This window comes from Arachis stenosperma, chromosome 2, assembly GCF_014773155.1.
Source record: "Arachis stenosperma cultivar V10309 chromosome 2, arast.V10309.gnm1.PFL2, whole genome shotgun sequence".
Classification (NCBI taxonomy): Eukaryota; Viridiplantae; Streptophyta; class Magnoliopsida; order Fabales; family Fabaceae; genus Arachis; species Arachis stenosperma.
In genome coordinates this window covers 94,337,141-94,409,229 of record NC_080378.1, presented here as the reverse complement: position 1 = coordinate 94,409,229, position 72,089 = coordinate 94,337,141, and the positions used below count along the sequence as shown (strand labels likewise).

Genomic DNA, 72,089 nt, shown 5'->3' with positions numbered 1-72,089 from the left:
TATATAATAATGTCAATAATAATAGTTGTAAATGTGATTTTGGAACTTGGTAAGTTACAATTGCACTTGCCCTTTTTTCCCCAAAAAGTAAAATTTCTGAAACCAATATATACATAAATAAAGATGCCATTTAAGATAAGAGGAGTGCTACACATACAAGTTATTTTTGTTTATAAGTCTTATAAGTTGGGTCTAACACGCGCGTTACTGAATCATCTTCGCGTGTTTCATCTTCGTTTCCTTTTTTACAAAAAAGAAAAAGAAGAGACACAGAGAAAGAAGAAGAAGAAGAAGAAGAGGAAGAAGAAGCACGGAGAAAGAAGAAGAAGGAAAAAAGGCAAAAAAAAAAAAACGTAAAAACGGCGTGAATATAAATAACTTGTATGATTTGTATAGAAAAACGTTCTCTCTTTGCCTTCGATCTCCTTCTGTCTTTTTCGATTTTCATGGTTTCTGAAATCAAGTTTTGAAATTATTTTGAAGATGATGAAACTTCAGAAATACACCCGAACGATTACAAAAATACACCCAAACGATTATAGAAATACATTCAAAGAATTACAGAAATACACCCAAACAGTTACAGAAATAAACCAAACGATTACAGAAATACACCCAAAGGATTTAAGAAATACACCCAATATAGGGGGAGACAGTATATTTCTTCTTAAAATCTTTTAATGTTTTGCTGGTTAAGGATGAGGCACATGACAGAGACAATCTAGAAAAAAAATCTAGAAGAACAGTAAAACAATACCTTGAATAATGTTTCTTCATTTTTTCTAGTGATTTTGATGAAGGAGAAAGAGAAAACGAAAAGAGGAGAAGAAATTTCAATAAAAAAAGGAGGAAGAGGTGGTGTTGATGACAATGATAACGAGAGAGAAAAATTACGAAAAAGAAAAAAAAGAGACACGGAAGAGGAAGAGAAAGAGAAAGAGGAAGAAGAAATACGAAAAAAAAGAAGAAGAAAAAGAGGCAAAAAAAAACATAAAATAAGGTGAATATGAATAATTTGTATAACTTATATTAAAAATCACTTGTATGTAAAGAATTACTCTTAAAATAAATAATTTGGCTGATTTTTTTTTAATTATACTCATAAAAATTCTATTCAACATGGCAACTAAACACTAAAGTTGACATTTTGTGATAATTAAGTTTGGAATTAAGTGCAAGTGTTATGTGAATTTGTCATATAAGTGTCGGATATTATTAAACCAATAATAATACATATGCACTTGTAAGGGCACTACTCTATCTGTATCATTATTTGACCACTACGTAATTAAAATTTACCTTCATTGCCACACACGATTCAACTGTTATAATTGAAAGATCTTTTATAATTATAAATATTATAAAAAATAATTTAAAAATAAATTAAAATAAAAAAATAAATTTTTTGTTAATTATTTTTTAATTTTAGAAAGTTATTAAAAATTTTGACATAAATTTTATTATCAATAAATTTTATAATACAAAAAATCCATCATTTTATTAATAAAAAATATACACATATTTTTTACACTTTAAAATATATTCTCTATTAATATATTTTTATAATATATCTTATATTATATATTTTTTATATAATTTTTTAATATTATATATATTATTACCCATAATAATATTTCTAAATTCGTTCCTGTATACGCAGTTTATCACATGTCAATTTAGTCACCTAAAATAAGGTAGAAAGTTGGAACTGTTTTACTTAAGATGCTGCTGTTCTTTTGTTCCTATAAGGCTTGTTAAAATTCGTTCTAAACGAGGAAGTTATTCCTTCTCACACAAATACATTTCAATTGATTAATAATAAAGTTATTATTTTTGTGAGTATAGTATTAAAAATGTACTAGAAATAAAAAGTTAAAAGACAAAAACAACAAAAAATTCTTAAAAGATAGAATAAAACACATTTAAAATAATTTGAGCTTAATATTATTACGTGATTGTCCTGTTTTAAATTAGATTACAGATTTGTCTTATACAAGTTGTACTTAGCTAAAACGATTTAGCCCCACATCCTAATAAATTGGTGTTACCAAAAATAATTTATTTTTACACGAAGTATATAAATCGTTCTTGGTTAAAATGATTTAGCAAGGAGTGAGGCTACCTATAAATTTAGAATAATTTACCAAGAGATGACTCAATCTGGGTTAAAAGGATTAGTAGGTTAGAATAATTTATTACAAATTTACAATTTATGAGGAAGGAGACGTTTATATATATAAATTAGCAAAAATGCAGTGTGTATTATATATGTGTGAGGTTGCAAAATATATGATGAAAGATTTTTTGCTCTAGTCCACCATAACGGAAAAATTAAGAAAAGAAATCTAGAAATTAAAGGGAATCAAATTCAGCAGCAAAGATCTAATCAATGTCTCATTTGAGACTTGTGGATTCAAGTGAGTAGAAAAATTGTTTTATTACAAGATCCCTATTATTCTCAGCAAAGATTTTGTGAAGTATTATCTTTTTGTGACCTGGTAGGAAATGAAGATTTGTAAATATTGTTTTACTGTTGCAAACTTGTTTCATTTAATCATTCAATTTAAAAAATTAATTAGCAACAAAATTTTTATTTAATTATAGAAAACATATGATACTTCAAATTCATAGGAGTAATAGCATTTAAAGTGGATAATAACATCTATAATAACTCGACTTATTTATGGCAAATTTATCCTTATCTATAGAAAATTAAATCTAGTCCAACCAATAACAAATTCTAGACTTATTTATACCCTTATTCTTAATTTTGTACAACATATACTACATATCCGAATCTAGTTTTATTTATAACTACACTAATAATACTATCACAATCATTCTAAAAACTAATGAATTAAGAATTTACTTTTACTTTAATATGAAAACAATAAACTAAACATCTTTATTTATGTCTAAACATAAGCGATGCTATCTAATCGATAAAGACGATTAATATCATCTAACATAACACTTTTTTGAGTTTTTCGTCTCGATCGAAATCTATTTCTAAATTCTCTCTCAGATGGGGTAGGATAATTTGCAAAATAATAAATCGTCATGACCAAAACCAAATTATATAGCCTCGCACCTACAGACGAAATCCGCGAGTAAAACCAATTTATATAGGCTTGCGCTCTTCCTACTAAACCGATGTAGGTAAAACCAATTTATATGTCCCTTTCCTACTAAATCGTCTTGGGTAAAACTGATTTACCCTATCCTGTGTCTCACACTAAATCGGTGTAAGAAAGGACGATTTACATGAACTCCCTCTCCTTAAAAAATCATTGTAGGGAAGCATAACCTAATTAATTTGAAACAGGTCAATTCAATAATTTTTAGTTGATTCATTTTAAACAGGTGATTTACTCTCAAAAATTATATTTAGTTGACAAAGATATCCAAAGAAAATACTATTTTCCTATAAATAGAAAATAATTTGTACATTTAAAGTTTTTTTAATAAATATTTAAATAATTATTTAAAATATATATGCAATAATTTGGGGACAAAATTGAAACTCTAAACTTATTTTATTTTATTTTTAATTTTTTATTATTCATATAAAAATAAAATAGTTGAAAAAATTTTCTTCTCATAAAATTACCCAATTCTAAAGATAAAAAGATCTATCCAAATATTAGATCCCAGCAGGCCAACTATACTACTTTACTATATATAATATACATTATATCAACAATTTAAATTTTTTTAACATGATTTAATTAACTTGAATTATCAGCGGTTGTGTATGTTAGGATATATATCAAATGTCGACTTGGCTATTATAATTACAATGTTCCTACGTACGCTTGCCAAGAAGCTAAGGTATAAAAATATGTTTGAGTCTACACAATTATTGCTTAAACTTTTATTATTAAAGAAAAATTTTTAATATGGTATATTAGGAGAGCCTATAATCAAGCCTTGTTTGTTTAATAAAAGTTTTTTTTATTCATTTTCCATATTTTAACTCTAAAGATTATCATAATTATATGATGAAAGAGCATGTTACGACATAACACTGTTTATATATAGATTATATATAACTTTATTAAACGATAAATATTAAAAGATCATCAGAATTTATTATTTTTGTTATTAATTAGTTATTAATGTTTAAAAATATATACTAAAATGTGTTGCTGAATTGCTTAATTAAATATAATAACCAAAAACAATAAATTTATAATGATTCCCTGGTATTTTTTTATTGAATAATTTAAGATTCGGAAAGAAATTGTTTCCAATAGGACGAATAGAGATCCATAATCCATATAAAGTTTGAAGCATCATGCGATTATACTAAATTGACAATGTACCAAATATGTTTAATTTGTAATAGACTAATAGTTTATTCTGATGTTCTACAATAATATATATATAGTGGTTATTATTATTAAAAAATATGTGGAATACGCTTTAACAGCAAAGTTGTTTTATTTTTTTATTTTTATTTTCTCGAGACAAGTTACGCATCTACTTATTTTTCTTATAAAACTCATTACATCTAGTTAACTGTTTGTTCTTATTATATCTACGTACTAAATAAACTATTGGCCAAATGACACCCTGATTTTCTTCAGAAGCAATAATTATGTGAACTTGGCAACTTGCTCTTATTATTATTAGATTTTGAACAAAACCAAAATAGACAAGGTTCCGTAAATAAGGACACCCTGAAACTTCATAACACAAATAACACATTATTGTTAATAAACAAAATCAAATCATCACAGACACGGATGTTTTTTTTTTTTGTCACTTTTTATTTTTAGCATAAAACATACATCCCCCATCTACCTAATGAAGTTCTTCTTCTTTTTCCTTTTTTTTTTCCTTCACTTAAACTCCCAAAAAAGATTCTATTTGGACGGTTGTTCTTGTACTCAGTGATTGCCGTTTTTGATGGACATGACGAAAAAAATTAGTATGTAGATTTATATATGGTAGCTTATGATGAAGAGTTGAAGATATTAATCAACAAACTACTGAAGAAACTTAATTAGACCAATATTTTGTCATCAGAAGACTGCATGACCATACTATTATTATACAGGAAATGAGTCTAAAAAAATGTCCCTTTGACTAGTTTCTTAATTAATTGGCTTAATTATATTATTGCATATATATGGTTCTTTTTCCAATTTTTATTTTTTAAGATAAATGGTTGTAGATAGGTCTTATTATATTATTCCCAGTAGAACCAATGACCAAGTCATGCTAAAGAGTATAAACCAGCTATTGTTTTGATATTCACTTATTACACTCATTAATTATTATTCCGGAGTCTGATTATTTTGATGAAGCCATTTCCGGTGAGAGTATCTTCGTTTAGGGTGTGTAAGTGTGCATAGTTTTTTAATAGCATTGGTTTGTGCGAATAGTGATTAGGAGAAATTCTAGGGCGAACATTTTTATTAAAATTTAGTTAGTATTTAATCAGTAAAAAAAATAAGTAATTTTACACCATTAAAAATATTAACAATAATTATAAATCATAAAATCTACTAATCTTCTAACATTCTTTAGATTAGTTTGGAATACTATAACAATGATTGATTTTTTTAACTGAGAATAGAAGAACTACAATTCAAAGGAGCCAAGATATTCATCAATGCCAGGTTCATTACATGAGTAGGTGCATCTTCCATCTATATTCTGTTTGAGTTGAGTTGGTAAGAGTATATTGTGCTAATTTATGAGCTACTCTATTTCCTTCTCTCTTTACATGATTAAAAGAAATTGATCTAAAATTAACTATTACATATAAACTGTCAGTAATTAAAAAACCAAAACAAGAGTCATTTACCTTTTCTTGTTTAAAAGTTTTCACCACCTACATACTATCACTCTCCAAAATGATGTTTGTAAAGCAATTTTCTATAGTCATCTTCTTTCCTCGATAAGCAGCATCTACTTCTACCTCATAGGCCTCAAGGGGGAAGGGAATAGCCCAACAATCAAGTTGTTGCCATGACTTGGCCCAAGTTATCTCTAATAACAACTCTTACACCTCCCTTATTAATATTACCAACGGCTGCATCTACATTAACTTTCAGTATTGAGTTTGGTGGCTCTTCCCACTTCTACATAAGAAAAATTGGTGGGTTATGACTCTTCCTCAACTTTTCCATAGTAGCTTGGGTGTTCCAGAATTTTTCGAGAGGGAGGCCAAAAATTTTTTTATTTCTTCCTAAATTGTTAGCACTTTCTTTTCAAAAATCATCGAATTCCTTGCTCGCCAGAGTTGATTTAGTAAGGTACAAAAAATGCCCTGTTCTTTCATCTGAAGCTTACCTAGAATCTCTGTAATCCATCCTTTCACATTAATTTCTCGATTTGTTTCAGACCTTAAATTGAATGGTGATGCAAACCAGAAACGCCTTGCAAAATCGCAGTGTTTGAAGAGGTGTTCTTCCGTCTCCTCTCATAGCTAGCATCTCTCACAAATTGGTGGCCATTCAATTCCTCTGCGCCTTAGGTTCTTCATAGTTGGGAGGGATTTATGCATCAGTCTCCACAGAAAATCTAGTGTTCTTGGAAGACTTTAATCTTTTAAATATGTTTCCAGATACCTTCCTCTCTCTGTTCTTCTTGCTAATTTGTTGATTGATTCTTGTTTTGTGCTTTAATTTCGTGGTATGCTAGCTTTACTCTAAACAACCCATCTTATGCCTTTTTCCAAATGAACTTGTCTGTTTGCTCTGATCTAGAAATTGCGATCTCTAGTATTTATTTTGCTTCGAAAGGTAGAAAGACTTGGTTTATCAACTCTGTATTCCATTCTTTTTCCTCTTCCTTCATAAGCTCCTTTACTTAGAATTCTTGTCTAGAGATGGTGGGTTGGGAGACCATACTTTTGAACCGTTCTGTTTGGGTAGCCAGGGATCTTTCCAAACTTTAATCTCTTACCATTACCTACCTTCCAGAAACCACCCATTTCTAGCACACCTTTTGCTTGCCATATACTTCTCCACGTGAAATTGGGAGTGAACCCCAAATTTGCATTCAAAAAGGTTTTTCGATTGTAGTATTTTTTTCTGATGGTTCTGCGGCCAGAGATTTTGAGTTCCAAATGAGTCTCCAGCTAAGAGAGCTGAATTAAAAGCCTCAATGTCTTGAAAGCCTAATCCACCACTCTGTTTTGGATTACAAAGCTTTTTTTCCACTTTATCCAATGTATCTTTCTCTCTCCGCTCTTTGAGCCCTAGTAAAACTTACTAATCATAGATGGGATGTGTTGACATAGGCTAGTTGGTAATCTAAAGCACCCCATGATGTAAATCGGAATTGATTGAACCACCACTTTTATGAGCACTTCCTTCCTAGCCTTTGATAGGAACTTTTCCTTTCACCCTTTAAGCTTTTTCCACACCCTCTCTTGGACGTACTCGAAGACTTGTTTCTTGGATTTTTCGATGAAAGTCGATATCCCCAGATACTTTGAATGCCTTTCTACAGCCTTTATTCCTAACCGTTCTTGAATCAGCCTTTGTCTAATAGTAGGTACATTTCGGCTAAAAGACAACTCTGATTTCTCCATATTAATTCATTGTCCCGAGGCTTGTTGGAATCTAACCAGCACTTCCTTTGTTATTTGGATGTCCTGGTCTATTACTCTAGTGAAGAGTATACTATCATCTGCAAAGAAGAGATGGTTTATTTTTGGCCCGGTTCTAGAGATATTGATCCCGTGAATCATTTTGCTCTCTTGCTTCTTCATGAGGTTGCCCGGTAGCACTTCGGCACAAATAATGAAGAGGTATGGGGAGAGGAGGTCTCCTTGTCTCAATCCTCTCGAGGGTTTGAAAGGTTTCGATAGGGCTCCATTCAGTAGCACTGAGAAGGAGGTTGTATTGACACAATTCCAGATTGTTTGCACCCATCTATTTGAAAAATCCATTGAGATTAACACCTCTCTTAGAAAAATCCACTCGACTCTATCGTACGCTTTTTTCATATCGAGCTTTAGACCTACATAACCTTTCTTTCTCCCTGTCTTCTTCTTCATGTAGTGAAAGATTTCAAAGGCAATCAGACCATTATCTGTGAATAGTTTATCCGGGACAAAGGCACTTTGATTTTCACAAATAATTTGCGGGAGGATGATCTTTAATTTATTAGCCATGGTTTTTGTTACCAATTTGAAGATGACACTACATAAAGAGATGGGGCGGTACTCTTTAGTGTGTTTAGGCCTTGCCACTTTAGGGATCATGCAGATATGAGTTTGGTTTATTTGCTTTGGGTCAGCTCCTTCATTGAGAATCTTTAGGACAGCATCAGTGACATCCTTGCCAACCATTTTCACATTCTTTGGTAGAAGATGGCTGGTAAATCATCGGATCCCGGCACTTTCGTAGGGTGCATCTGATGAAGCGCTTGATAGACTTCCTCGCTTGTGAAATCAGCATTGAAAATATCAAATTTTTCATCATTTATCCTACCTCTCACCACGTCAACTGATTCTTTCACATCTATAACTTCTTCCTATGTTTCTCAAAAAAAACTTTTCATTACCTTTTCAACTTTCTCTTCATCCTCGTACTTGATTCCTGCATCATCTGTGATTGAGTTTACCCGATTCCTCCTTTTTCTCTGGGATACTTTCTGGTGAAAGAACTTGGTATTTTTGTCTCCATGGTTCAGCCATGTGGCTCTTGACCTCTGGCTCCACCAGACTTCTTTGCCTTGCAGCAGGTTGTCTAGTTCGGCCTCTACCTCTTTTGTCCTTCTCAAAGTTTCCTTGGATTGTGGGAGTTTGTTGAGATTGTCCAGCCTCTCTTGCTTTACCCTAATTCTCCTCGGGACGTCCCCAAAAATTTTTTGTCCCCAGCTATCCAGTCTCTCAGTGCAGAATTGCAGCATCTCCTTTATGTCCCCCCTACTATTTTTTCATGTTTCCTCCACTATGTGTTCATAATTTTCATTCATCAACCATATTTCTTCAAATTTGAATTTTTTCTGTTTCTTTCTTCTCAACTTTTCACTTCCAATTAAGTCAAGAATAATAGGGCAGTGGGCTGATTTATATCTAGTTAAATGCTGGACTGCTGACTTTGAAAATTTCTCCTTCCACTCAATGTTCGCCATAGCTCTGTCCAGACGTTCTTGAATATTCTTTTCCCCTACCTAACCATTTGACCAGGTAAAAGAAGTTACTAATGAAGTCGAGATCAAGAAGCTCACTGGTCCAGATAGCCTCTTAATGTGATTTGATGACATGGATATCAATTTGATATCTATTGACTTGTTCCACAGCATTGCTAGACCCCCACCTCTTTGTCTTCCTTCGCCCTTACAATCAACTCCAATTACGTTTCGTAGACCGTCTTTGTATCTCAGCCTCACTATCTCATTCGCCTTCTTCCTTGTCTCCATGAGGAAGACAAGGTTTGGAGCTTTTTGTTAGATGAGCTTGTTTAAGGCTCGCATTGCCCATGAGTTCCCAAGCCCACAGCAACTTTAACTCAGTATTTTCATGGTTTTCGGTGGAGGCTGCTGATCTTTGTGTTGTTACATGTCTCTTGTTCTTTGTTGTCATTTCATCTATCTTAATCTCTTCTGCTAGGTTATCTTTCCTCTTTTGTGCTTTGTTTTCTGGATCTGAGCTCATTACTATGTTTCTCGCTAAAGACTTGGCTAAATTTGCAGTTTGCAACATAACTTTTGCTATTTCTAGGAGAGTCATATTCATTATCTCTGCTACACCATTTTACTGAGGTATATATGCAATTATGAATTACCGTTGAATACCTGCTTGTTTGTAAAATATTAGAAAATCACCATCAACATATTATCCTATATTATCTGTCCTTAAACACTTGATCTTTTTTCCAGATTCAAGTTCTAACTTTGCTTTGAACTCCTTGAATATTACAAACATGTTTGAATTCTTCTTGATCGGGTATATCAATAGCCTCTTACAGTAATCATCAATAAATAATACAAGATATTTTGCTCCTCCTAAGGACATCTCTACAACTTTCATATATCAAAATGAATAAATTTCAATATCTGCTTGCTCCGAGTAGTCGATCTACCAAACGTTAATCTGTGTTGCTTGCTTGTAACGCAATGCTCACAACACGGTAAGCTTATGAATTTGAGTGCAAGAATAAGATTCGTTCTACAAGAATCTTCAAGCCTCATTCTGACACATGGCCTAGTTTGTGATGCCATGTCATCGTCATTTCTTCTTGGTTTGCTGAAGCAACTGATGCCTCTACTTCTTGCAAAGTATCTCCCATAAGCATGTATTGATTTGCTACAATCTTTTCTTCTTTTATTACCACAAAAGTATCTTTAACAATTTTCAAGATTCCAATTTCAATATGAGTCTTGCAACCAAGTTCGTATAGTTGCCCAATTGACAATAGATTCTTCTTTAAGCCTTTCACGTGTCTTATCCTTTGAAGTGAATGAATAGAACCATCAAATATTTTTATTTTGATATGACTCATTCTAATCATTTCTAAAGCATGATAGTTTCCATAAACATAGATCCTTCGAATACTTGTTTATATGTACAAAACCAATCACGATGAGGAGTCATGTACCAAGTTGCTTCTGAATCAAAATCCAAACATCAGTAAGCTGTTTGCTGTCTTTAGAACCAATTGTTACTTCACCATATTTCTCCATAATCAGAGGTACTCGCAATGCATCCTTGAGAACTTGATCCTTCTGGAACATTCTCTATATTTTTCTTTAAGTTCTCTCTCTTGCCACAATTATAGCATTTGAATTACTTATTTCTCGTAACTTTCGTCTACTTTAACTCCCACTACAACCATGCTCCATTGATCTCTCTTTCGTCATCAACAGTGCCTTTGCTTGCTTTGAGATCTTTAATATATCTTCCTTATTCTTGTGCCTAAATTATTCTTCAAGAATCGCAGTAGTCATGTCATCAAAGAAAAGATAGTCTGTCAAAATATTATTAGTTAATTTAATGATGAGCTGATTATATGAATCTGGTAGACTTTGAAGTAGAAGCTCTGCATGTTCATTTTCTATTATGTTGTAATCAAACTATGATAGTTGAAAAGATAGCATATTTAGATTGTTAATTTGATCTGTTGCCAAGGTAGATGTTAGAAATAAATAGTATGACCACAATCCAATCAATCATATATCAAATAATTTGTTATTGTTACTATACTAAAATGTTAATATAATAAGGTCCTTTATTAAATTTAGAGATTTATAATTGTGATAGTGATCATAATATTGAGAGATAAATCTTTTATAATTTAATCTAAATTGTTCTTGGTCATAGGATTATTAAAAAGGACAATATAATTCGGAAATATATATATATATATATATATATATATATATATATATATATATATATATATATATATATATATATATAATGGTCTTCATTGGATGAAGATTAATAATTCTCATTTATTAAATTAGATATAAATGATGCATATAGAGATATGATCATTGAACTGACTCACTTTCAAAATTCTTAATGGTTATAATTGCCGCATATTTGTCAATAGGATATTCTCAAAATGAACATAGTAATAGAGTTTCTTTGACTTGCGACTATCATAGTAATTGACAATGTATTTATTATACTTTGATTCCAGACACCTAATACCCTAGGGTGCTAGTTGAATGGACATTGGGTATAATTTAAATACTTTTAGAATTAATGATTAGTCAATAAAAAATCTGTCAACTCTCGATAAAGAGTTTCAGCTTTATGATAATAATGACAGAGATAAATAAAACCTTGGCCAAGAGGATTGAATGAATGAAAAAATGAGCTTTTTAAGTCATTCACAGTTCATTATAATAATGGTAACAAGTTAGAGTTTGACAATTAAACCATACTCTAAGGGTTAACCAAAAGCTGGAAAGATGGAAGAAACTATACTTTGTTCTTCTCGGGTTCTTAGTAAAAATATATTACTTCATACTATCGGGTCGTTAAGGAGTGTTGCTAGACGCCAACCTTGATTAGTAAATTTAGTATGACTAATTTACTACCCGTTTAGTATTGAACCTATGGGGTTATACACTAACGAGTATTCTAATCTTTGCTGTAAAATTATTTAATTATTATTTTGATTTGAATAAATAATTATATTAATTCAAATAGAATATTATTGTATTCTTTGCTAGCACCAATAATATAATAATAATATGATAATTGAGAATATTAAATGAGATTTAAGAATAATTAGTTATTCTATTTCTAAATTTGAATTCTAAATTTGAATGATATCTAAATAATTCTGTTTCAAATTGAGTTATGATATGATTCATAAATTTTATAGATTCAAGTTTAAAATAATAAGATATGATAATCAATAACAAATCTCATACTATATATATATATATATAAGAGTTTTATTCCTTTACCTCTGCAAACATAAATGTATGTGAGCCTAATTCTTGGAGAAGAATTTTATGGTGTGCAAGAGTTGTAAGAGGTTTCTCAATTTAGATAAGAAGTCTATTGGTCAAGGAGTTGACAGCAAAGGTTGGTCTTGGTGTGGATACGCATAGCGCCTTCGTACAATCGAATGAGAAATTGATTTTCACTAGCGTAAACAGATATTTAGATCTGATCTATATCTTGTTTATTTGAATAAAATTAAGCACAAAATAGATCTTTAGAATTATATTCTTTTCTTCCGCTGCGTGTTATGAACACATAGTAATCCTTTAGTAGATTACTCATTCGAAGAATATAAAGTCTTCTCTTTAAAAGTTGTGAAGTGACTTGATTTCATATAATTTGGTGAGAGCATCCCAAATTTTTTTTGTTGTCTTTTTCTCTACGACACTTGACAAGACTGAATCACCTAGTGCTAAGTGTGAGTTCGCAATGGCACTGTCATCCATCTCTTATTTTTCTTTTGTAATCCTAACGGGTCTACCTTCAATTACTGCCACACAATTGTCTTTTTTCATAATTACTTTTATTTCCAATTTTCATAAGAAAAAATTACTCCCACTGAATTTTTTAATCTCATACTTTAATTTGTTATCATTTTTTAATATCCAATAATTCGCAGCGAGAAATAAAATTATTAATTAACAACCTTTGGCTCAAATATCATTGTTAGGTAATAGATAAATAACACAACTAAAGTATAAAAATGCAAAATTAGAAATGTGTATAAAATACAGAAACAACTGAATAGCTATATTTGAGAATTATAACTTCTCTCTATTACAAGAAGATTACAATAATATTTTATTTTGACAAAAAAAAAATATACTTCTCTAAATAGATAGGAGAATATAAACCATTTTTCTATTTCTCTTGTTTGATTGAATTGATTAAAGATGAAATATCAAAACTTAATTTATAGGCAAACTTATTTAATATATAGACCATCCATAACGAGCTTCTATCTCTTTTCTATAAACTAATTAATGATTGCTATTAATTAAAATTTTATCCATTTCTTTTTCATAAAAAATAGTTTTTATTTTTTAATTGTACAAATTTTAGCTTTATTATTTTAACCATTTTGAAATAAGTGATTTTATGATAATCGTTATTCTTATTTTGGATTATTTCTCTAGGTCCATTATCAAAAATTCAGATAAAAAATATCTAAAGTCTTAAGGAGCTGATTTCGATAATTATTTAAATTTAAAAAAAATATTGAATGAGACTAAGATCTAATAAGGTACAAACAAAATTTTTCATATATTTATTACAAAAATTAAGTAGATTAGTGATAAATAATAAAAATTTTAAATTAAAAATTTAGAATTTAAACCTCACTCATAACACTTTTAAAAAATAACATATGTATAGTAATTTACTAATTTTAAATAGGTGACCTAATAGGGTCTTATGGACTTTTCAGAGCCTAAGTCTAGTCTATCTCTTAAGATGAAAAGGATTATTGATAAGCGTAAATCTTTTTTTTTTTTAGGCCAGACCCAAAGTCCTTGAAAGACCACCTCACCTGATTCCATCCTTAATTCCTACCATTGATACTCATGCAAAATAATTTAAGCTGTGTATTTATGCAACGACTTTTAAATTTGGTTTGAAAATATTGATTTTTTATTTATTTAAAAAACTCTTACCACTAAAATTTTATAGTTATCAATCCAATTTTTATAAAACAAAGTGTATAATTAATTATAATCCATGTTAAAAATGTTAAAAGTATAACAGACTCTCGCATAAAGAATGTATTTGAAATACAATAATTTACGTACATATAGTTTTATCAACTTAATATTTTAGAAAAATGATTATATGATAAGAAATTATAAAATAAAAATATTATATAGTTAGTAAATCTTATATTTTTTAGTTAACATTTAGTCAATATTAATTTATATTTTTATTTAAAAATATTTTACACATAAAAATATATAATTTATACTTATATTTATTAAAATTTTACATATATAAATTAATATAATTTGTATTTATATTTTTTAATATTTATACACATAAATTAATAAAATTTATTTATTAAAAATATTTTAATATTTATACTAATTAAATAATAATAAAAAGGATTTCGTTAAAGAGACAATAGAGTATTTGTACAATGTGTACACATTGTATAAATATTTCATTGGCTCCTCGTACTTTCCCTAATAAAAATGGTTAACCCTAATAATTTCTACATGAAAGAGTATAATTCATTTGAATTTCTCCAAATAATAATCGACATTGATGAGTGCATGAATATTCCAAAATTTCCTACCCTTATCTCTCCTACCTTATCTCCTCCACCTTCCCATGTCTTATTAGCGGGAGAAGTTCCTCTCCTATATGCAAGTCGCGCGGAGGTTTATAAAGTTATAATAAAAACTCGCGTGGATTAGTTATTAAATCTAAACTTGCTTTTACTTAGACCACCGTTTGTGTAGGTTATATCGTAATTAATTAATTAATTAATTAATTTACTTTTTTGAGTTTGTCTATTACTATATGAATCGAATTTAAATTGAATAGAACCCATAATTAAAAACCAATAATAATAATAATTTAAATAGGAAAGTATATGGGGAAAATATTAGCTTTAAAAGAAATTAAAAAAATTTCAAAATTTCGGCTACCTTGCTTGCTTAATTAATGTTTTATTTTATTATTTACTTCAAATTCACTTCACTACTGATGGCTTGTAGAGTTTTTTTTTATTATTAATAGAAAAAGTATATACTGTGTTGAACGTATTCAAATTAAATAAAATTACAGATTAATTTCAATTGAAGTAAAGCATCGTACTTTATAAATCAAAATAAAAGAAAAACAGGTAATCAAAAGTAATCTTGACAATTCATATTTAGAAATACTAGAACTAGTTTAACTTAAAAAAAAAAATATGAATAATTGTATTTGTCCGCTACTTGTTGCTATTTAAAACTAACACTATCAATAATTATTCTTTTCCACTTAATAGACAAATTAGAAAAGACATTCATGTATACCTGCTTCATACATTATATATAGTTATCTTTTGCAATCAAGTAGCTAGTTCCTCTATTTAATTAATTAAAATAATTAATAGTACTATATATAATGTCCTGTTCTGGATCCGAGATGTTGCTTAATCTGTCTCCTTGCTTTCTACTTGTGTTACTTCAAATCTAAGCCTCTCATTTAATTTCTTGTTTGAATTAAATTAAATTAAATCAACATCTGTGGAGAGAGAGAGAGATGGTAACGAACAAGGATATGACTAGAAAATAAAATAAAATAAAATATCAAAAGAAAATCAAATTGGTAGATTATTTATAGGTGTGTGAAATGAGTATGACACTGGATGACTCATGCATATTTAAAACTAAAAAGAATTTTTTTCTCAATACATATATATGCACATTAGCGAAAATTGATGACTATTTTACACATATTATATTATCTGATTAAAATGGAGAAAATTTTGAAGAAATTGCATCGGTTAGGGTCAATAATTATTTCTGAATTAACTATGGAAGTCTTGAACTCATGGATTTTTAAATAAAATTAAACAAACCAAAGACAAATTTAGGTGCAACTAGTACTTTATACTTTATTATAATAATGCGGCTTTGCCATACGTGCGACCTTTGATAGTGTTGTTAACATAAAAAAATAGCAAAAATATCATCACGCCCTGCAAAAAAGACAACTTTTACCACTATATGCTTGTAATTGAAGCATGAAAAATGACTCTTTTATTAATATTATTAAGTCCTCGTCATAATAAGTTAAGTAGAGCGATCAAAATAGACTTTGCCTCGCGATTTGGCTCGAATCCTATTGTTCTTAAAAATAAGCGACTCGAGCCAGAAAAATTGCATCTCATTTAAAAGTGAGTCAATAATTTAACTTGGTTTATATAACTTATAAATTAAACGGATTTGGATCAATTATTGAACACAGAATAGTTTATCGAACTCTATTTTGGTCTCTGAGATTAGTGAGTTGTACTAATTTGGTCTTTAATTTTTTAATTGCCACAATTTGATCTTCTAGATTCAAAAAAGTGCATCAATGTAGTATTTTATGTATCTTCCGTCACTGGAACTCAACACCATTAGTAGCGTAGTAAGGACGTGATATGCGTTTTGGCGCTAATAATAATATGAGATCCCCTTTTGTACAATGTGTACAATGGCTATTGAGTTATGAAATGAACATCCCCCTATACTATTTAGAATTCTCGAAAAATTAGTTTAATTTTTGGGTTCACCAGGAATCGAACTCTTGACCTTTCGGATCTAATGCTTTAATACCATATCATGATACCACTCATTCCAAAAGTTTCAACTGATGAAAAAAATGTAACACTAATAATTATATCTCTAATACTCCATAAATCTCCATTGTACACATTGTATAAATATTTTATTGGCTTCTCATACTTTCCCTAAAATGTTATATTCCTCGCTTTTAATATTGTTCAAATTCTGAAATGACATAATTTAGTACTTTTTTAACGTCAAAACGTAACAACATTATTTTAATATGTCCAACATAACAAGACTTGAGCTATCTATCGGCGTTAAGGAATGGTTATATTGATGTATTTTTTTTTAGTCCAAAAAACTAATTATAACAATTAAAAAGTCAGAGATTAAATCAGTTTAATTCGTCAATTTCAATAATGATCAAAATGGAACTTAACTCATAGTTCATCTGACTCGTTTGTCTTTTTTTTTGGTATATAAAATTTCTTTTGATATATAAAATCTCTTTTTTATTAACTAATTTTTCAGATTTTAGATGATTTACTATAAAAATATATGAATGTATAATAATTGTTGTTTTTATTTGTATGATATTAAGTCAAACGAATTGACTCATCTAATTTATTAATTTAGATGAATTGAGTCAGATTGACATTTTTTTAGCTCATTCAAAATACTGACTAATTAAAGATATTCATAAATTTTATATTCAAATAATATTTCTTTTTGCATATAAATTGACAACAAATAGAGGTAAGGTTACGAGCTTTGAAATTTATCCGAGTACACATGCTTTTTAAATGATATGATGCTCAAGCGGTTTAAATTAAATAAGCATTTTGCAATTACGTTTAAGGATTCTACTGACTTCTATTAATTTTTATTTATACATGTATTTAATAGAAGTGTCTTTGTAAATGTGTCTAATAAAATATTTTTTTTATGATTATGTCTAATGAAATGTTCTTATACATGTCAATGCTAATTGTAATTAAAATATAATAATTAATTATTATTAACAATAAATTAACATATGATATATTAATATTCTATATTTTTTTCTTTTGTTTTATGGTGAAGATAAAATAAAGAACGTGGGTAATTAGTGGTGAGAATGTTTGACATATCTTCGCGTTAATTCTGAAACAACAGTTGGAGGTACTTACAAAAAATTTTAATGTCTAAATTAACAAAAATTTAGGTAAGTTTATAAGAAGAATACAAAAAATACCTAATTTAATGGTATTTAATATAAAAAAAGATAATTGACTAAATCATCACTTCTAAAGATCACCCTTGAAATAAGTGGATAGTTTTTTTTTTTTCTGATTATATGAAAAATTATCACATGGTGAAGTGATTTTTAATTCTTTGCATAACATTTGAGGTAGTGAGGTGACAAAGTCTTGCTTTTTTATTTTTTTATTTTTGTTGGTCGATGGATTCGAAAATTTCATTCTTAAATTACATACTCATACACACTATACCCACACACACATGATATCCCTTTTTTTGGTCAAGTCTACACATAATGAGACTCGAACATGAGACTTCTTAAAAGGTTGGGTAGACTGCCCATGTCTTGCTTAATCCCAAGTTGAGTCGAATATTGGTCGTAATACCCATGTCTTAAGTAGGTTGGGTAGACTGCCCATGTAGCACTTAGAATGATCTTCTGTGACCCAAATTATATATACTGGGTCTATTGAGGTGGAGTCAGTTCATTTTAAGCCATAATCTTAAATATTTAGACCATGGTATGAACACATTTTATGTAAAAAATTAAGCATACGTAGGCCACATGTGATGTAAGATGTAGGGTTCGTTTTTGTTGATTATCCATGTTTAAACTCTAAGCATTAAAAGGAAAGATACCTATAAGCACCATGTCTTTGTCTCCAACAACTTTAAATTAGCTAGTGTGTATTTTTATTGGGTTATTATGTTCAGGGACAAATTCAAAAGTTACACTAGTAAAAGAGTCTATATTTTTTCTATTAATTTAAACGGTTAAAATAAAATAACTTAAAAAAAGATTTTTTTTTTTTTAAATTCACTCAAACAAATCCTTTGTATTTTAGTGCGTATTATACCTTAGTAGCTTATTATAGTTTACGCCTAACATGATTGATAAAAATAACGCTACTCCATCATATAATAATTATGATTCTTCACAATTAATTATGTAATTGAAATTCTTATAAGCAAGGTAGGGTGACGCACAAACATGCTTGTAGTAGTTACCACCGTACAAGACTTATTGTATTATCATCCCCAAATTTCATTATATTCCCTTGTTTGAATGTGTCTTAGTTTTTCAAATCATTATTTGACCATTCATGCAAGAGTGAGGAATTTGTTAGTTGCTTACATAGCATTATCAATTGTAGTTTTTTAATGGGATGAGGAGCAATCAAAACAAATAAAAAATTATATGGTATTTGAAATCGGTCTAAAAGATTTATAATATTATTGGTGTTGAAAGGACCACATCCTATTTGGAGATATCTTAGTATGATCATATCATTGGAATTAATTAGTTCACTAATTAAATCAATGAACAATTTCTGAGAAACACGGCAATTGCAAGAAAAATTAACGATGAGAACATTCTTAACTGTTCTAAGACAGATTTTGTCTGACCTACAATATGTGCAAAATCTTTGTGGGATACACTTTCATGAAAGCAACCTTTTAGACCCTTCAATTGAAGGATATGAACGAAGGATATTCAAAATTTGAGAAAGAAATTAAAAGAAACAACCTTGTTAAATGCAAAAAAAAAAAAAAGGCAGTTACTATATAAAAATATATCTTTGGTGTTTAAAATAAGTTCAATTATATTACTATAAAAATATTATTTGACTGGTTTAATGATTTTACTAAAAAAAATAATTATTCTAAAAATAAATTATTTTATTAAAAATTATTGAAAAAACATGTAAAATATATAAATATTTAGTGATTGAAATTTACTATTCATGAATTATTTTTGGAAAACAAAGTAATGGATCTAGATCTGTTTGCAATAGTTTAAAGTAATATTTTAAATTGCAGTATTAATATTTTAATATAGGACGAAGAATATATTGTGACTGTTTCGGATTTGAAAGATTTTAGCAAAAATATTGGTTATATTATACAATAGCGATTCTCAAAATTAAACTTTTGAACGTAGATCCTCAAAATAAGGCGAGAAGATTAAAGTGATAAAAAAAAAAGAGATTAATCACTATTAAATTTATAATTTTTATTATATATTAGTTTTAGTATTTTAATTTAAGAGTTGTTAAATTTTTTTTTCTTTATGACTTTAATATCTCTTTCGTCTTATATATTAAAACTTTAGGTAGCTGACTCTTCAATTTTGATATATTGTACTAACACCAAACAAAAGAACTAATAAGAACTAGTAATAGGAAAGTACATTATCTTAATTAATTTGATAGCTAATTTTTTTTATTTTTTTTTATAAAAATAAGATGAGTGATATACTTTAGTATTGTAATTTTATTTTGGTATTTTTAAAACTATGAGAGAAATTAAAATCGAAAGATTCTATTTTTGCTATATCATATTTTTTAATTTTTTTAAATAGAAATTAAAGGATATTAACTATTTTATATTTTAAATTAAATGATGCCATATTTAAAATTAATATTCCGACAATAATTTATAATTTAAAAAAAGTACTTTTATAAATTCAATATCAAAAATAAAAAGTGTAATCTAGTTTCTTGGCACCGGTTGAAATTGATTACTTTTAAAAAAACGGTAGCTGTCAATTTGTCATTGCTCTTGGTAAGTAGAGCTTTTTTTATTAGGGTTTTCAGTTGCAATTGTTGGGATTTTAAATTTTTTAATTTTTGAATTTCATTTTAAAAAATAAAATATGATATATTATCATTTATTTTATAAGTGAGATAAAAAAATATAAAAAAATATTCAATAATAAAAAATTTTATTTTATCCTCTAAAATAAAAATTTAAACGCGAGAGATCCAAATTCCAATTGTTATGATGGATACTATAACCGTACCTTTGCGGGTATTTTTTTAAAGTGAAAGTTATTTTACCTGATGCTATCCTCAAGACTACAACCACTATTAAAAATGAAAGTAATATCTTAAATGATCAGCACCTAAAAAATCTTTTGTCAAAAATTTTAATTATTAAATTAATTTTTAAATTTTTATTTCATTAAACAGATCCATTTTTACATAAAAATATTTTGTTCATAAAAAATGACTAGTATAAAAATTTCAAAAATTTTTAAGAACTACTATATCTAGCTATAACGATAAATCGATAATGACTAATTTATTTAATTTTTTACTAAAATTTAAAGTAAAATTTGATTTGTGCAATAAAATAAAAAAATAAAGATTAATTTGATAATTAAATTTTATTAATAATTAAAGTGTTCAACTGAAAAACTCTTAAAAGTTGATTTAAGATATTACTCAAAAAAATATCTTTTAGCAATAATTTTTTTTTTCCAACAATGATTTGAGTGCTATAACTTTAACAACAACAAGTCAAAATATATGGGTGAACGCAGATCGGATCGGATATAGCCAAAATCTCGATCCAATCTGTATTAAAATTATCAGATCGGATCTAATATTCGCAGTTTAATTTTTAAGTTTGGATTTAATTTGCACATTTACAGATCAGATCTCGGTATATTTGCAAAACATAAAAATATTTAAAAAAAATTTCAAAAGTAAAAATATATTTCATTAATTTTGGTAAATGAAATACAAGGTCCATGTCAGGACAAAAAACAATGAATGATGAAAATCTCCATTCCAAATAAATCTCACCTAGAAAAAAAATCTGATGATAAATAATGGAAAAGAAAATTATAAGGAAAAGTAGTCTTGTTTCAAAAGAACAGGGCTTGTGGATCAAATCAACGAGAAGCTATAGGGAGGCGCTGAATCTCTCGAAATAGTTTAATGGAAACATCAAGAATAGAAGTTGCAGCATAAAAGAGTAAGGAGTTGTTTAAAGACAAAGAGATTCCTAACTTTCTAATAGTTCCAGCATAAAATAGTAAGGAGTTGTTGGTTCCGATCATCACCAACCAGTCATTTAACGAAGCTGCTTCGTCGTGGTGTTCCACCAAGGCAAAAAATCAGCAATTGGATGGGTGGGGAGACAAAAGCTCAGAGAACTATTGGACCAACCATCTCTTATAGCTGGATATTGTGTAAGATAGTGTGGGATTATTTCATCCTCTTCTTGGCAATGGGGACACAGTGCCAGTGTTTTGCAGGAAATCTCTAATGAATCTGGGTCAAAACCAGAAGCCACCCATGAAGGCACTTTCAGATAAACAGTTTGATTTTGTAAGGGAGCTTCATCTTCCAAAGGTTTATCCAAAGAACTTTTTGCTACATATGGGTTTAACAAAATTCAAGCAAAGGATGCAAAAATAAGTAAGCCACTCTATAACCTGATATTGTATCATATTTCTTATGTTTGTTTAGCATCCATTGAAGTTTGTCATCTCCATCTTTAATTTTCAGAGATAAAATTTTAATTGAAATATCACTTGAAAATATCTCTGTAATTAATGGCTAATTCTTTTTTTTTTTTTTTTTAGAAATCAGGTCTTTTATTCTGGGAACAACAATGGCTGAGTATTGAAGATTTATTGGCATTGTGAATGAATATGAGGGAGGCAACTATGGATCATCAAACGTACAGATATTTATACAATTACCTATTTTTCAGGTAAGTCCCTTCTCCACCACAATTTTGTCTTGCAAAACACTTCTCCATCTCCAAGAAGGGAGTGTTTCAGGTTCTGCATTTAGAATATTTCTATTTCTGAAATATTTATCTCTGTAAATTTTGGCCAATAGAAAAATAGGATGCGTTGCTACTCTCCAATACTTTTGTCTAACAGAGCAAGATTTTGAGCCCTAAGGTCTTTAAAACCAAAGTCTTCTTTGTTTCTTAGGCAGGTCATAGTGTCCCAATTGATTCATGACATTCACCTTTTATTTTATTTTTGACTCTATCAGAGCTGAGTCAGTATGGAGTGAATATCAGAGATTAGACTCTCTGGTAATCTAAAGCAAGAGAATGTGTAAATCGGGATTGACTCTCCAACTGTCTTTAATAAAACCAATCTTTTCCAACAAACAATAGACTACATTTTCATCTTTGAATTTTTTTCTGTACTTTCTCCTTTATCATATTAAAAGTGGCTCTCTTTGATCTGTTAACAACAGATGATAGTCTATCACAGCCTTGTCTAGTTTGCTTTCCAAATTTGAGATGACATTACTTTCATGAATCCTGCTCCTTGAAGCTCCTCTTATTGAGATTGAAGGAAATCAATTTTCTCTTTAGTTTTAGTAGATTATTGCCATGAGACAAGTCTGTATCAACACTTATTCAATTTTTGAAATAAAATAAACATGGGGCTGCCTTATATTCTCTCCCTCCATATCCAATTTTCAATTTGTCTTATCTCGTAATTAAAAAAAATTATTAAAAAATATTAATATTTTTTTATATTTTTAAACATGTTTACTTTTAAAATATTATTTTCTTAAATAATAAAAATAAAATAATACAACATATATAATAATTATTAGTTGTAATAAAACATAAAAAAAATATTCATTTATTTATTTATTTTTGTAAATTCACAGATATACAGATATCTACATAAAATCTGTGATCCGATTTTATTACTGTGTGGATCGAATCCAATCCGATTTAATAATTTTGTAAATCGAATCAATATTCACAATTTTTGAATTAGATTCGAATAAGTATTGCAAATATACGAATCGAAACCGATCCATAAATATTTCTAAGAATATCGCTACAAAACATGGAATATTATAGCTCAGCAATATCATAGTTGTAAGTATATAATTATATATAGTACTCAACTTGACAAATTATAACTATATTATTCCTTTCTATAGTCATTGTGGTGGGCGATGGTTGTGATCCTCTTGATTGCATGCAAAACTAGAACAGAGAACACATGAACAATCAATCAAATGAAATGGGCATAACAGTATAGCACTGTTACTTAATAACTAAAAAAGGTACTTGATATAAATTGCTAATTCAAAAAACTCTTCCCATTGGGGTATGATTCTACGTATAAAAATATGTAAAATAAATGTATAAATATATAAATCCATGATGTTTATTTAATGGCTAGTTTTTTTTTGTCATGGATATAGACCATATAACCATCTAATCTTATATAATTCTAACTAGCTATTAATCTTTAAGTCTTACCATCAATACTGGAAAAAAATTGATGATTTAATAATTTTAAAGCACTCTTTTTTTTTTCTCACGGCAACCCAACTCGATAAATTAAGGAGTAGTCTGTTGTAAATTTGAATTTTATCTTAAAATTTGTCTTGGCTAATAAATTATTGTATACAAAGACATAATTTGAATTCTCAATACTTAAACAGACGAGTGAGCTCATTATTCGATCAGTCGACTTGGATTCTTTTGTCATGGATTGGGCCAGGACAAGCTTGACTCAACAACACATCCAAGTATCCAACTTGGTTGTTTATCCTTTATTACGAGTAGGAGTTGGTTTTCATAGTCAAATGCATAACTCTCTGAAACCCTTGTGCTTTTAGTTAGGGCCTGGTCAAGTGGTTTGCAGCGGCAAGCTGGACACCAAAAAACTGGTTAATGGCCCAAAAATATAAACTCAAAAGTGGTGCCAAATTGTCAATAGATCTCTGACCCAAAAAAAATTTGTCAATAGATCTCCGTATTGTCTAGTAGTGAAAATGATTTACAAAATCCCACAAAATTGTGAAACAAACAAAGTCCCAAACACCATCTTAAAACTAGGGAATGAATTTTTTTATTTTTTTTAATAATTGAAAGAATAAAGTGTAATTTTTTATTATTAATTTTATAAGTGAAACAAAAAAAAATACATAAAAAAAGCATTAAAGAATTAGAGGTCACACTTTATTCTGTCAATTGTTAAAATAAAATGAGAGGATCTATTTTCGTTAAAGCTATTCCATGACCCAAAAAAAATTCAAAAATATTATTTATATACTAAAATCAGTTATTAATATATTTGTACATAAATATATATTGTTTAATTTATTTTTAATATATTTATATTTCAATATGTATTTTATATTATGTAGTTGATTTTGGCGTTTATTATAACAGGGCTGCTACACATCCATATAACCATATAACCAAGTTGGCCCAAACCTAAATAGAATCAGGCGCATTAAATGGAGAGTGAAAAACACGCGCTAGATACTAAAGAAACCCCTCCTTTTTCATTCACGCTTCATTATGAAAAAACGTTACATCTTCAACACGAAACCAATACACCAAAACACTCATTCGCTTCGAATCTCTTTGACCATCACTCAAACTTCAATCATATGCTCTATGAAAACTACTACTGGAAAATAATCGGAAGAAGATTTTGCAAGCAACAACAAGAAATAAACGAAAACAACAACAAAGACTACCAAAGGTATGAGAAAACTACTGTTCATTTAAAATCTTGCAATGTCACGTTTCACCTAGTCGCATTTTAGTTTTACTGGTTTGATTTGTTTCGTTTAGTAGATTGAACTATTGTGAATGATTTTTACAGTATAACTGGGGCTTGGAATGAAATTTGTTGTTATTTTCGTTCAATTCAGTGGTAAGTGTAACTAGGGCTTTAAGATATACATGCTTGTTCTTATTGGTGTAGATAGTTTAACTAAAATTTTGTTACTATCTTCAGTACTTTCTTTGCACGGAAGAATACTATTCTTGTTGATTGAAAGTTGACCATTATTTATTAACCACATGAACGTTTTTCGGTTCGGTGACCTTTGTGATTTGGGTTTTGTGCATGAACGATTTTCGGTTCGGTGGCCTTTGTGATTTTGGTTTTGTGCATAAATGATTTTCGCTTGGGAGGGTTGTAGCAATTTAATTAACTTGATTAAGATATACATGCTTGTGCTTGTTGATGTATTAAATGAGTTTTGTTTAGGACAATTGACATTTTGGATGTCTCATTATATTGGATAGATTTTAGCACGAATGGTAGTTGACCCCGATACTTAAAGAAAGATATCAAGTTTCAGTAAGAGTTTTTAAAGAAGCCAATTTGTAAATGTCATTTTGAAGGAACACCTAATTCATGAAATTTGAAAAACTTTTCTTTTGGATGATGTTGATTTGATTAAGATATACGTACTTGTTCTTATTTGTGTGGATAGTTTAACTAGAGCTTTGAAATTGATTGTTACTATCTTCAGTACTTCTTTTGCATGGAGGAATAGTATTCTTGTTGATTGAAAGTTGATCATCATTTATTAACCACGTGAACATTTTTCGATTCGGTACCCTTTGTGATTTTGGTTCTGTGAATGAACGACTTTCGATTCGGTGGGTTGTGGCATTTTAATTGAGTTGTTTAAGATATACATGCTTGTGCTTGTTGATGTATCGAATGAGTTTTATTTAGGACAATTAACATTAGAGATAACTCTTTCACTTTGATAAGTCATACTACTGTAAAATTGTCTCATTAAATTGGATATATTTCAACACGAATGGTAGTTGACCTTGATACTTAATGAAAGATATCAAGTTTCAGTAAGAGTTTTTAAAGAAGCCAATTTGCAAGTGTCATTTTGAAAAAACATCTAATTCATGAAATTTGAAAAACTTTTCTTTTGGAAGATGTTGATTTGATTGAGATATACGTGCTTGTTCTTATTTGTGTGGATAGTTTAACTAAAGCGTTGAAAATGATTGTTACTATCTTCAGTACTTCCTTTGCATGGAGGAATACTATTCTTGCTGATTGAAAGTTAATCATCATTTATTAACCACATGAACGTTTTTCGGTTCGGTGGCCTTTGTGATTTTGGTTCTGTGCATGAACGAGTTTTGGTTCGGTGGCTTGTAGCATTTTAATTGACTTGATTAAGATATACATGCTTGTGCTTGTTGATGTATTCAATGAAGTATTGACCAAAATTTTTCATTACAGCAAAACAAAACAAGAAAATGTCAACAATGAAGGAGAAGGCACATTATAACGTAAGCAGATTAAATATATTTATCCATTTTCATTCGAATAATATCTATTTTGTATTATAAATATATCCTCACATTCTGTTTTAAGACTTGCAGAAAACTCCCTATTGCATATGCCAAACAAAGACAATAGCAACAGTGTATAAGAAAATGAGTCAAGAAAAGAAAGATATTGTGGAAGAAATGAGATTTGGTGCCCTAGCAAATGTCCCAGAAATGAAAGTCTCTAATACACTGTTGAAAGAATTGCTTGATCGGTTTGATGAAGAGAAAGGATGCCTGAAAATTCTCTAGGAAAAATATACATAATTCCTCGGAAAGTGGCAGCTGCCCTCGGCATAACCAACGGAGGTAATACATTTTTCACTTACTGCTTATTTTCAGTTCATTGGTTTCCAGAAAATTAAACTGACTGTTTTTGACTGATTTTTGCTATTAAAATATTATAGAAAATCATTTTTCTGAAAAGGTTAATTATAACGACTTGAATCCAGCAGACAAGGAATGTGCTGGATATGAGTGTAGAAGGGGAGACGAACCGAAAAAAATTCAAGAGGACTTTTGTTGCCTTCATACAAAAGTGCTTCTTGCTCCCCACAACGGTAAGTGTGGCCTCCCTAATCCATAAGCCGCCAATCTTTCATGTGGACAACATTCGAAAATGGGATTGGGCAAAGCATGTGCTCAACTTTTTGATGAAAGGAGTTAAAAACAAGAGAAAGAGGAAAAAACAGTCTATTGATAGCTGTATTTTTGTATTAATATTGATATACTTCCATGAAACCAAGTTCCTCCGCCCGTTTGCACCTAATGCTCCCCCTACACTATGGGTGGCCCATTGGACAAGGGAAATGATGATTGAACAGATTTCATCCGAAGCAACAGAACCATTGGTAAATACTCTACTAAAATTTCTTGAAAAATTTGCTTTCAAATGCTTTTAAAATACTCTACTTACTAAATAAACTTCTATTTTAGGTTATAATTAATTTATTTGTCCTAGTTGCAATTGTTAGTTTGTTGATTTGAATGTTTCTGCATTAAGAAACATTTTTTTTATGATTAAATAGTTGTCATGTACTATTCACCATATGAATAATTTTCAGTTCGGTGAAATTGCTTCATTTGGTTCACCGGATTGTTAATTTGTTGTTTTGATGATTAAATAATTGAGATATTGTTTCTGTTTTAGGGACTTCTGTACAAAAAGGAAAAAATAAAGAAAAAACAAAAACAAGTAACTTGGACAAAAAAGAAAAAGGAAAGAAAATAAAAAAGAAAATTGTCGAGACGGATTCTTCTTTGGAAGAGGAAAGACTTTATAAATCTTAATCAGAAAGCCAGTAAGTTTAATTTTCATATTGATTTCATTTAATTTGTATTTGCTTAAATTTGTTCTTATGCGCTTGTTCTTATGTATTGCAGAGAAGAAGGAATAAAAAAAACCGGAACAAAGAAAAGAAAACAACCACCGAAGGTGGTTAAAAAATAAACCAAAAAAAACAAAGCTAGTGTCGATAGATTCAGAGAGCACAAGTGAATCTTTGTTCCGGTTTTTTTTTATTTCTTCTTCTCTGCAATACATAAGAACAATCGCATAAGAAAAAATTTAAGCAAATAGAAATTAAATGAAATCAATATAAAAATTAAACTTACTGGCTTTTCGATTCAGATTCGGAAAGTCTTTCCTCTTCCGAAAAAGAATCTGTCTCGACAATTTTCTTTTTTATTTTCTTTCCTTTTTCTTTTTTGTCAAAGTTACCCGTTTTTGTTTTTTCTTTCTTTTTTTCCTTTCTGTACAGAAGTCCCTAAAATAGAAACAACGTCTTAATTATTTAATCATCAAAAAAATAAACTAACAATCCGATGAACCAAATGAAGCAATTCCACCGAACCAAAAAATATTCATATGGTGAATAGTACATGACCACTATTTAATCATCAAGAAAAATGTTTCTTAATGCAGAAACATTCAAATCAACAAACTAACAATTGCAAGTAGGACAAATAAATTAATTATAACCTAAAACATAAGTTTATTTAGTTAGTAGAGTATTTTAAAAGCATTTGAAAGAAAATTTTTCAGGGAATTTTAGTAGAGTATTTACCAATTGTTCTGTTGCTTCGGATGAAATCCGTTCAATCATCATTTCCCTTTTCCAATGGGTCACCCATGGTGCAGGGGGAGCATCAGGTGCAAACGGACGGGGGAACTTGGTTTCGTAGAAGTATATCAACATTAATACAAAAACACAGCCATCAACAAACTGTTTCTTTCTCTTTCTCTTGTTTTCAACTCCTTTCATCAAGAAATTGAGCATATGCTTTACCCAATCCCATTCCCGAATGTTGTCCACATGAAAGATTGGTGGCTTATGGATTGGGGAGGCCACACTTACCGATGTGGGGAGCAAGAAGCACTTTTGTATGAAGACAACAAAAGTCCTCTTGAATTTTTTCCAATTCTCCTCCCCTTCTACACTCATATCCAGCACATTTCTTGTCTGTTGGATTCAAGTTGTTGTAATTAACTTTTTTAGAAAAATGATTCCTTACAATATTTTAATAGTAAAAATCAGACAAAAACAGTCAGTTTAATTTTCTGGATACCAATGAACTGAAAATAAGCAGTAAGTGAAAAATGTACTACCTCCATTGGTTATGCCGAGGTCAGCTGCTACTTTCTGAGGAGTTATGTATATTTTTTCCTAGAGAGTTTTCAGGTATCCTTTCTCTTCATCAAACCGATCAAGCAATTCTTTCAACAGTGTATTAGAGACGTTCATTTCTAGGACATTTGCTAGGGCACCAAATCCCATTTCTTCCACAATATCTTTCTTTTATTGACTCATTTCCCTGTATATTGTTGCTATTGCCTTTGTTTGGCATCTGCAATAGTGAGTTTTTTGCAAGTTCTGAAATAGAATGTGAAAATATATTTATAATACAAAATAGATATTATTCGAATGAAAGCGGATAAATATATTTAATCTGCTTATGTTATAATGTGCCTTCTCCTTCATTGTTGCCATTTTCTTGTTGTGTTTTGCTGTAACGAAAAATTTTGGTCAATACTTCATTGAATACATCAACAAGCACAAGCATGTATATCTTAATCAAGTCAATTAAAATGGCACAAGCCACCGAACCGAAACTCATTCATGCACAGAACCGAAATCACAAAGGCCACCGAACCAAGAAATGTTCATATGGTTAACAAAAGATGATTAACTTTCAATCAACAAGAATAGTATTCCCCTATGCAAAATAAGTACTGAAGATAATAAAAATCATTTTCAAAGTTCTAGTTAAACTATCCACACAAATAAGAACAAGCACGTATATCTTAATCAAATCAACATCTTCCAAAAGAAAAGATTTTCAAATTTCATGAATTAGGTCTTCTTTCAAAATGACATTTGCAAATTGACTTCTTTAAAAACTCTTACTGAAACATGATATCTTTCATTAAGTATCAAGGTCAACTACCATTCATGCTAAAATCTATCCAATATAATGAGACAATTTTACAATAGTATGGCTTCTCAAAGTAAAAGAGTTGTCTCTAATGTTAATTGTCCTAAATAAAACTCATTCAATACATCAACAAGCACAAGCATGTATATCTTAAACAAGTCAATTAAAATACCACAACCCACCGAACCGAAAATCGTTTATTCACAGAACCAAAATCACAAAGGGTACCGAATCAAAAAATGTTCATGTGGTTAATAAATGATGATCAACTTTCAATCAACAAGAATACTATTCCTCCATGCAAAAGAAGTACTAAAGATAGTAACAATCAATTTCAAAACTCTAGTTAAACTATCCACACAAATAAGAACAAGCACGTATATCTTAATCAAATCAACATCTTCCAAAAGAAAAATTTTTTCAAATTTCATGAATTAGGCGTTCTTTCAAAATGACATTTACAAATTGGCTTCTTTAAAAAATCTTACTAAAACTTGATATCTTTCTTTAAGTATCAAGGTCAACTACCATTCGTGCTGAAATTTATCCAATATAATGAGACAATTTTATAGTAGTATGGCTTATCAAAGTGAAAGAGTTGTCTCTAATGACTGAGATAATTAATAATATGTAGTCCTTGACAATCAATTTTTTTAATTTTTGGTCTTCTTAAGATATTTATGCTTTGTTGATGTTGGAAATAGTGGCTTCAGTTCTTCAACTTTGAAGAGCTTCAGGGAGAATTTGGTTGTAGGGATGTGAAATTGTGAAAGGAATGGATGAATGAGAGAGAAAGAGTGTGTGGCTCGGGAGTATGTAAATCAACGATAGAAGGACCACATATATGGGCGACATGTTGACGACATATAAATTGGACCGTCCGATTACCTCTCTTCCAAATTAGACCATCTGATTTACCACCACTCGGTTAAAACACCTTGTTCTTCCATAATGATACAATGCACCAATTTAGCTCCCATTTATAAATTAAAAAGTGTACACGTTATATTGATATAACAATTAATAAATTTATATTTTTAACTTTTTTATTAATGGCTTTTTAAAACTTATTAGCAGTTTGATTGTAATTACTTTTTGATAAGTTACGGACCTAGCGCTCAAAAATCAAAACTAAACAACAGTGTATTTAAAATAATGTTGTTTATTTTCTATTTGTATTTTTTAAGAGTATAAATAAAAAAATTTAACAATGTGTTTAAAAGTGTGAAAAATAAAAAATAATATTTTTATGTATTATATATAATATTTTAATAAAATGCATATTTATAAATATTTGAATAAAAAAGTTATATTATATAATAATATATTTTTAATAAAATTAATTATTATAATATTATTATTTTTTTAATGAATAATCTAATTATTTTAAAATAATATAAAATAGTTTAATTATTTTATATTTTTTAAGAGTTAATAATCAAAATCGTCTTTGAAAGATCACCTGATCTCCATTTTGATTCCTGAATGATAAAATTAATCGAGTTCTCAATTGATGAAGTGATTAATATTTGCTGAGGTGAAATGTTAACTAACAGCATAGTACACTCCAATAATTACAATATTGATGTTGACCAGATAAATTTGTTTATTTAGTTTAAATTAGTCCCAATGTTTGAACCCTAAACAAACTAATTTGAGCTAAATAAACAAACTTGTCTGAAAAGCATCTACATTATAACTATTGGAGTGTGTCACGCTGTCAATTAACGATCCACCTCAACGAACGTTAGCCACCTCATCAACTGAGATGACCGAAGGACGAACTCCACCAATATAATCATCTTTTGGGAACTCTTTTGATTAATTTTATTTTTTGAAGACCAAAATAGAAATTAGCTGATCATTTAGGAGTGATTTAACTATTAACTCTATTTTTTAATTAAAATAATACTGCATAATAATTAATTTTAATAAATAAAAAATATTTTTGTATGTATTTATATATTTTATATTTATTTATTTTAAAGCAAAAGATTGCACTTACCGTTTTTAAAATATTATGTATTAAAATATATTTATGTATGTAGGCACTAAAATATTCTATATTTATAAAGTTTATCAATATTCTTCTTTTATAATATCCTTTGATTTTTATTCAATAAAATTTAATGGTTGATAAAAAATGCACACGAAATTGCTGTATTTATTTTAGATGCATCCGTAAACCGCTATAATTTTTGCGTTTTATATAATCATGTTTTATTCTTTATAAACCGCTATTGCCAGTAAAAATTTATGTTGGTAACTATTTTTTACATAAAACATGATATCCAATTTATGGGTAAATTTTAAAAATTCTACACCCTATAACGATTTATATTGTGACTTAACCCATATAATCAAAGCTTAATTAGCTAGCTAACTGTTTCTTTTTTTTTCTCTCTTCTGGTATGACTTGTAACTAACCTAACACGTGAGAACTGATTGCTGGTTTCCCTAACTGAATTAGTTTAGACTATAACCTAACCCTCTAAGTGGTAGCTCTATCCAATTTATATATACCTGCAGTGTAAGATCAAAAGGATGATTGATCAACCAATTTTATTTTGCTCTGTGTCTTCTCTGTCAAAGCAAGAAAAGACTGTAGAAAATTCTTCTCTTTCAATGTTCACTCTTGAGTCACTCCCTTGTTCAACAACCAGCTCGACCACCTTTCACATGGTGCGGTGAGCGTGGAGCTGGGAATCAAGGTCGAGAGATTCATGCAATCAAGAGAGCAGGTTGATCTGAAAATTCTCAAGGTTTTGAATTTTTCTTCACTTTCACAAATTCTTCATTAGTCACTCAATCGTTCTGCTTCTTCCCTCTTTCTTTCCTCTTCTCCCGAACTCACGCGGTAGAGTTTTGATGAGAACTTGATCGCTTCACCGCTTTCGCATCAAGGTCGAAGTGAAAGTTCTGATCAAACGAGATCGTGGAGAAGAAGATCTGGATATTCGACATCAAGATCCATTGACAACTCACTAAACTCAAGAAAAGTTTGTGGGATTCAAGTCCATTCATGGAGCCAGAACGAATTCAAACCTTCACAAACATTGACTTGCGAAATATCACAAATCTAATGAATCAAATCAACACTATGCAAGCACAGGCAGCAAGAAACAATGTCAATTCCCTCAGCGATTCGAATGATCCGTATTATTTGTATCCTGGTGAAAGTCTAGGAACACCGTTAATCTCCATTATGCTGAGTTTTAACAACTATCACAGCTGGGAAAGAGCAATGTGGAGAGTATTGACATCCAAGAATAAAGAAAAATTTGTGGATGGAACAATTGTAAAACCAGCTCCTAATGATCCTCTAAGCAAAGCATGGAATCATTGCAACAATTATGTAGTTTCTTGGATCAATTTGGCATTGAGTCCAGAAATTGCACAGAGTGTAATGTGGCACAGTGTAGCTTTCGATTTATGGCAAGATCTCAAGCGCCGGTATTGTCAGGGAGATATTTTCAAGATTGCTAAGATTGATGATGAACTTTCATCAATCAAGCAAGGAGACCTCACAATAACTGCATACTTCACAAAATTAAAGGTGATTTTGGAGGAGCTTGAAAACCTAAGGCCAATTCCTTAATGCGTAGCCTGTGACTCAAACAATTGCTTATGTGGACTGATAAGGTTAGAAAATATCAAGATGATGCATATGTAGTAAGGTTCTTGAAGGGATTGAGTGATGCATACTCAAACGTGCGATCACAAGTCATGATGATGGAGCTAGTTCCGAAGATTGATCAAGTCCACTCAATAATACTCCAACAAGAAAGACAACTGCATACACTTGAATCAATAATTGATTGCAAAGCACTGATCAGTGCCTCAAACAATTTCAGCTACCCAAATAGAGGAAGGGGAAGAGGTAGAGCACCAGGAAGAAGCCATGGAAGGGGCAGAGGAGCTACAAAACAGTGTTCATTTTGTGGCAAACTAGGTCATTTAGTGGATGTGTGTTACAAAAAGCATGGGATGCCTCCTCATCTCAAGCAAGGCAGCCAGAGCCTGATCAACAACATGATTGCTGAAGAGAATGATGAAACATTCAGCAACACCCAAGGAGAGGCTAGTAAGGGTGAGTTAGAATTCACTATAGAGCAAAAACGCGCATTTATATCATTACTGCAGCAGCCAGATATGCAGCAGAATCAAACAAACCAAATAGTTGCACTTCCATCTAATCAAGGTATAGCTTATGTGATGTCTCTAAATATTTTCAAATCTAACTCCTGGGTCATTGATTCAGGAGCAACAGATCATGTTTCTTTTTCTCTAGAGTCATATCAATCATATCATCAAATCAAACCTATAATTGTAAAATTTTCTGATGGTACTCACACTTCTACCTCCATTGCAGGGACTGTAGTTTTCTCAAAACAATTTATTCTCTTTGATGTCTTGTTCATACCACAATTTAAATTCAATTTAATATCTGTTTCAAAGCTAACCAAATCTCTTCACTGTAAATTGGTATTTGATGATATGACTTGCAAGATTCTGGATTGCCTTTCTCAGAAGATAATTGGTCAAGCTGAGCAAAGAAAGGGGCTTTATGCATTTGAGGATTTAAACCCAGTTGGCACATCGAGTATAGCACCAGCAAAGGTTTTATGCATGCACAGCACAAATTCACACAACATACATGAATTAGGCACATTATGGCACAATAGGCTAGGACATCTACCTAAGAGTAGAATTGATGTAATAAAGAAATCATACTCATTTATAGATAACTCTGTTTGTAATCATCCATGTGACTCATGTCATTTTTCAAAACAAAAAAGATTAGCATTTGGTTACAGTTTGTCAAAGGCAAATGATATATTCGATCTAATTCATTTAGACATATGAATACCAATCAACCATGTATCAACTGTTGGACACAAGTACTTTCTCATAATTGTTGATGACAAGAGTAGATACACATGGCTGTTTTTTATGAAAGCAAAATCTAAAGTGGAAGAATTGATCAAGAATTTTGTAAAATTAGTTCAAACACAATTTCATAAAACTGTAAAAAAAAAAATTAGATCTGATAATGGACTAGAATTCAAAATGCCACAATTTATGCAGCTATTGGTATCATACATCAAACAAGTTGTGTTGTTTCCCCTCAACAAAATAGTATTGAGCGAAAGCACCAACACATCCTTGGTGTCACTAGAGCACTTATGTTCCAAGCAAATGTACCTCAGTGCTATTGGAATTATGCTGCTGCACATTCCATTCACATCATAAATAGGATTCAAGCCCAATTTTGAAAGAAAAATCCCCATATCAAATCTTATTTGACAAATTGCCCTGTATTGACTACTTTAGAGTGTTCGGATGTCTTGCCTATGCTGCTACACTTTCTGCAAATAGAAAGAAGTTAGATCATAGAGCAAGAAAATGTGTTTTCTTGGGTCACAAGGATGGAGTGAAGGGTTACATCATGTACGATATCAATACTAGAGAATTTTTCATCTCTAGAGATGTACACTTCTATGAATCAGTTTTTTCTTTCAAAATATAAAATAACAATCAACATACTCATCATACATCTGATATTCAACACTCACAGCATACCAATCATGCACCAGTTTTTGAAAACTCGCAGCACGCATTTTTAGATCCCTTTAAAAATGAGCAGACTGCACAACAATCATCACTCATATGCATTCTTGCTCCTCACACACAAGACACTGAAACTGACATTACAACACAGCATGCATCACAAACACAAACTAGACACAATGCTGATGCTCCTACTAGAAGGTCAACTCGAGAGAGGAGACCTCCCTCTTATCTTAAGGATTTTCACTGCTCACTGATGAATAAGACCTCAACTCCCCAATTTTCTTCAAATCTTGAAATTTATTGTAAGTATCCATTGTCCAATGTCATTAGCTATAATTCTCTGTCATGTCCTCAAGGAAACCTGTCACTAGCCTTGTCATCCATAGTTAAACCAAATACATATGAAGAGGCTATTGCATATCCCTGCTGGCAGCAAGCTATCAATGTAGAATTAGAGGCTCTAAAGCAGAACAACACTTGGTTTCTTACTACTCTACCAAAGGGCAAGAAAGCTATAGGGTGTAAATGGGTATTCAAAACAAAATTAAAGGCTGATGGCATGATAGAAAGGTATAAGGCGAGATTGGTTGTTAAGGGCTTTACACAAGTACTCGGCCAAGATTACTTTGACACATTCAGTCCTGTGGTCAAAATGAACACCTTGAAAATTCTCTTGGCAATTGCTGCTGCAAAATGCTGGATTGTACACCAGCTTGATGTAAATACGGTGTTTCTCCATGGCGACCTCCCTGAAGATGTATACATGCGCGTTTCACCTAGCCTTCATGTCTCGGATCCTTCCTTAGTTTGCAAACTTATGCGCTCTCTTTACGGTCTCAAGCAAGTCATTCGCCAATGGCACACAAAATTGGCATCTACTCTCACAGCCTATGGATACTCATAGTCTAGATATGATGATTGTCTTTTCACTAAAGGTACAACTGATTCATTCACTGCCATATTAGTTTACGTCGACGATCTTGTGCTAGCTGGAAATAACATGAATGAGATAAAGTCTGTAAAGAAGCATCTTCATCAACTATTTCAAATTAAAGACATTGGTGAATTAAAATATTTTCTTGGCATTGAATTTGCAAGAAGCAGGGAGGGAATTACCATGTATCAACGAAAGTATTGTTTGAAACTTTTAGAGGACTATGGAATGCTAGCAGCAAAGGGGGCCACAACACCCATGGATTACTTAACACAACTCTCTAAATCAACGGGAACACCACTTGCCAATAACACTGGGTATAGAAGGCTGATAGGGAGACTACTCTACTTAGCAAATACAAGACCAGAAATAAGCTATGCAGTAGGAAAGCTAAGCCAATTCCTCGAATGCCCTACAGACAAGCATTTTGATGCATGATTAAGAGTGCTGCGTTACCTGAAGTCTGCACCAGCTCAAGGACTATTTTTCTCTACAAAGTCAAACCTTGAAGTGACAGGATACTCAGATAGTGATTGGGCATCATGTCCAAATTCTCGAAGATCAGTATCTGGATATTGTTTCTTTTTAGGAACAAGCTTGATCACATGGAAAAGCAAGAAACAAAACGTGGTAGCATGCTCTTCAGCAGAAGCAGAGTATAGAGCCCTGGCAGCAGCTACTTGTGAAGCTCAGTGGATAACCTTCATGACAAAGGAACTGAAACTAAACTTGGCAAAACCAATAGCCATATACTGTGATAGCCAAGCAGCCCTGCATATCGCAGCCAACTCTGTCTTCCACGAAAGAACGAAGCACATAGAGGCAGATTGCCACATTGTGCGCGACAAATCAAAGGAGAATGTAACAAAATTGATGCCCATCAGAACTACAGAGCAAACAGCGGATATTCTTACAAAAGCTTTGAGTCCAAAGCTATTCTCGGCATGTCATAGCAACCTTCGGCTCTTGGACATTCACACGCCTAGCTTGAGGGAGGGTGTGACTTAACCCATATAATCAAAGCTTAATTAGCTAGCTAACTGTTTCCTTTTTTTCTCTCTTCTGGTATGACTTGTAACTAACCCAACATGTGAGAACTGATTGCTGATTTTCCTAACTGAATTAGTTTAGACTATAACCTAACCCTCTAAGTGGTAGCTCTATCTAATGTATATATACCTGCAGTGTAAGATCAAAATGATGATTGATCAACCAATTTCATTTTGCTCTGTGTCTTCTCTGCCAAAGCAAGAAAAGACTGCAGAAAATTCCTCTCTTTCAATGTTCACTCTTGAGTCACTCCCTTGTTTTACAACCAGCTCGACCACCTTTCACATATATAGAGTAAATATAAAATTGAAGTATAACCAATTTCTAATTGTTGTATTTAAATAATTTTAAAATACATTTTATTTAATTATATGTAATTTCCCCTTCAAAAAATTACACAATAAATTGACAATGCAATTATTGTTAAAAATAAAAACCACTGATGCAAGTTTTGATTGTCTGCGAAGAAATTAAGTGAATAAAAAACATTAATTCGTTGCAATTGGGGAAATTGATTGAAATGTAATATTAATGTAGCAATTTAGCGTTGATGTAGACAAAAGATAAACTATAATATTTGTATGTGCCAAAAAATGGTTGATGTTGCTTTTATTTTATTTTATTTTAAATTTTAAATATTTTCCATTTGATTTTTTTAAACGGTTGAGATTTCCTAAGAGATATAACTCTCTCAAAACGCTAGTTTTTTTTTTTTTAATATATCTTATGTTCAAATTCAAAACTACTAATTAAGGAGGAGGGGAAAAAATAGTTATATCACTCCAATGAACCATTTATATTTTGATGTTACTTTTACTTAATTGCACATTGTTTTGTTGTTTTGCAAGCCAAGTTCAAAAGGGAAATTCACACAACCTTAGACTTTGACACCACAAATCCTCCAATTCATTCATATCCTACCTAACCTAAGTCACCCCAAAAATTAAAGCTCAGAAGAAGCAACAGTATTTTGTAATTATGGCTTTTTAATTTTATTGTTATTGCTTAGGGACATGCAAGGAATAATAATCACTAATCAATTACTTGTTTGAAAGCTAACAAAAATATATTGGGATAAGAAAATGACATTGTGTTAATATTTGATAGAAGAAGATAGTGACCAAAATGTACACAATATAAAGATTAGGGATTTTAATAGAGTTTAAAAATTAAAATGAGATATTAGAGGCAAAGGAGGCGTTATGCGCCTTATTGTCTACTAAAAGGAATTAAGACATAAATATTAAACTTGATAAGATGCACAATAAGATAATAACAAATTAACAATTGATCAATTTCTTTCTCTCTATTATTTTTTTCCATCCACAATATTTAAACTCGAAACGTGTTAATCCCTAAGGTTTATGTGTTTTTCTTTTCAATATAATATATATGTGATGTATGTCCACTGTTCATATTTATATAACATTTTGTTAATAATAATTTTGTTGTGTTCTTATCACAAGTATGCCTGATGTACTTACTCTACTATAACTAATAAAACTGAAGAAAATCCAAGTAGATGATGACACATGTCAAAGAAAAAATAATGAGGAAGATACACTGAGATTTTGTTGGATTCAATCAAAGTATTTGAACCCTTTAGATTTAAAGCGTTAGTTGAAGTAGAAACATCTCAGATCCAGGTGCATTACGCTATTATTTTGGCATCTATAATATTCAAAACATTATTCATAAACCCTATTGAGTTTAATTTCGTATGCACGTTGTAAGGAAAAATTATATGTGACTATTAAGATAATAATAAATAATTAAGTCTAAGACTTTTAATATTATAACAAAACATAACTAAATAGTTATGTAATTTTTTTAAAAAAATGGCTAGTGCGTCATATTAATTGTAAATCTTAGAAGTGGCCGGCCACAAATGAAAATAATATTAAAAAAAAAAACTAGTTTATGAAGAACCATACTTCAAAAAACATTCAAACAATAGAGTTCAAGACAACGTTAAAAATAAAACAAGAAACCAAGGCTGAAGAAACCAGTGGCTACTGGCCAAGTCACTAGCTTCATATTGAAATAGACAAATAGAAAGCAAAAGTTAAAAAAAAAAATTCACATCAAACCTACCAATCTTACTCTAAAAGCTCAAACCCATCAAAACAATAATGGTGCACTAGAAGCGGAATGAACAAATGATGATCCCAAAGTAAATATTTTTATTTTATGCAATGAATGTGGTTTGCACATAGCTTTCATGGTTTTTGCGTTGAAATCTTCCATGGCTTAGCGTGAAGAGCTGGACTCCAATATATTCCATTACTCCACGTCATGATAACCCTTCCCCAACAACACCTTTAAACCCCAAGAAGCCTTCAATCTTATTCACAAAACCAAAAGAACTTTCACTTTCTCTGTTTTTGCTCTGTTTTCCTCTGTTTCTATCTTCATTCTCATACATCAAAACAATCTAAATGGAGGGTCTTATTCCATTTGTGTACAAGGCTATTATGCAATACAAGAATGGGAAAGAAGGCCCTATTGGTTCATGGCTTTGCGACTCGCCTTCCTACTCATATGTCAAGCTTCCTGGCGACTCGGGCCGGTTTCAAACCTCTGCCCTTTCTCTGTTTTCCCCTGATCACAGGTTCTCGCCGGCAGCTTCACCGTCTTCCAAGCATGCTTCTTCTTCTTCAAGCCAAATGGTAGGTTCATCCGGTGCCCAATCTCCACGCCAGCGCTCAAATTCCAGTGGAGGTTCAACTTGAACATGCATTTATTGGAAACCAATGTGTTCTAAGTGGTAAATGAATGTGAAAGCTTCATATGATGCTAAGTGGTGTTGTGCAAGTTTGGGGTTTTAGTTTGAATTTGAAGTGCAACTTGCAAGCGTGTGGAGAAGATTCCCATGCTTGGAGTTACTAGTATTGTTCAACTGTAAATATTTGTTATGGTGCTTTAAGAAAATGTATTGACTTTCGATGGCCAAAGGGCTATGTAAACTATGTACTGTTACAAGAAATGTTTGGGTTTCTTGGCCTAAGGGGCCATTGGAACCGTAAGTTGTGGAATAAATAGATTGCAATTGTTTGTCTTAGTAGATATTGTCGCTGGTTTCTGTTATAAGAAAACATGCTATTCTATTAGCCTGTGTTTGGTTTGTTGCTAGCCTCTCTCAATGTATTTTTAAGTTGCTTTGAATGAATACAATTGTATTTGAATAATATTTAGTTAACTTAATATGGATTAAATTTTGCTCCAAATGTACTTTTGGTAAAAACAACCATTTCTTACTTTGTCATCCTTAAAAATTACGTTCAAATAGTAATAAGATATTAATTACCTATTTTGACATTTATATTGAGGAGTGATATTATTAGTCTTCGGCTTTCACTTTCTTTTTACTTTTTTAGTCATCCAAATAATATTCATTCTTTCAGAATTACATTTGACAAAAAAAAATTTCAAATCCAAACCATATTAACATTTATCCAATTTTAATCAAAATTAATTTTGCAAAAACATATTCATATAATATATCAACATTCACTCATCTGTTGATAATGTCGTAATTGTCTAAATCAAATAACCAATTTTAATCCTTTAAAACTATAAATCCTAAATTCTAAATCCTAATTCCTATCATCTAAATCTTATTAATAAAAAGAAATCTTATTAATAAAAAGAAACATATTTCCGCCTAAACTATCCGAAAGCATGAAAAGCAAACGGAGTGGGGGTGGGGGGAAAAATAATAAGAAAGAAGATAGGGTTGATGAGGTTCTACTCAGTTGTGCTGATCTTTCTCTAAGAGGTATTGTTAAACAATAACATGCAGTAAATATACTATTTTTTTAGTAAATAAATTTGGAAAAACCACAAAAATATATCCAAATTATTTTGGCGCCAATAAAAATATTTTTAAATTTTGTTAGCAACAAAATTATCCTCAAATAATTTTAAAACGTGCTAAATTTGCTCAATTGTGATAATAAACCTGCTCTGTTAATGAAAAAACGTGATGTAGTTCACTTGTCAATGTCAAAATCTTATTTGCCACATCATTCTTTTCTGTTAACATAGACGTCTCAATTTACAGATATAAATTTTTTTCTAGTTTTCTAAATAGTTTGAAGACAATTTTGTCAATAACAAAATTTACGGGCATTTTTGCAGGGGATGCAGGAGAGAGAGAGAGGGGGGGGGGGGGGGGGGAATCTCTCTTTATCTTAAAAATGAACTCCAACGCCCAAAATGAGCTTTGACCCGGTTAGAAAAAGAAAAATAAATATTACACACAATATTCTCAATATCTTTGTCCCCTAACTTACCAAATAAGCATTTGAGTTTGAACAAAAAATAATCTTAACTATAAGTTCAGTTGCCTTAAGTTGCCATTAGCACGTCTCAATGGATTGGTTCACGCGAGGATCATCAAATGGCAACGAGCATCATCGTCCACATTTCATATGGATTTTTAGTTATAGCAGACGAGATGGCACTGCACTTGCTTTCTAACTGTTACATACAGACTACTCAACTGATTGAATATGATCATATATAATATGGAATGCATGCAGCTCAAGCATGACATGTTCGTGACAATACAAGATAACAAATTCATACCTGAAGCTTAGTAAACCAGCATCTACATCTAAACCGAGAGTCGTGGCCGGTCAGATTAAAACAAAAAGAAGCAAAATCAATAAGGAAAATTTTTTGCCCCAAATGTCATCATAAGGTCTGATACATGGATTTACAAGATCTTTCAAAGACACTGGGATGTGTATGGTCTTCATCTCTGTCTAGCATGCGAAACGGGTCGATCTAGACTGATGCTAAGATCCAAAACATCACATGTGATGACATTGCTGTAAAAAACCACGTGATAAATGCCATGGCTACAGAAACCTGGTACCTATGGCATGGAATACTCTTGTGCTTCTTGCAGAAATCCAGGTCTTTTGCGTATAAAACTATGATTCCTGCAGATGAGCAAGCAGCTGCTAGCGACAAAGTAGCTGTTACCTGCTTTCATAATTCACAATTAGTTCAACCAATCCAACATCAATCTTTATCAGATTATAAACAATATAGTGTAATATGAGAAATGGAAAAAGACACGTTTGATCCAATCCTATAATTATAAATAGAATGTAGCAGTTGAAGCAGAGACTTATCAACACTGCTCAAGTCTTAAGCTTCACCAAGCATGGATAACTAATTCACTAGATAACCAAATAAAGTAGTACTGAATTACTTGCAAGACACAATTGTGATGCTATTGAGGTTCCCGTTGAACCATTAAGATATACTGATGACATACATTAATGTTATGTTTAATTTTAAATTTATTCTTGGACTCATACACAAACAAGGCCACTTGTTTGAAAATAATAATACGAACTTTTTAGTTGTTGTGCATTGTGTTTCTCATATTATTAATGGTTTAAATGCAAACATAATTAACAGAAGATTTTGGTGTCATTTGATCTATAAAGCTAAACCAACCTACTGGGACTGTCATTTGATCTATAAAGCTAACCCAACTTACTGGGAAAAGTCTTACATCAGTTACTTCTTGTAACTTGAACCTTAAATTTATATATAACTTCTTTGCTTGCTAGGCCTATCTTCCTTCCTAGACCCCAGTGAAAACCTCACGCACTAGGCCACTTTCTTAGGAAACTTATAGATATTACAATAAATTTACGTAAATTAAGATTAAAAATGTTATTTTTATCAATCATGCTGTAGTATATACAAAAAATCGGTTATCAATCAAACCATCCATATAGAATACATGTTGAAATACGAAATACACACTGAAAATGAGTTAAATAACATATTTATTTATACACAAATACATAGTGGCTGCTTTTTTATATGCATATAGCATTTTTGTATTTTTATACACAGTTATGGCACCTAAAAGAAGGTACCTTAAAAAGTAAGGTATACATAACATGAAAGAGAAGAATAAAAGAGCAAGGATAAGAGGGCGTAAGGGCTATTGATTGTAACAGCTAGTGTTAATTGGTTATGCCATGGAGGTTTCCATTTTATTTGTCTTTAATGCTTTGTCATTATGAAGTTTGGACACTAAACCCCCTAATTACCATTGCATAATAGATGATAACATTTTAAGAAGATGAAATCTGGATACTATACTCCTTAATTCCCATTGTAATGCATATATGACATGTCCATGTTTCACAATTTCTAAAACTTGGCAGGTCTGTGTTCATGCCAGTGTCCTTATCTACGCAACATCAGCAGCTGTAATAAACTTAAAACGTTTAAGTTTAACAAGAAATTTTGTGACTATTTCAAGTTATTAGCAACAAGTTTGTGACTGTAAGTATTAGTGCCATTTGAGTTCATGTTCAATTAAACAATAAATATGATTTTATTTATGCATATTTTCTCCTTTCACTTTCTTTCAATAAACTTGAATTTACTTTTCCTGATAAAAAACAGGGAAATTAAAATGAAAGTATCCATTATTTTCTTAGAGGAAAGAGGGTGGCCTGATTATTACCCAATCACCAACAACAAACAGGCTGACAAGAATTGGATTTTGTAGGTCTCTTTTTCTCCTCAAGGCATAGATATCAAGACATGCAAGTCCAAAGCTCCAGAGAACTTGAAGTCCCATTGATGCAATTAAATAGCTGAAAGTTTAGAAAAGTACCAGAGTTATGTTCACAAAAAATACATAACAATCTACCTTGAGTCAGTTTTAACAAATGTAAACATAAGTGAATGTTTTAACTATCGAACAAAGCTATCATAGAATCTCACACCTTGAACAAATGAGTACATCACAGACAAGGAAAGAGGGCAATGGTAGAAAATGACAACAAATGTTAAATTCACACAAACATGCAAAGAGGAAGAGGCAACAAATCTTATGCACTCAAACTATCATCTTTCCATTAAACCATTAAAGAAGGACAAAAAGTTCATATTAATAACAAATTTTGAGATGCAGATATCACTGATTAAAACAATAATAAAGCCTTTCGTATTCAGCGACATGGACCAAACAATGTTATTGTGTTCTGTTAGGCTGTGTTTGTTTACAGGTACGGGACACTGAGACAGAAACACAGAGATACAAAATCATGTTTGACAGATAAGACATGTCCAATAACACTGAATTAGTGCATTTTGTTTCCTTCCTGATAGGAAGAACACAGAGACACTAAGAAGAGACACAACTTATTTTTTATTTTTTCTTTCATTATTTATATCGAATTTTCATAATTATATTTTTTATCATCATATTTTTCTTCCTAAACTTTTTGTATGGAAAAAAAAAAAAAGAGTAAATTAGACTTTCATAATTTGTTCTAGTTTAACACCAAACAAAATACAAGAACATTAATTTGTGTCTCTGTCTTTAGTGTCTTGTTCTCAGTGTTCTGTCTTGTCCTGTTCTCATAACCAAATGCAATCTTATATACTAGGTCCCTAGGAAACAAACACATTTCAATCCAAATGTTGGTGGTGATTACACATTGTTACAACTAATCACTAAAAATGATTCTAAGAATGCATCTCCTTTATGCATTCTAGAAGAAGCTCAATTAGTTGTATGGGCAGCAGTGTAATTATTTTCTCCCTTTAATACACACAAACATATTGTTTTAAAAAGAACCACCCAATCGTCATGTCACAATATACAACAAAATTCATGCGAAATTTTCGCCATCATAACCACATGGAAAGATTCTCAATCAAAATAGGGTAGACATCAAAATATGCATGCATTAAATTTCACATTTGACCAAAGGAGCATGTTCATGTCAATTAGCTATTAGTTACGCTTCAGTAGTTCCCAAACTTAGACACTAAAAACAAGATCATGGCATTGACAACATCTAAGAAGCATATCCCAATTCCCCATGCCAATTCTATCCTATAACTCCAGTAAAACACCCAAAAAGACTGCATGGCTAACCAAGTGAGAAGCAGAAAAATCACTTTCCTTAATCAGCCCAATGGAAAAATATATATAAATAACAAATGTAACTCATTTTCTTTAACTACTCTTAAATGCACACATCGGCTGTTATGCAGTCTTTTACATACAGATCATTCTTGAATTTTCTTTTCACAGTTAAAATCCTTTCCTATTAAACACTAAAGCAACCCTTTAGTTGAAAATCATCCTCAGACTTCAACCATTCTGGTATGCCACCCACCACTACCATGGGCACCATTCTTAGGGTGTGATTTCATACTATGGGCATGTTTGGATGGAGGAGTATGGACAGTAAAAACGTGGTGGAAATATTAACAATTTAACATACCATTCATTTCAGGTACCTTTTCAGTAAATAAAAATAAATAGATTATAACTTCACCAAGTTAACCTCCTAATTATCCCATGCTCATTTTCATAAACATGTCATACCCTCTAAATTTAGAAATGATAATTCACCCATCCATTCCCAAAATAGAAAGGGAAAAAAATCATGTTCATCCAAAACATAACCTAAATCCTAATCAAACACATGCAAACAAACATAAATCTGCATACAAAGCCTCGCAAAAAGTAACTAAAGCTAAACACTTTCAGCAACACCAATTAATTAGAACCTTAACAGAAAACATTAATTGCATCAAAATTCCTTACTTAACAATCTAAAAAAAGAACGAGCCAGAGAGTCATACCAGAAAGCAGTGAAGTTAGAAAATTCAGCTGCTGTGACCATTAGGCCAATTGAAGCACAACCAAACGCACATTGCCCTAATCTCAAGAAGAACCCACTCCTCGTACCTGGCCCACCCACCATCCGCTTCATCATCCCCCTTCTTTTTTTCTATTTCAGGAGAAGAACAACATAAAGAGAAAAGGGGAAAATGAAAACCCTAGTTTTCAGAATGGTTTAATTGAAGGGGAATCTCTGTTCCTTTTTGTTCTATTTTCTATACATTGGAAAGGGTTTGATTGAAGGATGGGTATTGTGAAAGTGATAATATGTGTGTGAGAGAGAGGAAGCGAAGGAAAGAAAAGTGTGAGTGAGTGAGTGTAAGTGGAAGATGGGAGCTGAGAGAGGAAGTGAGTATGTGAGTGAGTGAATGGTGGAATGGTGAGTGGTTTGTTGCTCACAAAAAGTGCTTCTCCTCTCTTGCAACTAGGGAGGAGCAGGTTCCATCATCTCGCTTAATCGCTTTTCTTTAACAATTTAAAACAAAGGGTAAACAACAAAAAAAATGCATTCCAATTATTCGGTACCTAACAAAAAGAAATGTCATTCAATTTTCTTATTGATAAAAATATTTTTAAATTATTTAAAAATAGGAGAAAAATATACATTGGTAAATTAAAATATTCTACGATAACGTTAAAGAATGATGTAACAAAGTTAGTTTTTCTGTATAAAAAGTGAGACTTTAAAATTGACAAATAAATTATATTATGTTTTTTCATGCAGATCATAATTGATATTTTTTATATATTTTTAAATTATTTAAAAATATTTTTATCCATAATAAAATTTAAGAATAATTTTATCAACACTAAAATAATTCGAATATATTTTTTATGATTTGTCCTAAAACAAATTGATACATTCATCGATACGCCTCGTTAAACAAATTATTGATATTAAAAGAAGAGTTTAATTTTAATAAATTATTAGTGATCCAAGTCAATGATAACATAAGATCTTCTTTCAAGTGGTTCTTTTTTAAAAGTTTTTTTTAAAAAAAAAATAATTTTATATTTAAATATTTTATATAAAAATATTTTTTTATTCTTAGATATAATAATATAAAAATATTTATATATTTATTTATTATATTAAAAATATTTTTAAGTAAAAAAAATTTTAAAAATTATTTTTTTAATATTTTTATTTATTATTAAAATTTTATTAAACACATTATAAAATAAAAAATATTATTATTAAAAAAATTCGTCAACTTAATAATAACTAAACAAATACGGTATGAAAGTTAACATATTTTAAGATCTTTATTACTTTTAGATTTACTCTATAATATTTTATGGACTAAAATTATCAGTTGTTATTTTTAAAATAAATTTTAAAATAATCTTTTTTTCATATATAAAATTATATAATTTGTTAAAAATTTGTTTTTTACCTTATTTTAAATTTTTATTTTAATAATCTTTATATCAAAAAAATTAATTTGTTGCTATTGTCATAGGAAATAAAAAATTTTAAATTTTTTTTTACAAAGTGTATATTAATTATAAGATTCTATGCTTTTATTACTTTGATTCTTCTATCACCTATATATACCCCTATGTATTGTACCTTTCAACTCACTCAATAATACACTCTTCAGATTATTTATTTCTAACATGCTATCAAAAACATATGTTTTTTTTTTCCATGAAAATTCATTCATAGCCCTTTATTTTTTTCTTTTGGCAATGCATTTTACCTTCAATTTTTTATTCTTTTCCGACGTTTTGGATCGTCACAGTCGTTACCATCGTGTTCATCTCTTCGTCAAGATTCCAACGTTGCCAGACTCGCCGCCGGACGCTCCCTCATGCGTCGCCAGAAGACCGGTAATCACTTCAAGTTTTTTCTCCACAGATGCCATCCAGAATCGTTGGATCCACGCCTAGGATCAACGGCACCAAACAGTGCCACATGTCGAAACCAGCACCCACGCAGATCCACTCCAGCCCCCGTCCAACCCGACCCACGCCCGCGCTCTCCTACCCGCTTGCCAGCTCCCTGTCTGCGTCAGCGCTGACGTGTCTCCTTTCTCCAACTTAGAGAATCATTTGTTCATAATTCTTTTGTTGCTTGGGAACAAGCAAATTCTTAAGTTTGGTATTGTGATACATTAGTATCTTTAGCTATTTTCTTTAACATTTTTCTTAATAAACTTAGTAATTTTCTTACTATAATTTAGATTCTTGTGACTTCATTAATTTTATGTGGAGTTGTTTCGAGTTATGAGGTGTTCAAGAGATTCTTAAAGATTTTAGGCAAGAGCACAGAGAACCAAAAGAGCAAACAGAGAAGGTTCCAAGAAGCCAACGCGCAAGAAACCAAGAACTAAAGTGGTGTGCAACACCATTAAAACACCATAGAACCATAGCGTGTAACGCCACCAACAAGGCCTAAGTCTTGGAGTTACACACCTTCGACCTCTACAAGAGAATGGCATCCCACGCCCTTTCCCAAATGCCATGTTGGGCCAAACTCCAGGGGAGCTCCCAACCATGGCGTGTAATGCCATCTCAAGGGTGTTAAACGCCAAGTAAGAAGCCAAAGCTCCAGGGACCAAAGGAACCTTGGCATGTAACGCCACTGATGAATCCATATTTTATGGTAAATTTTGGATTAAATTGAACGAATTTCATCACATAAACCCACATTTATTCACTTAAATAGCATGCTTTTATGTTTTCTCTCTAAATTATGTCTAAATGTGAAAAAACATGCTTTTTATACCTAATTTAATTAATTTTATTTCTCTTTTATTTCATTCGATGTAGTGATGTTTTTTGATGAGTGATTTCAGGTACAATGGGTAAGAGTGGTTTGATAAGAATGGAAGAGAAGCATGCAAGTGGGAGAAAATATGAAGAAACAAAGAAGAAGAGCTTTCCAAAGTGTATACGCACGAGTTAAAAATCAGCAAGTGTACGTACACACACATCTATGCGTACGCACAAATCCCAACGCGTGATTTCATTAAAAAGTCACGTGACTCGCGATTTTGAAAGTTTGGAGACCCAATTCTAATGGCCGGAAGCTCATAGGAAAGGGCTACCAAGGGGAGAACACACTTAGATATTTTTAGATAGTTTTTAGAAAGTTTTAGTTTAGTTTTTTTAGATTTTCTCTCAATTTTTTTAGAGTTTAATTGGATTTATTTTATTTACAAGCTTACAATTTCATTTTGATTTTCGATTCTAACTTGCTTCTATTATAAGTATTTCTTGATTTTTTCTTTAATTACAATATTTGTGCTATACTTTCTTATAGTTTAAGTCACTTTGTTAATATATATATATATATATACTTTTGTAATTTTGATTTCTATTGAATGAAATTGATGATTATTGGTTATTACATATTTGTTTGAGTTGCCATTGTTGATTTTGTTCATCGATTGTTCATAGTTTTAAGTATTTTTGTAATTTTGTTATTTTCTGTGATTATACCCACCAAGTTTTTGTGAAAAATGTCAATATTGAAAATGGAATGAATTTTCACTCCTTGACTTGGGGCAACAAGTATATAGGGTCCTTAAGTCATAATGTCAAATATTTAGTGGTGATTCTTAGGTTGTTAGTGTTAGGAAATTATTTTAATTTCCTAATTTATTTGTAGGTAATACATATATTAATTATAATCACAAATTATGCTATTTCAAATTAAATGACTTATATAATGGTAATCTCATTTATTATTTTAAATGCTAAATTGAATAAGTCATTATTATTTTTTATTTGGAATTAAATGAGAATAAAACCATATATTATTTTTTATTCTTTAGATAATTATCTTTTAGATTTTAGATATATTATCTTTTGAACTTTAGATACTATTTTATTTGGGCTTTAGGATTTAATGGGTGTCATGCTCAAATATAAATAGTGCTTTCGGGGTTTCGGTCCTTAATACACCAAAGCTGCCTTTGTTGCTCTTTTCCCATAAAAAAATTGCAATTCAGCCGCCTAGGAATACAAAAAGCTTTGGTTGAGGAAGATCGAAAGAACTACAAGACCCAAATTCTTCCATCAATTTCTGACTTTTATGAGTAAAGGAATGCTTCCGCATTATGATATATTTTAGGGATTCAATATGGATGATTTAGGTTAATAAAATAATTTATTCCAACAAGTGGTATCAGAGTCATCCATAATTTAATCATTAAAATATTCAATTTATTATTCCTTTTGAATTAATATATGTATATGCGTACGTCGTATACATTTAGAATTTTTTGTGCTGTAAAATTATATATATATATATTTTTTAAACATCCTTACGTGGTTCGGTTTATTGCTACTGCACACACACACAAACATATATACAAAGGGTTTTTGAAGTTTAAAATAACTTATACAACTTATCTCTCAAGTCAAGCCTCTAAATTCATAAAGTCTAAAATAGAAAGGTGAGAGAAAGTACTACAGCAAAATAAAATAGAAGTAAACAAGGAATGAACCATACTCCGCTCTGTCACCATGTCTACAATTTCACCGAGGTGAATTACGACCTACATCTAAAAAATAACAACAAAATATGGAATGAGAACCGGAGGTTCTCAGTATGGTAACAGTGCCCAATATGTAAGATGTAAAGTTCCGGGACGCCGAAGGCAATCCTAGAACTTCACACCAATCAGATATCTAAGCTTAGCAAAAATAAATAACTTAAACCATAAACAATAAACAATGGTATCTAAACTTAGGGGGTTTCTAACTAAAACTAGTCACACCGCTGTATCCCACAGCCTTCGCCAACCTAACCTCCATGCGACCCCATCGCCACCACCTACCTAACCTCCTCCGCACCAGACAATCACAAATAATGCAAGCAAGTAATACACAGTTAATATTCAAATATAGCATGTAATTCAAGACGCAAGTAGGCATATTATACATTTAGGCAAACTGCAAGTAGTCAAAGCAAACAAGCACATAAGAGATGCACATGATGAATGCCTGTCCTATTGTTTGTGATATCACATGTCAGTTAATGCCAAACCCGACACAAAATTCGGTCGACAACTCCCAGATTAGTCTCTCTGTTGCGCATAAGGAGGAATAATTCCGAGGGATGAGTGCCCTACCACCTTCTCCTTTCAGAGGGAAATATTCCGAGGGAGAGTGCCCTACCACTCTCCTCTAGTTGCTACATGATTCTATGGGTTAGTGCCCTACCACCTTACAATCAGAGAGAAATCGTATTCTCAGGAGAAATAATTCCGAAGGATGTGCCCTACCACCTTTTCCTTTCAAAGGGAAACATTCTGAGGGAGAGTGCCTTACCACCTTCCTCTGGTTGCAAGAAATATGAGTGAGAAGCCCAGCTTCAACCTTCACATCCGAACGTAGGCGGGAGACTGCTACAACCCCTACAACGGAGAACAATGCATATCGTAATCACATATTCAATCTCAGAGGCCACTCCTCATAGCACACTTCCGCTCATACTCCATCAACCATAATCATTTATTTCCAAGTCTTAACCTCATCATCCATCCTTAATATCACACGTTCATCATCAATATAGCATGCCGTCAGATACCTAACTAGTCCCTCCCCACGTACACCAGAAACCTAAACTTCCGTCTTCTAACTTATTTCCAGAAAATATCTAGTTATACTCACTTAGGGTAGTTTCTATGTTCCAAAGCCTAAAAACAAGTTAAGACATCCTAAATAGGCATTACGAAAATTTACAAGCTTGTCGGGAAGGTAAAACAGTTAAAAACAAGGTTTTCTTTGAAAAACAGGGCAGTGTGCGTACGCATAGGGTTGTGCATATGCATAGGGGTATGCGTATGCACAGAGAGTAAAAATTTTCACTCTGCATACATGCACAGATATGTGCGAATACCCTCAACAGAATGCACCTTTATAAACCACAAATAACAAATTCTACAACATCACAGAATTCAGATTTCTGGCACTAACTTCCGACGATCATATCTTTCTCTACAAAATTCTGATTTCTACAAAATCTATACCATTTTAAAGCTCTTTAAATTAGCTTTAATTTGATACAAAAATCATTCAATTTCAAAAACTGTAGCTCAATATATGATTCACCAAAGTTGGCCTAAAACCCATTTTTACCAAAAAATATTAAAACTCTATTTCACCAAATCTCTCAATTCAAAATCAATTGCTCTACATCCAAACCAACCCTAATGTGTCTAAATTATATCCATATATCTTCCAATTCATTTCACACCTAAAATTCACAATTTTACCATTTCCATCTCTAATCATCATTCAATTTATCAATCTCTCAAACCATATGCAACAACACCACACATCAATAAGTCCTCATACATAAATACTTCACTTACCACCCATCATCATCATAATAGTCATCCACCATAAATCATAGCTCAACATCAATAATTCATCCTCATGCAATATTAACTCAAAATCAACACCATTTACGAACAACAACCTCATTCAACTCTAAATTCAACCTAAGTTCACATCAAATTTCCTCAACCACCATTCAATATCATCACCAACCACAAGATTCAAAATCCAAAATCATCATCGAGATATATCATCACACATAATAATCATCAATATCCTTCAACAATCATCATAAATATATATTGTACATTCCAACATTCCCTATAATCCTCTTCATCATACAACATAATTTCATATATAATTAAGCATACACCAACATCATTCAATCATATCTTATGGTCCATTAGCCTAAGTTTCTAGAAACATTACATATTATATAAAGAAAATCGAAACCATACCTTGGCCGATTTCCAATATGCTCAAACACTAAACTTGATTCCAACAAGCTTACACCAAGCTCCAAACCACCAAAGCCAAACCAAAAGCCACCACCAACATCAAAAACAAGCTTCATACATACAACATAACCATGCATTTACAACTAAAGCTCACACTACACTAAACCACAAGGATATAGAAGTTTTTTACCTTATTCAACGGTGATTGGAGTAAAGCTCGATAATTATCCGTCACTAGAGATAACCTAAACAAGCAAAATCACAAAATCTACTAAAAAATCAAACCCAAAAAAGTAGAAACTCTAGTGCTGGAAACTGGAGCTTGAGTTTCAAAATCTTACCATCAAAACCTAGATAAAAACGAAGAGCTCATTGAGAGCTTCGCGTGGCCACAAACGCCTCATCAATCAGAGCTCCATAGCTCAAGTTATGGCTTGAGGAAGAGGGAGATGAATACTGAAACCCCTCTCCTCTCTTCTCTCAACTCAACAACGCCGCATTTCTTATTTTGGGGTAGAATGAGCTGAAATGCTCATTTAATGAGCATATATATGTTGGACCTTGGGCCCAGTTTGGACCCGATCCAACCCGTTAGCGTTTTTAACTCGTTTGGCTCACTTTGCGCTAAAACCTTTAAGATTTGTACCCAGTTTTCAATTATAAATTATTTTTGTCCTTTTCAAAATAATAAATTCAATTTCCAAAATATTATTTTTCAAAATACGCAATACCAGACAGTCTGGAGCCGGTACTGCCGGCTTAAACACCGGTATATGTTTTTATAAAAAAATTTTCATAAAAGATACATTTTTCAACTCAAAAAAATTTATTAAAATAAAATTTCACCTTTAAATTTTTAAATTAAAACTTCTAAATTTAGAATCTACTCCGAGCACTTAAAAATTATTATCTTATTAAAACAGTTTTATGTAAAAACTCTGGTTCTTACATTAATGGCACTTCTTAAGGTTATTGAGCTTGTTGTATGGGTTGGGGTTGAAGAGGATTCTCATCATTTTTCTGTACTGTAGCAGTATCTTGAGAAACAACAATATTCTCATTATTCTCTTATACTGTAACTGGATCTATAGTAGGATTCTCATTTTGCTCTTGTACTATAACTGTATCTTGAACAACAATAGGCACAAGAACATGATCATTGTCAGTTACAGAATCCTCATCAAAAGCAATATTTCTAATATTTCCTCCCTCCCTCCCAAAACTCAACATCCTCAAGAAATCTCACATTTTCCGTTTCAAAAATAGACTTTGATGCAGGATTGTAAAATTTGTACCCTTGTGAACGCTCATCGTAACCAGCAAAGTAGCAACTAATTGTCCTTGAGTCCAATTTTCTTTCATGCGGCCTATAAGGTCGCGCCTCAACTGGACATCGCCAAATATACAAATGCTTTATACTGGGCCTTTTTCCAATCTAAATTTTGTATGGGATTTTGTTAACTGCTTTGCTTGGCACCCTATTAAGGATGTACACTGTGGTCTTTAAGGCTTCTCCCCATAGTGATTCAAACAAGGAAGAATGACTAATCATACTTCTTACCATGTCCTTAAGAGTTCGGTTCTTTCGCTCTGCAACACCATTCATGCTAGGTTTTCCTGACATGGTGTATTGCAAAACAATACCACACTCCTCTAGAAAAAGAGCAAAAAGCACGGGATATTGCTCACCTGAACTGTCATATCTTTCGTAGTATTCACCACCACGATCAGATTTGATAGCTTTAATTTTCTTTCCAAGTTGAAGTTCAACTTCAGCTTTGAAAGACTTGAAAACATCCAAGGCTTGGGACTTTTCATGAATTAAATATAGATACTCGTAACAAGAGTAATCATCTATGAACGTAATAAAGTACCGTTGTCCATTCCAAGAGACAGTAGGGAATGAGCCACATATATCGGTATGTATCAGTTCTAAGACATCTTCAGCTCTCTCAGCATCTAATTTTCTTTTGTTTGTCCTTTTTCCCTTTATGCACTCAATGCAGACTTCGAAGTCCGCCAAATTTAGGGTTCCAAGAATTCCATCCAACACGAGCCTCTGAATTCTCTGTTTAGAGATGTGACCTAGGCGTTTGTGCCATAATGATACCGAATTCTCATTTAGTTTTCGTTTTGTACCTACTTGCAGTATTTCATTATTATAGAAATTCAAATCAAGCCTATATAGATTATCCACCAAATGATAAGAGAAAATATTATTAGAATTATAAAAGAGACTGACTTTATTATTTTTGAACAAACAAAAATAACCTGATTTATCCAAACGAGAAATAGAAACCAAATTTTGTCTAAATGACAGTACATAAAATATCTCTAATAAATCCAAGTAAAATCCACTCATATAACATCTAAAGATTCCTATAGTTTCGATTGCAACTATATTACTGTCTGCCACATAGATGTATCTTTCAACATCACTTGGCGGTCGGCTCCACAGGCAACCCTGCATAGTAACACTTACATGAGTAGCAACAGCAGAATCTACCCACTAAGTATCAATAAGTGTATAACTTAAACTAGCCTCAGAACAAACGAAAGTAAGAATTATACCTTTCTTTACACACCAAGTGGCATATTTAGTACAATCCTTGTTCATGTGTCCCACCTTCTTACAGAAGAAACAGATTGAAACTTGATCCTGTTTCTTAGCCTTTTTCTGCTGAAAAGGCACATCCGCAGTAGTATCACGCTTTCTTTTATACTGAGAAGATGAAGTCATGTGAGCACTTTCAGTCTTGTCTTGATGTAGCCTCTCTTCTTCTTGCACACAGTGAGATATAAGCTCATTTAAGGATCAAGTGTCCTTCAAAGTGTTATAACTCACTTTGAATTGCCCAAAGTGTGCAGAAAGGGAAATCAAAATGAAATACAAGAGTAAATCTTCAGACAACTCTAACTTTAGTACTTTCAATTTTGAAGTAAGATGAGACATTTCTATAATGTACTCCCTTATGTTTTCTTTACCTTTATACCTCATGGAGACAAGTTTGCTCAAAAGGCTACTTGCCTCTGCCTTTTCATTCTTAGTAAAGTATTTTTCAATAACTTTCAGGAACTATTTGGCATCTTTATCCTCTATAATTGAGTCCTGAAACACCTCAAGAATTGAGCATTTCATAATCATGATGCTCATTCGATTGGATCTCTCTCACTTCTCTGTTTTAATCTCATTGAGATTTTCTGGAGTGGAAGTTGGTTTCTCCTCTTGAAGAGCTATATCTAAATCCATAAACCGAGGACAATCTCCACGGTATCCTTCTAAACTTTAAAATTTGAACCATTCAGCATAGAAATACTGCTAATTTGTGCAGAAACATTGGTAATTGAAGCCATAGTGTTTGGATTAGAACAAAAAAATATGCAGTAAATATTAGTTAAATAATAGAAAAAATTCATATTGAGATATCTAGAACAATATTAATTTTCAATCTTTGAATAGAAAAATTAACTGTAAGTGATACTCTCATTGCAGTAATAAAATATTGTCAAAATTTCTGTCACATTAAGCCTTTCTTTGGACCGACTTAATGCACACATGGAAACTTAAACTTCGCAACCTATTTATTACCACATATATTTCCTATTAATTGGCCAAACAATAACCTTTCTTTGGGCCGATTATTGACCGCGTAATTAATAGAAAATAAACAGAAGTGTGCAATCCTTATTATTTGGCCAAACAATAAACTTCCTTTGGACCGATTATTGTTCGCATAAATAATAAGCATTATTTTATTCTTAATTAGTTACCTAAACATGTATTTACCATCAATATGGGTATGTAATTCGACCCAATATAGACATTCCTTTGGGCTGAACAATATTCGCATGAATTACATATTACCATATTCCTAATATTTTGAATAAATCAATTTTCACAAAAAAGACTACTTTGACAGCATAATGTTCAATTAATTTATTTCAAAACCAAATTCTTATAAAGTTACTGGGTATAATAATCCTTATATTCCAAGAGAATAATCCATTAATTTTATACAAAATTAAAAGTATACACATAATTAAAAAAAATCGAGACAATTATAATTTAATAATATTCTATCAATATTTTAGAATAAATCATCAATGTTTATTTATCAAAATAATTTTATGAGCATCATCTCAAAAGGATAATGTCTCCGAATTTGCATACATAATAGTACGAGTATATATATAATATATATATATATATATATATATATATATATATATATATATTCTTGTTAATTTGATTATTGTCTTGTGCATCCTGAAGCTATCTACAAAGTTTGTATGTATTATGTCTTGTCTTGTTTGTGCTTACGCATTTAGTTGTCGTGTGTGCATGTTTCACGTTTTGTAATTTTGCTTTATGCAATTTGAGCTTTTATTTCTTCATCGGGTTTCTAATATTACTATTTCTTTCTTTATATATATATAATATTATACGAGCCTTAGAATTTTTGTGACACTTCGTTATCCTTCGCTTTACGACGCGAGATAAGACATTGGGTAACAGGGTTTTACAATTAAGGAGATCCATAAGAGAAAGGAGAAGTGTAATTTAGGATGAATATGTTGTCTATGTCCAAGAACATGAGGATGGCATTGGTTTGACAGAAAATGACCCAATCAATTTTCTTCAAGCCATGCAAAGTTTTAACTCTGAAAAGTGGATCGATTCCATGAAAGAAGAGATAAAGTCTATGAAAGACAATGACATTTGGGATCTCGTGGAATTACCTGAAGGTGTGAAACCAATTGATTGTAAATGGATATTTAAAATCAAAAGGGATTCTAAGGGTAATGTCGAGAGATATAAAGCTCGTCTAGTCGCTAAAGGCTTTACTAAAAAAGAAGGCATAGACTATAAAGAGACTTTCTCTCCAGTATCATCGAAAGACTCTTTTAGAACCATAATGGCATTAGTAGCTCATTTTGACTTGAAGCTACATCGGATGGATGTGAAGACACCGGTTCTCAATGGTGACATTGATAAAATGATGTATATAGTACAACCAGAAAATTTTGTATCAGGTGATTCAAAATCTATAGTTTGTAAGTTAAAGAAATCCATCTATGGTCTCAAACAAGGTTCCCGTCAATGCATGGTATCACAAGTTTCATCAAGTCATTACCTCATACGGTTTTAAGGTGAATATCATAGATGAGTGTGTATACCGCAAGTTCAGTGGGAGTAAATACATTTTTTTGGTCTTATATATTGATGACATTCTACTTGCCAGTAACGATATAGGCTTGTTGCATGAAACTAAGAAATTTCTATCGAACAAATTTGAAATGAAAGATCTTGGTGATGCCTCTTTTGTATTAGGAATCGAGATACTAAGAGATTATTCTCAAGGTATTCTTGCATTATTACAAAAGAACTATATCAAAAAGATTTTAAGTAGATATGGCATGAAAAGTTGTAGATCAATGGATACACACGTAGTTAAAGGAGACATGTTCAATCTCAAGCAATGCCCTAAAAATGATCTTGAGAGGACAACAATGCATGATAAACTTTATACATCAGCACTAGGGAGCTTAATGTATGCTCAAGTCTGCACACGTCCCGATATATCATTTATAGTGGGAGTATTGGATAGATACTTGAGCAATCCGGGCATGGATTATTGGATAGCTGTTAAACACGTAATGCGCTATCTGAAGAGAATAAAGGATTGCATGCTTACTTATTGGAGATCAGAAAATTTATAGATCATTGGGTATTCTGATTCTGATTTTGCGGGATGCCAAGACAGTAGACGCTCTACTTCAGGCTGCATCTTTATTTTGGCTGGAGGAGCTATTGCATGGAAGTCTAACAAACAGACTCTTGTATCTTCCTCAATAGTGGAGGCAGAATATGTTACTTGCTTTGAGGCATCCAAACATGGCATATAGTTGCAAAACTTTGTCAATGAGCTTCATATATTAGATGACATTGAAAAGCCATTAAAGATATTATGTGACAACAAGTCAGCAGTATTATACTCCAACAACAATAAGAGCTTGACAAAATCGAAACATATAGACATCAAGTTCTTAGTTGCCAAGGAGAAAATTAAAAAAAAAAAACAGATTTTCGTAGAACATATAGAAACAGAATATATGTCGTTAAGTATATTAGGATGGTGATTGTTGTGGTTTAGTCACGACATTAATGTGATAAAAGTTGCGATAGTTCCATATCTAATGTATGAGACGGACCAGATTGTTAAAGTAATGAGAGAAATAGCATTTAGATGCGCGCATAAAGTTTATAAAATGTGATTATGTCAAGAAAGAATATATGTATAGCCCAAGTGGGAGATTGTTAGGAAATTATTTTAATTTTCTAATTTGTTTGTGGGCAATACATATATTAATTATAATCACAAATTATGCTATTTCAAATTAAATAACTTATATAATGGTGATCTCATTTATTGTTTTAAATGCTAAATTGAATAAGTCATTATTACTTTTGATTTGAAATTAAATGAGAATAAAACTGGATATTATCTTTTGTTCTTTAGATAACTATCTTTTGGATTTTAGATATATTATCTTTTGGACTTTAGATACTATTTTATTTAAGCTTTAGGGTTTAATGGGTGCCATGCTCAAATATAAATAGTACCTTTAGGGTTTCAGTCCCCAATATACCAAAGCCGCCTTTGTTGCTCTTTTCCCATCAAAAGAGTTGCAATTCAGCTGCCTAGGGATACAGAAGGCTTTGGTTGAGGAAGATTGAAAGAACCACAAGATCCAAATTCTTCCATCAATTTCTGACTTTTATGAGTAAAGGTACGCTTCCGCATTATGATATATTTTGGTGATTCAATATGGATGATCTAGGTTAATAAAATAATATATTCCAACAGTTAGTTATTCTTTTTTCCACTAATGCTAGTTTTTTACTAAGACAATTAGTAAGTTAGCTAGGATTTGTGGATTAAGAACAATTATGCTCGCTTGACTTATTTTTCCATGTTAAGGATTAACTAGGTGAGATTAATCCATTATAATTACCATAGTTGTAATTATGATAAGGAAAGAATTCCTTAACTCAATCCAAGCCAAGGTTCTATTTATGTCTTGAATCACAGTTCACTTAGCTTAATTTTGCCTCTTTTTCTTTACTTGCATTAATTGTTCTTTAATTCCTTTATTACTTCATTAATTGCATTTTTATTGTTCTTGGATTTTTTAATTTTTTGCTTTTTCATTGAAATTCCGATTTTACAACCAAACTTGGGTACTCAAATCATTAGCTTCATGGGAGACAATTCGGGACTTCAAACTCCCGATTAATATTTGTTTTGATTGTGACAAACCCTTTAAATTAAACTTTAGTATGAGTCACCATGTCGATTGAGACTATACTCACAACGTGATTTTTAAAATTAAGAAATTTCTAAACCGACTTTCAACTCGCACCACCACCAACAAGGCCTAAGCCTTGGCGTTACATGCCTTCGACCATCATCAAGAAAGTGGTGTCCATGCCACTCCACTAAGTGCCACGCCAAAATCAAACCAAGCTTTCAAGTGCAACACCACCCCCACTTTTCAAATGCAACGCCAAGACTAGAAGCAACCTCCAAGGACGAAGGCGTGCAACACCACTCCTACCAAGTGCCATGCCAAGCCTAAGATCACATACTAGCCATGATTTCGATAAAGAACAAACACTCTAAAGAATTATTCTGTTTGAATTTTATTTATAATGGGAAGATCACTTTTAATTTAGATTGATTAGGAAATATTTGATTTGTTTGAATTTAAAAGTTAGGTTGCGGTTAGAATATAAATAAGTCCATAAAATTTTTTCGAGGATATCTTATCTTTTATTATTTTACAGTATGTTTTCACTCCTAATTATAAGCAACCGGGCCTGCTACACATACAAGCCTACAAGCATACAAGTTGGCCCAGCCCAAAGAGAAATCACGCGCACCAAAAGAGATAACATGGCGCGTCAAAGTCACGCACTCAACACTCAAACGGTTACGTATGGCAGACTCTTCCACTTCTTCCACTTCTTCCATTTCTCAAGGCACTTCGAAAACAAGGAAACCCTCCCATTTTCGAGCGAAAATCAAAGTTCAAAATATACAAATCGTTCTTCGAAACCTCCATCAAAACACCATCAAACTCTCCGTGAAGAATCTGAAGAGAAAACAAAGCAACAATACTCAACGTAAGTTCATTAAGATTCCTGTATATTTTACTTTTCTTCTACGTCGTTCTTCTAGGGTTTACTATTATTCTTGCTTCTTTGTTACAATGTTCTAAGTTCTACGTCGTTCTTCTAAGTTCTACGTCGTTCTACGTTGTTGTTCTAAGTTCTCCTGTTATTGTTGTTGATTTTTGGGGGTTTATTCCGTAGATTCGGGGGTGTATACTGCTTAACCTTGTAATGTGGTTTGATATTGAAGCATGGTTGAGTGATCTGACTAATATCTATACGCATGTATCTGAATAATATCTATGGGTGTATCTCACTGTTATCAATGGGTGTATCTTGCTGATATCTTTGGGTGTATCTGAATCATATATATGGGTGTATCTTACTGTTATCAATGGGTGTATCTTATTGTTATTAATGGGTGTATCTGACTCATATATATATGGGTGTATCTTACTGTTATCTTTGGGTGTATTGTTTGTTTCAGAGAAAATGGCAGCAAGAAACCAAACAAAAGACCTTAAGTGTGCCACACATCTCCTGAGTGATAAGTTCAGAAACATGACTGAGGAGAAGAAGGCAATTGTGAGGGATCTTGGATTCGGTGGGTTGATGCACATCCCACCACTAAGGGTGGATTACCAACTCTTAAGGGAGCTGGCAAACAACTTCAAACTTAGGGAGAACAGACTGAAGACAGGATATGGTTCTTTCCAAATAACACCAAGAAAAATAGGTCATGCACTTGGCATCAATGTAACAGGTAACTAGCTTAAAATTATAGGTGTATATTAAGTTGTTGCTTGGGTCTATATAAGTTGATGCTTGGGTGTTTTTGAACTGACTTGGATACTTTGTTGTCTTCCTTTTTGTAGGAGATCTATTTTCTGAGAAAGTTGAGTATAAGAAACTTTCTGATGATGACAAAATAATTTATAGAAGATTCTAGGGTAAGACCCTCAAAAGTCTTACTGATGAAATGATGGAAATCGGCGTTGGCAACGAAGAGGAACGCCTGATGTTCAAGAGGATATTCATCCTCTACATACAGATGGCGTTCCTTTTGCCAACGACGATAAACAAAATATCGCCCGTGCACCTGGCCCCAATTTTTAAGATGGACGGCATATCAGAGAGAAACTGGGGGGGCATGTTTTGACCTTCATGGTCAAGGGCATCACAGACTACCAGGAGAAGAAGAAGAAATCAATTAATGGCTGCCTCTTCGCCCTCATGATAATCTACTTTCATCTTTCAAAAAACAAAGGCAAAAACAGGACTCAAAGACCACCAAAGCCCTGGATTGCCAACTGGACTAAGGAGCAGTGGTGGAAAGAATGTCTGCAGAAAGACAGGAAATTTTGGTAAGTAAACATAATAAGTTGGGTGTATTTTATTTACCTGAATGCTGCTAACTAAAATATCTCAGTTCAGGGGATTCTGAAGATCGCAGAGACAAGAGAAAAAATGAAAAAAAAAGAAAAAAAAGAAAAAAAACAAGAAATCAAAAAAACAAAAAAAAGGAAGGCGAGTCCAACTTCGTCTTCGGAGACAGAAACTACTGACAGTGACACTTCTACCTCTGAGTCTGAGGCTCAAGAAGACTCAGAGGATTCAGGAAGAAAACACCCCAGCAAAAAGGGGAAAAAGTAAGAACCATACTTGGGTGTAATTTCTTTTTCGAGTTGGGTGTATTTTGTTTGATCACGTTGGGTGTATGTAGTTTATTAAGCAGCGTGTGTTTCGTTTGCTGCGTTGGGTGTATATTTAATATTCAGTTAGGTGTATCTTGTGAATTCGTTTGGGTGTATTTTTAGTATTTTCTAAATGATGATTGTTTGCCTTCCAGAATGGACTCCAGAAAAAGAAAGCAGAGGCAAGAGGAGTCAGATTCTGATTCAGAATCTGAATCTGAACCAAGTGATGAGTAATGTCCTGAAATTATTACTCCTTTCTTTTGGCTTCATTATAAAGATTTCGTGTATTAATTGAAGTGTCTATTATTAACTTATAGGAGTGAAGAATCATCACCTGCGGAGAAGGAGAAGAAAAAGAAAAAACCAAAAACAACACCAAAAGAGTAAGCACTTCTTTCATTAATATTATGTGATAAAATTAATTTTTTATTTCTGATTGGTATTCTTTTTTTTCCACCCAGAACACAACAAGAAAAGAAAAAAGTTGTTGTGGAGGATTCACCTCCTGAAGAAGATCAATACTTTGATGGGTATAGTATCTCGTAAGCTATATTACGGTCTATCATCGTAATTATTTTTGTTAACATCTTATTTTATGAATGTAGTGAGAGATATGAAATATCAAGTGACGAAATCGATGAATGGCTAAGGGGAAACGTTGATAAATCTGCTGCGGAGGGGTATGTCTTGCGGGGCTGTGTATTTGAGATTTTTGTCTGTTTTGTTTGCTAATAATTGTATCTTGTTTCGCAGGGAGAACCTAGCTGACCTGCGATCGACAGAAGGTCGCTATGTGTCCTCTGAAACGTAAGAAGCTTTATTATTTAATAAAATCTTGTTATCATGATTTGGATGTATTTTGTGGAACCATTTGGGTTTATTTTGTGGATCAAGTTGGGTGTATGTTGTTTACTAGGGATATTTCGTTTGTTTTGTTGGGTGTATATTGTCCATTCGGTTGGTTGTATCTTGTGCATTCATTTGGGTGTATTTTATACCTGTATCTTATTTTGTCTGAATAACATGAAATCTGTTTAGACTACCGGCTGTGAACTTGGGAAGTGATGATCCTTCCTCTCAAGGACGCACAGAACAGAGTAGCGTAAACCAGCCATCGCAGAGCATGTAATTTCTCTTTCAAATAACCGTTACTTTTGTTCTTCTATTACCTTCTACTTCTAATTCTGTATATATTTTTTTTAGAAAAAAAGCCCTTTATTATTTTATTCAAGAAAAAAAAGGCAGCAAAAAAAAGCAAAAACTGCAACTATGTAAGTTCTCAAAAAACAAAGCCTGTCTTCTTTTTGAATTGTTTGGGTGTATTTTTTACCTTTTTTGGGTTATTTTAGGTTGAGTCCGACTGACTCAAATATGATGGTTGTGAGGGAACAAACACCATCGGAAGCGCTTGCAATGTGAGTTTTCCAAGAATATTTCAACCTTATAACCTTATTATTTTCAAAGGCGTTGTTAACCTTTCATTTTTCTTCTTGTTTAGAGTCCCGATCCAGGTTTTTGTGCCGGCATCCCAAACAACCCCTGAGACAGATTTCGAACCAACCCCTATGCTACGGATTGAAGGGACTACAAAAACGTAAGAAATAGTATTGGGTGTATATTTGTTTAGGGTTTGGGTGTATATTTGCTAACAATTTGGGTGTATATTGTTCCTGATCAATTTTTTCTTTACGCTATGATTAATTTTGTGTAACTGTGCAGCACTCCTGAATCCCCCAAGCAACTTCAAGAAACCACACCCACGCTTCCCCCAGCTCCAACTAAAATGTAAGTTCATCAGACTAAAATCAATCTTTGCTTATCATTCGTATATTATTATTCTTACTCCTATTCTTATACATCATGACGCAGTCATCCAGCCGCAGAAGACGCTGCTGCCCTGTTGATGATGGCACGGACAGCAACCTATGTTCCTAAAACAGATTCAGGGATGCCATCATTCAGCCTTGGACTGACTGATTCAAGCCAGGAGGGGGCGTCAACACAGGAGACAGAAAGGGAAAAATCTCCAGAAACTGCAAGTATGCTAGAACAATTAGACACTTTGGTCCAAAAATTAGCAAACAATGCGGCGAAGGAAACAAATGAAAGTCCACAAATTCAGAGGGAGACTGGGGGAGAAAGTTCTGCAAAGTTTGAAACTCCAGGGGGAATAAATCAAATTACAGATGATATGAAACAAAAGTGCTACATCTGGGGGACGAGACTGAAGGAAGACGCAAATGGCAATACTGACGAGTATGAGGAGATTTGCAATCTGATTGGCAAAGGAGAATACATTTTGATCAGATCGCACCTTGCATCCCTCCAGGCAAAAAGTGATATAGAATGTCAGGTAATATTAGACTAACATTAATGTTTTTACACCAAAGTAAACTGCAATGTTTATTAATGTAAAATTGATTTCGGCATATATTTCTAGATTGTATCTGCCATCTGCCTCATCCTAAACTAGAAAAATGAAAAGAGGTTTCAGGAACAAATATACTGTCTCCCCCCGATATTGTGGTAAGTGTTACTTCTACGAACTTTGGGTGTATTTTCTGCATTAATTTGGGTGTATTTTTTGGGTTCGATTGGGTGTAAGTTGTGTATTTTCTGCATTAATTCTTGTTTCGCAATTCATATCCCCAAAAACGAAAAAGAAATTCAGGGTGGAAGCCTACCCGAGTTTCATTCACTTCATAGATAGAAAAAAAATTAAGTTCGCATCCATATGTAAGTTTTCGTTTGCTAAATTTGTTAGTACGCTTATTTATTTACTTATATGCCAAATAAAATAACACACTGTTGAAATGTGGCAATCCTTCAGATTTTTGCTCCTGTTTGCCACTCGGGAAATTGGTGGTTATGGCTAATAAATACAACAAAGCGGAAATGTCAAATACTTGACCCGCTACACAAAAAAGCTCCAAGCGATGAGAGAAAGGACATTAATAAATTCACTGTAAGTTGCATCTGTCTTCTTTACTTTAATAGATAGGTCTATTTCGAAGCTTGTGTTGGGTGTATATTCTATATTCAGTTGGGTGTATCCTGTGCATTCATTCGGGTGTATTAAATGATTTGTTTTGGTATTTAAGGGATATGTATTTTCAAGATTGATAACATATGCCGGCGGGAAACCTCTGGAGAAAGGCGAGAAGGAAAAGGAAATTAAAGCATCATATGTTAAAATATCAGGGCAAAAAACAAGGTATAAATTTGTGAGTCTGAACATTAAACTTTCCTAAATGAGATTTGTAATTTATTTTCTTCGTTTTCAGCTATGACTGCGCTATCTACGTTATGAAGTGGCTTGAGTTAATTGAGCCGGAAAACATCAAAAAGGGGAAGTATGAATGGGATAATTGGCCACAGGTAACTGTCTTTAGAACTATATAACTCTGTATTACTTTACTGAATTAATATTGCTGTTTAAACAGAATATACCTTTTAATTGTAGGAGGAGGTGGACCACTATAGAGTGGAGTATGCTTCCCGGATACTATTCAGTGAGATGAATAAACAGAGAGATCGGGCAATTAGAGAGAGTAGTGCTATAAGGCTGTCGAAGCCATCCTCTGTATTATTGAGTCCGTTTTGTCAGATTAATTCTGCTGATATAGAAATTGGGTAATCCAACTGCTGCGTAGTTTGTAATTTAAACAAATGATGTAAATATTTGCCAATTATCAACAACTTCTATTCCATGTATATTTTTTCCCATAGTTAAACTATCTGTGCTGGTAAACTGTCTGTGATGTATTTAAAAACTGTATTACAGGTGGTGAACGCAAATTATAAACTGTTACACCCAACGCAAGTCTAATAATACACCCAAGATTGCGTAAACTATACACCCAACTGTCTGCGTTGTACTCAAAATGTATGAATTACATGTACTAAAATATGAAGAAAAACATCAAATGAAATATACACCCATAACCTGCGAATTTTTACAGCTTTTGTTCTATATGTATCTATATATGTGTCTATATGTAAATTGTGAATTAACAAAAATACACCCAAAAGAAACAGAGCTTTTACACCCGTATTCTATAAAACTATACACCCAAAGAGTTATCCCCTGCCGCTGGTACCCTGAGCTGATAATTCATAACGTGTCCTTGATATTGGTTGGAATTTGAATGCGCCGCTGATGCAGCATTAAACACGTTTATCTGAATATAACACTCACACATTAGCTAAACTATTAACGACAAAAATAAACTCAATTGCCACAAAATTAAAGAACATTTCCTTGTACCTCGCTTAAAACTTTCGTCTTCTTCTTCTTTGTGGCATTTGCAATCTGTTTCTCTAGCTTTGAACCTAGCCTGTTTTTTGGACGTCCTCTTGTTTGAATCCTTGGCGGGCTTTGAAGCTCGTTAACGGATTCCAAGTTGCCGTCTTCGTGGGATAAAGAAGATCTCCCCTTCCTTTTGACTTTTAATGCTTCCATCTCGGCCATGACGTTATCGTACGTACGGTGTAGAATTGCAGTCAGCTCCTCCGATTCGGAGGCAAATTCGCAAATATTTTGCGAACGAAAAACCAATTGGTCGAACCTCTTGCTTCTTGGCTCAATTAGTGGCTCGTCGTGGCTGCTCTTGATGTGTGTGTGTCGTCTCTTTACCTTCTTGCTCCATCGTTCCAGTATATATCTAGGGGACACTTGGCTTACTTGTTCGAAGCTTAACACGCTTAGTGCGTGACGGCACAGTATCCCTCTCGACTCGAATAATAAGCATTGGCATTTTACCTCGGCTGCGACTGAGTCGTAGGTAACAGCGAACTTGTTGAATATTGAGCTGGAAACTTGTTCTCCAACTTCGTATATTGAATAGTCTAGAGCGGAATTCTTTAATCTGGTGATGCAATTCGCCTTTCCTCTGAATTGCGCTTGGACTTCCCTAAACTTTGCATGAGTGTACGCATCTTGAAACTGAGCTTCAATGGAGGATTTGGTTGCACACGGTATGACCGTATGAAAATCTGCAGCGTCTGATTCTCTCTCTGCGTGCTCCTTGTTTCCGAGGCAATTATCGTATTGTTTGACGAACTGAATAAGCGAGCTGTTCCGGGTGATGTACTTGTTAAAAAATGAATGCATGCTCTCGCTCCTTTGTGTGCTTATCATCCCTGCCCAGAAGTGGTGATCCAGATAGATAGGAACCCATATGTGACGGTCTCCGTACAGATCTGCATAATACACCCAAACACAAATTGTAAAATACACCCGAGAGAACATACAATTTACACCTCTGCTGCAGATTTTAAAAACACATTATCTGAAAGCCACTTGTTGTCCGCAAGACCAAAATTTAGCAGAAAATCGTTCCAATTCCTATCGAATGAGTCTTTGCTATGAGAGTTCCAAACAACATGGCTCATTTCTTGTTCGATATCCGCATGTCCCTTGTACCCGTTTAATTTGCTTGGAATCTTCTTCATGATGTGCCAAATACACCAGCGGTGAACTGTTGTTGGCATACAGGCCCCTAAAGCCCTTTTCATTGATGCGCACTGATCGGTGAGAAACCCTATCGGAGCGTTTCCTCCCATGCAACGAAGCCAGCATTGAAATAACCATTTGAATGATTCAATTTCTTCGTTCTTCATCAAAGAGTGGTGCACGAAATTGTGATCACTACAACTCAAATAATCCCTAGTAATGGCTCCAAAGACTTGGTGCTCAATACCATGGCATAAACACAACTCCGCACAACTAACCAGCAAGTGCACTGGGTCGTCCAAGTAATAAACCTTACGCGAGTAAGGGTCGATCCCACGGAGATTGTTGGTATGAAGCAAGCTATGGTCACCTTGTAAATCTTAGTCAGGCAGACTCAAATGGGTATAGATGATGAATGGATAAAACATAAAGATAAAGATAGAGATACTTATGTATATCATTGGTGAGAGCTTCAGATAAGCGTATGAAGATGCCTTCCCTTCCGTCTCTCTGCTTTCCTACTGTCTTCATCCAATCCTTCTTACTCCTTTCCATGGCAAGCTTATGCAAGGGTTTCACCGTTGTCAGTGGCTACCTCCCATCCTCTCAGTGGAAATGTTCAACGCACCCTGTCACGGCACGGCTATCCATCTGTCGGTTCTCAATCAGGCCGGAATAGAATCCAGTGATTCTTTTGCGTCTGTCACTAACGCCCCGCCCTCAGGAGTTTGAAGCACGTCACAGTCATTCAATCATTGAATCCTACTCAGAATACCACAGACAAGGTTAGACCTTCCGGATTCTCTTGAATGCAGCCATCAGTTCTTGCCTATACCACGAAGACTCTGATCTCACGGAATGGCTGGCTCGTTTGTCAGGCGAGCGCTCGGTTGTCAGGCGATCAACCATGCATCGTGTATCAGGAATCGAAGAGATATTCACCCAATCTAAGGTAGAACGGAGGTGGTTGTCAGTCACACATTCATAGGTGAGAATGATGATGAGTGTCACAGATCATCACATTCATCAAGTTGAAGAGCAAGTGATATCTTGGACAAAGAATGAGCGGAATTGAATAGAAGAACAATAGTAATTGCATTAATACTCGAGGTACAGCAGAGCTCCACACCTTAATCTATGGTGTGTAGAAACTCCACCGTTGAAAATACATAAGAACAAGAGTGATCATTGGCTTCGGCCCCAGAGAGGGAACCAGAAAAACCAAGATGAAAATACAATAGAAAAAGGTCCTATATATAGAGAACTAGTAGCCTAGGGTGTACAGAGATGAGTAAATGACATAAAAATCCACTTCCGGGCCCATTTGGTGTGTGCTTGGGCTGAGCATTGAAGCATTTTCGTGTAGAGACTCTTCTTGGAGTTAAACGCCAGCTTTTATGCCAGTTTGGGCGTTTAACTCCCATTTAGGTGCCAGTTCCGGCGTTTAACGCTGGGAAATCTGAAGGTGACTTTGAACGCCGGTTTGGGCCATCAAATCTTGGGCAAAGTATGGACTATCATATATTGCTGGAAATCCCAGGATGTCTACTTTCCAACGCCGTTGAGAGCGTGCCAATTGGGCTTCTGTAGCTCCAGAAAATCCACTTTGAGTGCAGGGAGGTCAGAATCCAACAGCATCTGCAGTCCTTTTCAGTCTCTGAATCAGATTTTTGCTCAGGTCCCTCAATTTCAGCCAGAAAATACCTGAAATCACAGAAAAATACACAAACTCATAGTAAAGTCCAGAAAAGTGAATTTTAACTAAAAACTAATAAAAATATACTAAAAACTAACTAGATCATACTAAAAACATACTAAAAACAATGCCAAAAAGCGTACAAATTATCCGCTCATCAAAGAGCATCCGAGAAGTGTTGACTGACCGTGGTGATTCACCCCGACAAAAGAACCACAGACCAAATTATACCTGAAACAAATTACCATGGTCCAGAATGCAAAATAATTAGGTACACCCTAACAAATGCTTCGAATACACCCAATGAAACAGCCAATATACACCTCTGCTGCGGATTCGTAAAAATAAATTAATTTAGCATCATAAACAGGGACAGTTTGTTACCTGTTTGTATTGTAGGTGGTGTCGAATGAAATGACGTCTCCAAAATACTCAAAGGCGGCTCTGCTTCTGGCATCGGCCCAAAAAGCCAGCTTAATCGATTGATCCTCCTCAAGTTCGAGCTCAAAAAAGAAATTCGGATTCTTCTCTTTCATTCTTAAGAAATATTTCCCAAATTCCTTTGCATCTTCTTGTTCAGAAACATTCCGCACTTCCCTGGTAATGTAATTCCTCACGTCCTTTTCGATAAAGTTTAACTCGCAGTGACCCCCGGCAGCAGCAACAAATGATTGGTATGTTTTGCTTGGTCTGATACCAGCCTCCTCGTTATTCTCTATCGTACGACAAATGGACATGCTTAGTTCCCTGTGCTGTTTGAGCATCTCTGCTTTGCTTGGACAGCAGGGGTGTGAATGATCCAGCACAACCTTTGAAATGATCCAAGCACCGACATCCTTCAATGTGTGTATATAAATTCTTGCAGGACAGTTTAGACCGGCTGTCGGATTGGTCTTCTCGGTCGGAGATATTTTAGATTTCCATTTTCCCTCTCTACTACATGTAATCAGTTGATTCTTAATCTCGTTTCCATTCCTATTTGTGCACCGAACTCTTGTAGAGAAACCTGCAGCCTTGGCATAGTCCCTGTAAAATTTTCCAGCATCTTCAAGGGTGGTAAAGGTCATTCCGACCTTCGGAACAAGCTCGTCATCAACAACTGAGAGAGGCTGCACAATACACCGTGTCAGACTGAAATACACCCATAGATATGATTCAAATACACCCAATTATGTCTAATATGATACACCCGAGCCGCAACAACTCAACTACAGAATGACCTTTAAAGCCATAAACTGTAAATACTCAGGCTGCAGAATACACCATGTCAAAAACTAAAAACACACCCAATCGTGTCTGATATAATACACCTGAACAACAACAACTCAATTAAAATAACAAAAAATCAGTAAAGTGTAGATACACCCACACTTCTAGCTAAAATACACCCAAAGAAGAATTGATCTACACCCGAGCGTCTGCTATAAATTCCAGGTAATTAGTCACAACTAATACATTGAATAAACAGATTCATGTTAACGTGTTACTTTCACAGTCAATGTTCAGCAATTTTTCAACTACACAATGCTATACCAATTACTGAAAGAAAAATCATACTAATCGTATGTAAATCAAACCTCAGAAAATTCGTTAAATTCAAACTCATAATCCACTTCGCCTGGATTCAGCTGACAATCAGAGGTTGAATGATCCATTATCTTCAAAATGAGTTCAAACTTTGATTTCAGAAAACAACAAATCAAAATAGAAAACGAAGGTCGAGTTGCAGAGAGAGAAAAAGGTAATGTAAACGAAGAACATACCAGTGAGAAAAGGACAGCAAAAGAACGATGGAGAAGAAGGAGGGAAGACGCGCGAGA

At 32.4% G+C, this 72,089-nt stretch overlaps 2 protein-coding genes and 1 long non-coding RNA gene across 3 annotated transcripts; 2 read left to right on the top strand and 1 right to left on the bottom strand.

Moving 5' to 3' along the window:
- The first annotated feature begins 39,936 nt into the window (after window positions 1–39,936).
- LOC130961544 (uncharacterized) lies at window positions 39,937–40,931 on the top strand. Its single transcript, XM_057887483.1, has one exon. The coding sequence runs from the start codon at window positions 40,246–40,248 to the stop codon at window positions 40,537–40,539; it is 294 nt and encodes a 97-aa protein (XP_057743466.1). The 5' UTR covers window positions 39,937–40,245; the 3' UTR covers window positions 40,540–40,931.
- Window positions 40,932–42,312: 1,381 nt separating this feature from the next.
- Window positions 42,313–46,962, bottom strand: LOC130960445 (CASP-like protein 5B2). Its single transcript, XM_057885839.1, has 3 exons — window positions 46,454–46,962; window positions 44,313–44,445; window positions 42,313–42,799 (listed from the first exon to the last, which is right to left on the bottom strand). The coding sequence occupies exons 1-3, from the start codon at window positions 46,585–46,587 to the stop codon at window positions 42,599–42,601; spliced, it is 468 nt and encodes a 155-aa protein (XP_057741822.1). The 5' UTR covers window positions 46,588–46,962; the 3' UTR covers window positions 42,313–42,598.
- Window positions 46,963–65,755: 18,793 nt separating this feature from the next.
- On the top strand, window positions 65,756–66,805 carry LOC130958802 (uncharacterized). Its single transcript, XR_009077911.1, has 5 exons — window positions 65,756–65,854; window positions 65,949–66,083; window positions 66,220–66,332; window positions 66,403–66,496; window positions 66,582–66,805. It is a non-coding gene; the product is annotated as an uncharacterized LOC130958802 (long non-coding RNA).
- Window positions 66,806–72,089: the final 5,284 nt, after the last annotated feature.

Coding starts and splice junctions, on each gene's coding strand:
- LOC130961544 (XM_057887483.1), top strand. CDS start 40,246: ATGGAGGGTCTTATTCCATTTGTGTACAAGGCTATTATGCAATACAAG.
- LOC130960445 (XM_057885839.1), bottom strand. CDS start 46,587: ATGATGAAGCGGATGGTGGGTGGGCCAGGTACGAGGAGTGGGTTCTTC. Junction 44,446..46,453: donor TCTAACTTCACTGCTTTCTG/GTATGACTCTCT, acceptor CTAAACTTTCAG/CTATTTAATTGCATCAATGG. Junction 42,800..44,312: donor TGTTTGTTGTTGGTGATTGG/GTAATAATCAGG, acceptor TTATGAAAGCAG/GTAACAGCTACTTTGTCGCT.